A 72,089-nucleotide genomic window follows, 5' to 3' on the forward strand; every position below is an offset into this window, starting at 1 on the left:
TCAAAACAATATTGTTTGATGGATTTTTTAAGGTGTTCCTTTTTTCTACATTTTAAGGTTGCAACCTTACATATACTTTTTCCATTTAAATTAGTCCATTATTCAAAATTTCAAATTTCCATTAAAGATACATTATTATGGGTTTTGAATTTTGTTAAGTCACACCTATTTTGAATGTTGAATGTTAAATAATTCAACATTGAGGTCTAACTTGATAAATTTCCCTATGAAGAAAACATCTTATATTACAAATTCGTTTCTATTTGATATAAGAATAAAACCTTGTTACTAGGTTTGTATTAGAAAGTTCAAGAAAAAATAATTTGGATTTTGATACCTCTAGTGATCCACCCCGTAAAAAACCTGATTTAATATCTAAGAGCCACTCATGATTACAAACTTCTTGTGCGATAGGTACGTTCCATTGTATAGTTCTCACATAAAAGGAAATAAATAAATCAAAATTGCATCATGCCTTGGTTTTTACATGATTTTAATACTAAAATTTTGAACTACTACTCACAAGCAGCTTGCTCACGAAGCATATGAGTTGTGCAAACTTAAGCTTAGAGCATGTTTGGCTGCCGCATGTGTGTTGGTTTATGTTTATGCTTTCATGAAGTGAACAAGCGTCACTTTTACAAGGTAAAATGAGGTATCCAATTATTATAGCAAGGGCAAGCTTCTATGCTTCTCCTACTTTATAAAGCTTATATACGTCTCCCTATCCAACTGTCTAGTCTATCTTGAATGGAGGTTTGGGATGACCCTAATCACAATGTCATATATCTGCATTATTTTATTTCTAATATTTTTTTATAAAATATTTTGACACCAAAGTTTGGGTGTCCACTACTCTCTTAAACTTGCACTTGTAAAAAATATAAAAATAATATTTTCAATAAAAATAATATTTTCAATAATTTTGGTCACTATTTTTTGCCAAAAATATTTTTCTAATATTTTTTTTAGTTGAGCCATATTGAGATGATGGCACCTACAAAATTTTATATTCATAAAACTTGTAGAAAAAAATTAAAAATAAAATACTCGGAGGTGTCAGATCTAGATCAAACAGCCAGTGGCTCACTTAATCTAAATTGGACAACTGGATGGGATAAGTATATATCTTCTATACAGTAGGAGAAGTATAGAAACATTTTTCTATAACTGAAACCCATTTGTCTAAGAAAAGTATCTTATCCTTGTATTGTGGACAGGTGGAAGGGTGCACAAGTATCTTTTCAATAGTTGAGATTTCATGAGGCCATATGTAGTGGCCAATAATGGATTTCATTTTAAATTTTTTATTTTATTTCAATAAAATATTTATCTTAAATTTAAGGCGTTGTTTTATTTTATAAATATAATTCAATAAAAATTATTAAAAGATATGTTAAATAAAATTGATCAAAATATTTTAAAATTTATTTTGATCAATATTTTTTTTAAAATTATTTCTTATTATTTTATTTAATAGTCATTATAAAATGGAGGCTAACCCCCAAATTTCGTATAAATATTATTTTTAAATAACAATAAAAAACGAATTTTTTTTTTTTCAGACCTTAAATGAGGATGGTTCAATCGATGCAAACCAACCCTTCTTGCGCCCACAAATACTAAAATGACCTTTCGGGGGCATCGAAACAAGCTCTAATGTTTAAATTGAGCATCTCAATCCGAGTCCTAAAGTTCTGAATATTTGAGAAGGGAAATACATCATAAAAAATCGTTTAAAAACTAGTTTTCCGGCGCTGCATGCTATAGCTCGCCCCCTGAGTAATTTGCATTTTGGGCGAACTGTTCCCTCTTTCTCTCCTCTCCATTTGGTATATTTCCGATCAGTGTTCGACCAATGAGCGGACTCCCCCTAGTAACTCGGTCGTGTTAGGTATCCAACTCGGGGATGTTAAAAACAATTAAGAAATGGGGAAGTATAGAATGAAACCACTTACCTCTGGTCACATTAATCTTGACTATTGGATGTGAAATTGGGTCGCCGTAATTATTTCATTGACCAAGCTCAAATTTCAAAAGAATTTATTTCGAACTTTTTGACACAACAATCCCTTAAAAAACTTATAAAAAATTCAAAAAAAAAATAAAAATGAAGAGTGTCCCAACATTTGAGATATTTTACTTTGGACTTTGTGCTAACCAAAGATACATCCTCAACCGTTTGATTTGACATTCAACAATTGACAATGATTGTGACCTTCTTGTATATATACTATCATCATCATCAAAGCTTTTTTCCAATTAATTGAGGTCGGCTACACGAATCCTAGTCTTTCGCTCTTCCTAATATGCTGCTCTATTAAGGCCTATTCCCTAAGTAAAGCCATAAGTCCTTATATTTTTTCTCATTACTTCCAATCATGTCTTTTTTAGCCTACCCTTTGCTCTTTTTAAGCCTGCCATTTGTGTGATATATATATATATATATATATATATATATATATGAAAAAGAAAGGATTAGCCCACTAGCTCATATGAACAAATGAGCCCAACGGCCCAGTTTGAATTTAGGCCGATCTAACGATCACGGATGTCGGGTAATACTTGAATTTTATTTTATTTTTCTACAGATCCAAATCACTTGAAATTTTAAGTGTGTGTTCTTCTCATCAAGGCACACCTAATAAAAATATTAAAAACATTATTCGTGAAAAAAATGACCAAAATACCCCCAAAACATTTTAGAGGTATTTTGGTCAGTTTATTTCATGTATTTTTTTTTTTTTCAAAGATTCATCTATTTTTTATGAACACGCGCCTAATATTTCAAGTAATTTGGATTTTTAGAAAAAAAAAATTCAAACACTACTGGATATCCATGATCGTCAGATCGGCCTAGATTCAATCTAGGGATCATATGTTCATATGACCTTTTAGGCTAACCCCAGCTTTTTCTTTTATATATATAAATAAATATATATATATATATATATATATATATATATATATATATAAAATAAATATATATATATATATAAATATATAAATATATAAATATATAAATATATAAATATATATATATATATATATATATATATATATATATATATATATATATATAAAGAGAGAGAGAGAGAGAGGTTGTGCATTGAGTGACGATGGGCTGCAGTGGGTTGGGGGAGCAGTCTAATCCAGTGTTATCAAATTCACTTCACTGCAGCCAAAGCCTTCGGATTTTAGGCTTAGACCGAAGCAAAGCGAAGGCTGGTGCTACTGCTTCAGGCCATTTCACTCATATTAGGGTATGCTTTGGACAGATTTGGCTGAAGCTTTGGTATCTTTGGCCCAAGCAAAGAAATATCTATATAAAAGTAATTTTTATTTTTTTAGACTTTTTATTTTAAAATTTTCATTATTTTTATATATTAGTGCTGTCGTTTTGGTTAGATTTGGGCCACTTTCAAGTATGCTTCAAGCAGATTCGGTTGAACCTTCTGCCTCTGCGACCCAAGCAAAGAAATACTATAAAAAAGTACTTTCTATTTTTTTATTTTTTTCTAAATTTGTATTATTTTTATATATTGCTATATATAAAATATATAATTTATTTATATTAAATTAAAAAAATTTGAAGTCTTCCCTCGAATCAGCCGACAGACTGAATTACTTCATTTATCTCACCAAACTGAAGAAGACCCCAAATTGAATCTAACAACAAGTCTAATCTTGATGTCAATAATATGAGAGAGAGAGAGAGAGAGAGAGAGAGAGAGAGAGAGAGAGAGAGAGATTGGTCTATATTGTTGTAGGTGATGAGGTCATGTAAAGTTTTATGGTCATGTAAAAGTTGAACTGTATATTTTCCACATCACTAGAAGAATTTGGATGGGCTTTTGAGCTAGCCTTATATAAATACATTCTCCTTACAAAAATTATCTTATAGATAGATTTTAGATTTCAAAATATAGGGGTTGGTAATCTTGACTACCATAATCATGAATTTAAAATAAAATTTGAATTCTAAAAGTAGATTATTGTGAAATTATTTAAAGAGCATTCATTTTAATTCTTGGGAAAATTATGAATAGCCCCCAAAGTGAACTTTGTAGATATTATCACCCTAATACTTTTAGTATCACACTCTAAGCCTAGTCACTATTTTTTTTTTTGCTTTTACCCCCTTAGTTAAAAAGTAAATCATTTAAAGAATAAACTATCATTCCCTTTTCTCTTTTCTGTTAGCTGGTTTTCTAGCTCATGATTGTTGTTTTAGAAGTTTCCTCGTTGTAAATATATGTATAAATCATATCTGGTAAAGTTTCCTTGTTGTTAAACTATGTATTAACTATATCTGGTAATACTTTGTTATACAATCCCCAAATATCAAGGGATTATGATATTGTATTCATCTATATATCACCCTCTTGAGATAATGAAATACACAAGATTTTCCCAGCTTAAATGGTATTAGAGCCATGGTTTTTCTGAGCTCTTCCTTTTCTTTTAGACATTCCAATCAGCTGCCATTTGCATCTTGGTTGTTTTTGTTTGTTGCTGATTTTGCATCCTTGCTTCACTTGTGCATTGCCATCTGATCTGAGACTCATTGAAGAGAGAGAGAGAGAGTTGCTTCCCCCTTGACTCACAGTCCCACGTTGCTGCTTTTTTCGCTTCATTTACTAGGCTACCGTCTCAGTTGCAGTAGACCTTCATTGACGGATATCCTCAAGCCTCTTATTTGCAGCATAGTTGTTACGTACCTAACATGTAGCTCATCTTCTTCAATGATAAGCATGGTAAATAAAGAAGGCATGGGTATGTATATCTCGTGCGGAGTCGTGTAGGAGTAGTTAATAAAGTCGTGTATATCGGGTTGACCGAGTCTTTACGTAGATTTACATGAGTAGTTAATAAAAGTTGATATTTTGGCTATTTTCTTGGGTTTATCGGGTAGATTACATGAGTAGTTAGTAGAAGATGATCTTTTGGCTATTTTATTGTAATCAACGTGGCTTGAGTATTTAATGAGAAGTAATCTTTCGGAAGGGGAAGCTTTTGAACCCCAACGAACACTTGTGTGTTAACAAGATCATGTTTCCTCCATTAAACCAACCAACCAACACTTGTATGTTAACGAAGCCAGGTTTCTTCCTCCATTAAACCAAATCTACTCACTACTCATTATTTGTTCTTGTTTTTTGCTGCATTAGCAAGATAGGTACGTCGAAGAACAAGAAGAACTCTCCTCAGTACATGTCATTGTGGTATCAGAGCAAAGACATGGATAAGCTAGTGGAAAAGTTGGAAGATGTTGTGAGCTCTCTCAATGTTGGACAACAATAGATAATGGACAAACTTAATGAGCGTTTCGAAAAGCTTAGTTCACGTCCAAATAATATTGAACCTGAAGTAGGGGAGAACTCAAGGGCTCCACTCCAGAACCTTGGAGTACGACCTAGGAACTCTAATGGAAACCATCAAAATGGATCGCAGTAGTCCTTCGCTCCAAAGCGTATCAAACTCGATTTTCAAACTTTACTGGTGAAGAAGACATGATGAGTTGGACTTGCAAGGTGGAGCAATTTTTCCAGTTCCATCAAACACCAGAGGAAGAATGTGTGGCTCTTGCATCCTTCCATTTGGAGGGCGACACTCAGCCGTGGTACCAACAATTCAATTGAGAAGGAGGCAAAATGACCTGGCAGACGTTTTGTGATGGGTTGCACGTTAGGTATGGTCCCACCCAATTCCAATATTTCTTTGAAGAGTTAGCTAAGTTGCAACAAATTGGAACTGTTCGAGACTACTAAACTCAATTTGAGAGGCTGCTCACTAAGGTGGGGTATCTTCCTGCTAACCGCCAAGTCAGTTGTTTCATTAGTGGATTAAGGGACAACATCATGGCAGATGTGTTAGCATGGCGCCCTATGACCTTATCAGCAGCTATTGGACTTGCCCGTTTGTATGAGGCCCGCAATTTCTCACAGCAACGAGTTGTTCCAATATCCAATGCGAAGGAGTCCATCACAACCAGCAATGAGGCAACCAACAGCAGTCCTACGCTTCCAATTCGATAGATGACACCTGCTGAATTGCAAGAGAGACGTGCAAAAGGGTTGTGTTATAATTGTCACGAGAAATTTGTGTCGGGGCATCGATGTAAGAAGTTGTTCTTAATTGAGGCTTGTTATGGAGAAGAAGATAGTATCGTTGCAACAGATCAGCAATTTCCAAATTTTCGTCTTGAGAACAAGATAGAATTTTATGGAGGGAGGAAATGTTACGTACCTAACATGTAGCTCATCTTCTTTCATGGTAAATAAGGCAGGCATGGATATGTATATCTTATGCAGAGTCATGTAGGAGTAGTTAATAAAGTCGTGTATATCGGGTTGATCGAGTCTTTGGATAGATTTACATGAGTAGTTAATATAAGCTGATATTTTGGCTATTTTCTTGGGTTTATCGAGTAGATTACATGAGTAATTAGTAAAAGCTGATATTTTGGCTATTTTCTTGTAATCAACATGGCTTGAGTATTAAATGACAAGTAATCTTTCGGGAGGGGAAGCTTTTGAACCCCAACTAACACTTGTGTGTTAACCACACCAGGTTTCCTCCATTAAACCAACCAACACTTGTGTGTTAACGAAACCAGGTTTCCTCCATTAAACCTATTATACTCACTACTCATTAGCTGTTCTTGTTTTTTGCTGCATTAGCAAGATAAGTACGTTGAAGAATAAAAAGAACTCTTCTCAGTACGTGCCACTACCGTTGGTATATTTTCATCAATCTTGATTGTCATATGCTGTTGTATTTCTCTCCACTCATGGTGGTCTTCTAAATTTCATGCCATTTCCATTGGCAAAACTTCTCGGTTGAATGTAGATCTTCTTGTAGCAGTCCATCATTGACACATTTCCGTCAAAATTTGATCGCTAGAGTCTTATATTGATGCAACTTCATTTCTTGCTGTTGCATTTACGACCTACTTGTGTTTTTCGATCTACTCAGCCCGTGGAACTTCATAAGCCAGGACCACAGAAGAGAACAACTCCACCACTTCAAATATCTTAGTGGATAACATCAGCAGTAATATGGTATTTCCTATTGATTCCAATAGTGCATTTTATTTGCACCATTATGATAATCCAGGAAACGTTTTAGTTTCTCTTGTCTTAACTGGTGAAAACTATCCAACATGGAGCAGATCTATCCTCACGGCCTTGTGTGCTAAGAACAAGCTATGTTTCATGGATGGAACCATGATCATTCCTATCTCTTCCTTTCCCAACTACCCACTCTGGAAGAGATGTACTGATATGATTAGGTCATGGTTGCAAAATGTTGTCTCTAAAGATATTTTTGAGAGTGTGATGTATGAGACTACTGTCAAAAGAATATGAGATGATCTGAAAGATCAATTTGTTCAAAGCAACGCTCCTCAGATCTTTGAGCTTCGTAAGGACACCTTGCCCTTCATTATGAAGAATTCACCACTATTTCCGCATACTATACCAAACTCAAGTCACTTTGGGACGAACTTACATCATATCTCACCATTCCACCTTGTTCGTGTGGATCGTCTAAAGCTTTACATGATTACCAACAACAAGAGAGATTGACCTAATTTCTGATGGTCTTTCATGAATCATATAACCATATTAGAGGGCAGATCCTTCTTATGGATCCTCTTCCTAATGTAAGTCGTGCTTATTCTATGCTTCTTCAATAGGAGAAGCAACGACAAGTTGTTGTTATACAGTCTAGTAGGAGCAACTCTACTGTGTACACAACTGCCAATGCTGCTACAACAAATGATTGCACAACCAGGCACTTTAATCACAACATGAGCAAACAAAAAGGGCCACGTTGATCCAGGCCAAAATGCAATCATTGCAACTGGGTGGGCCACACTATAGAAATGTACTTCTTACTTCATGCTTACCCACCAGGACATCAGCTCTACCAACATGGTAAAGCACCTCCCAAAGCCACTGCAAGCGAGACACCACCTTCCACTACCAACCAAATTGCTGCCATGTCCAGTTATACTACTCAATCTTTCACTTCATATCAATATCAACGATTGATGTCCATGCTAAATGAAGGTAGTGCACAACTTTCTGTTCATTTCGCAGGTAACTCCTTTTCAAATCCATTTTCCATCTCTTATAGCAACTGCATAGTTGACACATGAGCTTCATATCACATAATATTTGATCCCTCACTTTTTCACACAAGGAAACCAACTTCTACTGTTGCACCTGTCAAATGGTTCCTATGCCACAATTACTCATATGGGTTTTGTCTATCTAACTCTTATTCAACTTCACAAAGTTCTCTATGTCCATTCTGTTTGTTTTAATTATTATCCATCAGTAAACTCACTGCCTCCTATGCTTGCTCATTAATATTCTCTTGTGATTCTTGCACTTTTTAAGACCAGTCTCCAAAGACGACGATTGGAGTAGCTAAGCAACATGGTGGTCTCTATTACTTCCGCGCTCCTAATTATTCCTCCACGACCCTATCTTCAAATTCACCAGTTTTTTACCTTTGGCAATGTGCCTCGGCAATATTTTTTCTGCTCATTTAAAGTATTTAGCAAAGAATATTGATGGTATTTCTAGTCTTAATTTCTGTCATTGTGACATTTGTCCTTTAACTAAACAAACTTGTTTGCCTTTTACTTCTAGTTCTATTTCATCTTATACATTGTAATATTTTGGGCGGCTACTCCACACCTTCTCACTGTGGAGCTCATTATTTTTCTTACAATTGTTGATGACTATTCACAATGTACCTGGACATTCCTCATGCGCACAAAATCAAAAACACAATCTTTATTTAAAAAAAAAAATTGCCCTTATAAATACCCAATTCAAGTGTAAAATTAAACAAATTCAAACTGATAATGACTCTGAATTTTTCTCCACCATCATGTGCCAATTTTTTCAAGAAAATGGAGTACTTCAAAAACACAGTTGTGTCATCACTCCGCATAAAACAGTGTTGTCACATTCTTGAAGTGGCACGAGCCTTGCATTTTCATGGACATACATCTACCCCTCAGGTTTTTGGGAGAATGCATTCTTACTGCCACATATTTAATAAACTGCATTCCCACATCCTTATTATCAAATAAATCACCTTATGAGGTTCTTTTCCATAAACATCCAACCTACACTCATTTACCGGTTTTTGGATGTCTACACTACACTACCACTCTAGCTTCTAATCGAGATAAATTTGATGACTGCTCCCGAAAATGTGTGTTTGTTGGTTATCCCCATGGCCAAAAAGGATATCATGTTTTTTATTTGTAAAATAAATTTTTTATACTAGTCGTGATGTTGTCTTTCATGATAACATCTTTCCTTTTTCTTTTAAACTGCATTCGACCACACATTCAATGGTCATTCTACATGTATTCATGCTTGATCTTCCACAAACCTCAAATTACCCCTCTCTTTCAACTAACCCAAACACCACTACTCCATCTTCCCTACCTCATCCGTCTAGAACTTTAGCTTCCCCACAAACTGTTCAACAACCACTATAAACCACTTCCTCTGATCCCTTGGATCCAATTGATGAGGTTTCCACTCCACCTCATGTCGATCAAGAGCAATAAAGGCAACAAACCCCTTCTCTATTTCCTCCCTCAAATGTTTGCAAATCACAAGGATCTCACCGCCCACCATCTCATCTTATGGATTTCCATTGTTCTCATGCCATGCTGCGAACTCCTCCAGCGTCAACTTCTATTACTGGATCCATAAAAGGTACTAGATATCAACTTTCTCATTTTTCTCTCTTATGAGTATTTATTTCCATCACACCAGAGTTTTGTTTACGTTGTCTCTTCTATTTTGGAACCCACTTCTTTTTCCCAGGCTGTGCCCCGAAATGTCAGGCAGCAATGCAAAATGAATTCTGAGCACTTGAGCAAAATAGAACCTGGACAATCACCACCTTGCCTTCTGACAAAAAGGCCATTGGTTGCAAATGGGTCTACAAAGTTATATATCGATCAGATAGCACTCTTGAGTGCTATAAAGCACGCCTTGTCGCTAAGGGCTACACTTAGCGAGAAGGCTTAGACTATCATGAGACATTCGCCCCCGTTGCGAAGATTGTTACTGTATGGTGCTTGCTTACCATTGCTTCTATAAAAAATTGGCCCCTACATCAACTTGATGTTCAGAATGAATTTCTACTTAGGGACTCCCTAGGATTCTGTCGACAGGGGGAGAAACGGGTGTGTCATTTACACAAGTCTCTCTACAGCCTTAAACAAGCTTCTCAATAGTAGTTTGCAAAATTCTCCTCAGCTCTCCTCTATACTGGATTTATCATCTATTCCCTATTCACACGTCGAAAACAACATGAATTCACTATCAAACTTGTGTATGTGGATGACATCATTGTCACTCGCAACAACCTTGCTGCCATCGCCTCTCTCAAGCAGTTTCTCGATCGTCGTTTCTACTTGAAAGACCTCGGGCTCGTTAAATATTGTCTTGGAATTGAGGTGCCCCACCAAAAAGGCCATCTCCATTACCCGACACAAATACACCTTAGAAATTATTGAGGAATTCAGGCTTCTTGGGGCACGTCCTATCCATCTACCCATGGAACAACAATACAAACTCAATACCACTACTGGTAACCTTCTCTCTGATCCTACTATGTATCATATACTTATTAGTCGACTCATATACTTGACCATCACCGGGTCTAACATTGTTTATTCTATCTACATCATTAGTCAGTATATGAGCTAACCTTGTAAACATCATATTGCAGAGGCCCTGTGCCTAGTTCGATATTTGAAGCTCTCTCCAGGTTAAGGTTTACTCATGCGTTCTGACAGTGCCTTTCAACTAAAATTTTTGTGTGACTTTAACTGGGCAAGTTATCGTGATACACGTTGATCCACTACTGGTTGTTTTGCCATATTAGGAAACTCTTAGTTATCTTGGAAGACGAAGAAACAACACACAGTCTCTCACTCTTCTACTGAGGTAGAATACCATGCTATGACCTCTGCAAGTTGTGAAATTACATGGCTTCGTTTTCTCCTTCATGACTTGGGTGTCTACCATCTAAAACCAGCCATCTTGTTTTGTGACAACCAAGAGGCCCTTTACATTGTCACAAACCCAGTGTTCCATGAGCACACAAAATACATTGATTTAGATTGTCATTTCATCATAGACAAGATCAATTCTGGCATTGTACGAACATCATATATTCCAACCAACCATCAAGTCATTGATATTTTCACCAAAGCCTTGAGCAAAGAACAATTTCTCTCTCTTATTGGCAAGTGGTGTTCTTGACATTCACGCTCTAACTTGAGGAGGAGTGTTAGCTGGTTTTCCAACTTGTGATTGTTATTTTATTCATTGTAAAGATACGTATAAATCATATCTGGTAAAGTTTCTTTGCTGTAAAGATATGCATTAACCATATCTAGTAATGGTTGTTGTACAATCCCTTAATATCAAGGGATTATGATATTGTATTCATGTATATATCACCCTCTTGGGATAATGAAATATACAAGATTTTTCCAACGTAACAAGAGGGTGATATATACATGAATACCATATCATAATCCCTTGACATTTATAGATTGTACAATAAGTATTACCTTATATGGTTCATGCATATCTTTACAACAAGGAAGCTTTACCAGATATGATTTATACATATCTTTACAATGAGAAAACTTCTAAAATAACAATCACGCGCTGAAAAATCAGCTAACGCTTTCTCTTTTTACCCACCCTCTCTCTCTCTCTTTCTTTCTCTACCCGCCCTCTCTCCCTCTAGACATGGCTTCAGAAGCATTTAACTAGTCGTGCCAGATGGAATTTTATTTTTTGCCGTCTCACACAAAAATGTCCCACACAACAAGGGAGACTTGGATTCAGAAGCATTTAATTATTCATTAAAGCGGTCGATACAACTCTGTCAGTGTTTGGCGCCCTTGCCAATGGCACCGATGACATTCTGACTGACTTCAGATCTTCCTTCAGACACGTGTAATGTTTTGGTGACTCTGGTTTGGTTCTTATGGACCAATCACAACTTGAAGCTATTCCAACTGCTACCGACAACATTTGGAATGACGTTATATACCAGCTGGTTCACTGCCTTGGATGTACCTTCGTCTTATCATCGACCAATAGAAATTAGACAACCATAGGTCGTACTGACTTTTCACATGTCAGTAAGGACCTACTATATCAACGTGTACGGCCTGACGTGCCATAAAGTCATCTCAGTCAGGTTGTTTCCTGCTTGGTGGAGGTCGTCCGGCCTGACGCGAGTTGGACCGGAGCTGGCGGCATTAGCCCTACCACCAAACTTCTGCTCATTTGGAAGCTCGTGGGAGCTCGGAGCTGGGCGCTGCTTAGAATGGCACTGGTGCCATTGGGAATGGCATCAGGCTTTTGATCTTCTGGGTTGCCCGCTCAATGACTGGGGTGCCTTCGGTGCTTCGCCTTCAGACTTTTGGCAGGGCTTTGGTGGCCGTTGGGGCAACATCAAAGCCTTCCCTTCTGAAGTTCTTCGAAGTCAAGTCGCTCCAAGTCTGTCTTGCCTTGTCTCGCCTCTTGATGCCTTTGGTCCCACTAAGGCAATGAAGGTTTGGTGGAGGTTAGGTTTACAGAAAAGGGGTTCCGTTGGGGTGAATGGCTTAAAATATCCGGGTGGTCTTCTTGGGAGTTTTCAACCTATCCATAATTTCTCTAGTCGAGATCGGGGTGTCTACACAAAGGACATGCCATAAGATTTCCTCTAACGAACCATCGGCAGTGCCAACTTTTAAAATGAATAAACTAAAAACTCGCCAAGAATTTCTAAAAGTGGTTTACGAGAAAAGGGGGAGGTATTTAAAAAGGTTTTTTAAATAGACAAAAATGGAAATAAAGAAGAGAAATGAGGGGCGTACCTTAAGCTGGGCCCACACACTAGAGTTAGTGCTGATTTAGGATCAGGATTGGATATACCGATTTCCTCCAAGCTTTCAGGATTTGTTGGGCGAGTTGATCGAGGTCAATGGAGTTTTAAGGATTCGTAAGTGTAGGAATTTCGGTTTAGGTGCCCTAGGTGCGAGTTTGGACATACTAGATCGAAGGGGGCTTAGGGCTAGTATTGGGTATGGGGGTTTGGATAAGACACAAGGATCAGATCTATAGTGTGGCGGACTTTGGCTTGATTCCAAAATTCAGTGCTAAATAAAAGGGGTTGATCCCTATTTATAATCAAATGGGCCCTTTAATCATTGTTCAAGGTCTGAAATTAAATCTGGACCTTCTAATACCAATGCCACTAGTGTCCTCACCGACATTGCTATCAGCATCTTTAAACGTTACCGTCATTAAATCATTTAAAAATGGATATGGCAATGCTGACATTGATCCGACATGACAATTGGTTGCGTAGTACACAACCCCTTTATTTACAGTCGATGTGACCTTGGGCAGTGGCGTGTCCGATGGGCAACGACACTACTAGCAACATTGAATGTTTCCATTGGCGCTTCACATTCAAAATTGGTTTGAATGTAGCTAGTTGTGTAGTCGACATTGTTACCCCCATTATACAAGCAATGATGGTCGCTTTCTGTTGCAATTCGGGTATCCCGAGGTCTGACGATGGATGCTAAGTGTGGCCAATAAGTAACGGATGTCACTGGTGCCCTTGTTCAATGTTGGTATACCCATCGCCTGGGTGATGATGGTTACTTTTCACCGTAGTTTGAGCATTCCAATTTTAGGCAATTGGCAGCAATTTGGGCTAATGAGGAGTTGATGTCGATGAGGTGGCATTGATATTGCTACCCCCAGCATCAAGTGTAATCATGACCCTATGGAGCTGCATTACGAGGGTGTCAATTTTGTGACTTGAGTCACCATCCATTGGGTATTACTTGTGTTGTCGTTGATGATAGGACCTCTCGCATCATGCCGATACTATGGCAAGGCCACCCCTGGCATCTCTGCGCGTGGGGGTGTTGATCTTAGGCTGGTCATTTATTAATTTTGAGCGGTTTGTTCCATATCTCTTATGTTTCTTAAGGCCATTTTTTACTTGCTAAGGTTCGTTCAGTTCTAGGTTTATGGTCAGGCTTTTATGATGGATTGTACTGGGTGGTTTCGTTCTTAAGGTACTAATTTTGGGACTCTTGGTGGTTTGGAGACTTGTAGAAGATGTTCAAGGGTCCTTCGGTTTTATAAAGTTCCCTCAGTCTACACCTCCGATTTGTTTTTTTTTTCGTCTCAAATATATGATTTTCACTCTAGATCTAAGCTTTTTCTCACATATCTGCTTCTAGATTTGATTTTTCTTCCTTCTCTCATCCCCTTGCGCTTTTTGTTTTTTTTTCTTTTCTCTCGTTCTCTTCTCTTTTTTTCCTTTTCATATTTTGGTTTTGTTTTTTCTCTTTCTTCCTTCTTTCCCGCTCCCCCTTCCCCCTCTCTCTCTCTTTCTTCTAGCTTTCCTTCATAGATCAGTCTTCTCTTAGGCCTGCCTTTTCATAGGGAGAGAGACATGCTTCCTCTTCTTAACCTTTTGTCATCTTACTCCTTCTAGAGGGAATAGAAATGTGTGGGGGGGGGGAGGAGGGAATCTCTCTCTCTTTTTCCCTCTCCTTCTCCTTTTGTTTCTTTTGTCTCTTCTCTGTGTCTTTTTCGGCTTTCTTTTTTCCGCCTCCCACCTTTCATCCATGACCTTCTCCTTTACTTTCAACCTTTCTCTCTCTTTCCTGACTCTCAACTCTCCAAAAAAGGTTAACATCTAAGATGGAGTTTATTCTCTTATGGGGGTTAGGTACCCTATTGAGGGGCCACAAGGTTTTTCTTGTGGGTCTCAAAGTTCCATGTATTTTTCCACAATGGGTCAACGCCCAAGATGGAGAGTGGCCTCTTAGTGGACCTATGCGAGCTCTGACATGGATGTCGAAGTTTTTATTTCGAAGCTTTGATATATATGTGTATGGTCTAATACAGTAACTTGGAGAGTTTGACTAAGTTGCCTCCTCCATCGCTGCTTCTTGGTTTTCCTCTATGTTTTTTTCTTTTCCTCTTTTCAATATTGTTTCTTTGTCCTTTTCTCTCTCATACATTCCTCCAACCTTTCTTTTACACCCGGACGCTGGTTGGCCGTTGGTCCCCACTTGGATGCCGCCATGCTTTTACTGACTTTCTCTTGGGCCACATGACTAGTGTAGGCTGGTGGGTTGTCCCAGCCTCAGCTAGAGAGGTTTTTGTTTATAGGATGGAGATTAATGGAGGTTTTTGTGAGGTTTGGGTCGAGTGGGAGAGGCCATAGAGCTCGATGTCTGAAGAAGTTGCCCCGAGTGCGATGTTTGGGGCCTAGGGTAGATGGTGATGTAGGGATGATTGGGGGTGAGGGATGTTCGTGTATTATTAATTTAAGAGGGTCATATTTGGAAGCAGAGAATTGTATTTCTTTATTTATTCGTTTTATAATTTTGAAGCTTTGCTCCTTTATATTTAATGAAAATATTGTTAACTTTGTCAAAAATGGGTGCCACAACATGAGGCCCATTCCTACCATGCTTAGGGGACCCCTTCCTGATGATCTAACCATGCTCACAACCCCCTCTCCCCTTAAAATTAAAAAAGAAAAAAAAATGTCACCCTCTAGAAAAGAGAAAAAAACACCTTGCTATTAATTCACTTCTAAATAATGTTAAGACGTGCTATTATGCACCATTGTTGTACGATACATGATACAACCCCGGGCATCCACCAATTATTTATTATAATGGACACTAGAGATTAATGGTATTTTGGGTGAAATTTTGTTCAGAGGAAAAAAAAGGTATCTCTACCGACGATCAGACATTAGATATCTTGGTCATGTTCCATTTAAACCACATCGATGGCATATGATATGCTTTCTACAGATAGTTGGAGAAAATCTAAGAGAAAATCTTATTAAGATGGTCAAACCATCACAAAATATAATAACAGTAATCGAATCATTAGTTTTACTAATAAAGTTTGTACTTAATATTTTTTAAAAAAATATATTCAAATAGCCCTTATTCTTAGTATAAAACCCTAAACAAGCAAAGATATCCTGGTAATTTAGGCCATCTAAATTATTTGATCATGCTTGTTCTGAATTCCAAACTAGAAATGTGCCATTTTGAATAAATTGACGATAAGTGAGAAATAAAAAAAAAAAAATTATTTCACACTAAAAGGTTTCCAAATTTAACTCCAGGACTTTTCAAATCAGTGGTTTAAAAAACAGATCGGTGCCCCAGATGGGGCACCCCAAAAACCCATCGGGATCAATGAATCGGCAATTCGGATCGAGAATCAGCCGAATCGGTCGGATTCAACCTTAAAAAAAAATCCAAAAAAATATATTAAAATTCATTATAAATATTATTTTCTAGGAATCCAATAAGAAATGGAGGTACTCCATTAAGTGCTTTCATTTTTTTGCATCCATATGCGAATTTTAAGATGTTCTTTCCTTGCATGTACTACTGTTAACCATTAAATTTACGAGAAGCATAGAATTATCATGAATGAAGTATATTATCATACATGGACTACAATAAAACATACAATTCATAAAATACGATCTAACAATAAAATAAAAGACGACGTCGTTCTTCATCTTGGTCACGCTGGTGCCATTGATTGAATTTATGTGACAATTCATTGACTCGGTCTAGGAACGAATCATCCAAATTAATAGGCACCTGACTATACCCAAATCCTTAAGTGTTAGTATTTTGTTGCATTCTTAATCCAAAATCCCCGAAGCTTGTCCATCCTTCATGCTCACCTACACTGTCGTGCTCGTCCCTACCCTCTTATTGTTGAGAATAATTTGGTTGCGATAGGGTGGCCTCGAAATCATCATCTCTCTCATTTTCCCTTATACCCCCTTCTCACTCTCCCTCATTAGGTGCAATGCCACTGACATCTCTGACGAATTGTGGATATGTTGGTAGGTTGTCCCCTCTTTCATACTGCTCATTACTTTCATCTTGATCTTTCTCACTGATAGCCTCAAAGAACGCTCTCTTCTGCAACACTGGCTCATCTTCCTCTATTACACATTCTTCTGTTGTGTTTGTGATAAATATTGTGTCAGAGGTTTAAGTTGTAATAAACGTAGACTAGCTTATGAAGCATCTCCGAAGCAAATCAATTCCTCCTAGCAGTGTGTAACCATTAGAAAGTACTCTAGTTTCTCTCATACCCAGTAGCAGAACATGTTTGGGAGAGCACCTTGATTGCTATCCTCCTTAGGTGAGGTGCATCACTATCATATATCTCCCACCATTCAACTAGATTAAAATGCAAAAAACATTGTAAGGGCAAGAATAATTCATAATATTAAAGATATGAAAGAACAAAGTATTAGTTAGTGGTTAACCTGGATCCATCTTAGTTCGAGAATTCCTGACAAGTCTAGTTCCGAAAGATCCTACAACATCCTTATACATAGAAAGCTAAAACAAAATATTTCGTTTTAGTGCATTAGTTATTCCTCACAAATATAACAACTCAATGAAGTTCTTACCCAAATATTAAATATTGCCTCTTGTATTGCCACTATCTGGTTTCGATTGCTTCTTTCCAGCCTGACAATAATGTATCTGACCCCTTCCACAATCTTGTAGGGATGTTCAGGTGTCAAATAGAAAATTTTTGGTTGAAGTAGTAACCTAAAAAATACGTAAATAGAGAAATGTTATTAAATTTTTATTAAAAAAATATTTTAGAATTAAACATTATAAGGATAGAAATATATATGTACCTGCATAATAAATTGGATGGCTAAATTTGGTGTTCCATCTTCTATCTATATTCTCTATTACTTCACTAGCAAAACTACACTTCTCCCCAATAGTTGATTTGGTCCTCTCGATACCTTCGTAAAGGATGCCTATGGTAGCTTTCTTGTCAGCATCCACCATTCTTAATACCGTGACTAAATGAACAGTGGCCTCTACAACCTTGGAACACCGAGACCAGAACCTCCTATCTGTGAATATGCCCTCCACTTTTAGCCCATTATTGGACTTTGAGAGGCGGTCGTTATGCCACTTGTCACTAGTAAACAATCTCTTCAATGCATCTTGGGATTCTCGAATGGAGTCTAAAGCCAAGTAATCTATCGCAAAGCGGGTTATGGCAGGCCTGATTATCTTTTTTTTCTCATATTATACTATTAACAAAAATTAGATTTTAGAGTGGTTATATGTAAATCTTGACATGAACCTCGCTGCCTCTAGAGTCTCCTTCGCAATTTTGATCGCGTCGATCTCCTCTAACATAAGATCAATGATGTGTGCAGCACAAGGGGTCCATACTAGATGTTTCATCTTATCCATCAACTTACCTGTAGAAACAAGCAGTCGCATTATCCGTAATAAACTGGATCACATGCTTATTTCCCATCTCCTCTACTATCGTCATATAGTCTTACCGAGAAGTTTGTATCTTTCTTTTTCCCTGAGACATCTTTGTTAGATAAGAAGGTTGTACCTTTTGAGCAATAGGTCAAGAAGTTAAGATATTCCTTCTTGCTAACTTTATTCAACCAACCATCACTTATGAGAGTAATATTCTTGGTCAACCCAGTTTATATTTTTCAATCCACTTCCTAACTTCCTCCAACCTCTTCATTCAAGATCGGCCTACTGAGCTCATATGCACTCAGGGCTTTACCCTGAATTCGGCTCTCTGGATTGCGTTGACCATAGGCGAGAAATATGGGCTATTGGCTGCATCAAAGGGGATCCCTTTATCGCATAACTATTTGCCAATATAAATGCCTAACATGTTCCTTGTACCTTTCACCATGCCTTTGAGGCTCATCTGTTGTGACTTTGGCTTTGAGAGAAATCGGTCTATGCGACCATAACCTGCAATACTGGTGCTCCTAAATAAGTCAAGATTAATTTCCTCGACATCCGATGCCGGTGGATACATATTGCCACCAACCCCCCACACATATTCGAGCTGGGCCTGCCATACATGCTTGAGCTAGGCCCGCCATGCATGCTCGAGCTGGGCCCGCCATGCATGCTCGAGTTGGGCCTACCATCCATGCTTGGGCTGGGCCCACCATGCATGCCCATGCCATAACCACCAGGCATTTCGAACCTGCTTTTTCCTCTGGTACATTTCGTGCAAGCTCATTCTTATGGCCATCTCCAAGTCATGATTATATTGCTCTTCTGGATCCATCCCGCTCAATGGCATATATAGGCCAGCTATCTCATCATTCATCGTCTGCTTTACGACTTTTTACCCTTGCTAGCCTTGAGAATGACCGCCATCTGTTTTTTTACATTTCTAGGACACTATTACACGCCACAACATCTCCCTTAACCCCTACCAAGTATTACTTAAATCTAAATACCCTAATATTAATCACTCTTTGACAGTAATTACAAATAAATTTTTTTTTTTTTGTTGGGATCAAGTTTGACCCCATGTTGCCATGCATGGTCTTCCTTGGAATTTGTCATGGTTCAACTCTTTTAAGATGTAAATGGTTAAAAATGAACCTGACAATTCAACATGAAAAAAAATCACCATGTGTAGTGATAATGTGTAGGGGTAGTTCATGAAGTTATCATTATTATTCATGCAAAATACTTCTGCGAACAAAAATATTTTAGTTCCTACTTGGCAAAAATATTTTATTTATGCAACATTATAGATAAAAATAGTCTATATCAGCCAAACCTAGAATCAAGAAAAAAAAATATTTACAATGATATAGTATCAATAAAAAAAAGTATTTACAATGATATAGTCATTCATAATGCCACTACATGCAGACTCGCCACATATCTTACTTTTGACAATAAAATTAAAAAATACAAGTTTTTATTGCATGATAATTATACATTCATGAAATACTTAATTATGTATCAATCAAAATTGAATTATATATCTAGATTCAATAACATACATTTTAGTGTATTAATAAAATTGACGATAAAATTAAAAAATACATATGCACACCTAAAAATTCTAAGCTATTTGATTTATACAACATAAAAATAGTATGTATCAGCCAAACCTATAATCAAGAAAAAAAAAATTACAATGATATAGTATTAATAAAAAAATTTATTTACAATGATTAGTCATTCATAATGCTACTACATGTGACTTGCCACATATATTATATTTGACAATAAAATTAAAAAATACAAGTTTTTATTTAATGATAATTATACATTCATAATATACTTAATTATGTATTAATTAAAATTGAATTATATATCTAGATTCAAGAACATACATTTTAGTGCATTCACAAATTGACAATATAATTAAAAAATACATATGCATACCTAAAAATTTGAAGCTATTTGATTTATGCAACATAAAAATAGTATGTATCAGCCAAACCTAGAATTAAGAAAAAAGAAATTACAATGATATAGTATCAATAAAAAAAAGTATTTACAATGATATAGTCATTCATAATGCCACTACATGTTGACGATAAAATTTAAAAATACAAGTTTTTTATTTGTATCAATCAAAATTTTAAAAATTCAAGTTTTAAATTTTTGCCTCATTCAAAATGCATGATAATTATACATTCATGACATATTTAATTATGTACAAATCAAAATGATTTTAGTGCATCAATAAAATTGACAATAAAATTAAAAACTACATGCAATCCTAAAAATTTGAGCAAGCTTCGATTTCTTGCAAATTCGAGCAACTAATGTTGTTTAATCTCACAAAAATCCTACAGTAGCTTATGAAGATAAGGATTATGAGCAAAACACCTCTATTTTCAACAAAAAATTCGGCCCATATCGATTCAGATCTGAAGATTGGCGGATTATATTTTCTCATCAACTGTTCTTCACAAAATCCCTCTGATTTCTTGCAAAATTGATCAAATCAAGCAAAAAAAGCTACAATAGCATATGAAGATCAAGATTTTCAACAAACACCCTCTATTTTCAAGGAACAATTCGACCCATATAAATTGGGATCTCAAGATTGGAAGATTTACTTCTTCCGTCAACTGTTCTTCACGAAACCTCTGATTTCTTAAAAAAATCAACCTTCAATATTTGCTCAATTACAAAAAAAATCTCTATAATCATTTGTAGAAATTAATTTCCTTGAAAACCCCTCTGATTCGAACAAAAAAAAGTGAATATTTGTGACGAAATTGAAAGAATGGCTAATTTTCTTTTTTCGTCAATTGTTCTTCATGAAACCTCTGATTTCTTCAAAAATCGACCTCCAATATTTTCTGAATCACAAAATAAATCCTATAATCTTATGTAGAAATGAATTTCCTTGAAAATCCCTCTGATTCGAACAAAAAACAGTGAATATTTGTGACGAAATTGAAAGAACGGCGGATTTAGGGTTTTTCGAGAAAAACGTATCAAATTTTGTGTTTCAATCTTCTTAATTCATTGTTTTATAATGGAAAAACAAGTAATTTCTCATAATAATGCACTATAAAAGCTGAAATTGATCAATAGTTAAGAAAAAAACTGCAAATCTACATCAATCTCGTGACAAAATTTTGGCATTCATTGTTCATCTGTTTTTTTCACCGACTCGGCGCGTCACTGTTGCAAACCCGACAATTCACTATGGCAAACCGGTGATTCTTGTGTTTTTCGTGGAAATGGCGCGTCCCAGGCGATTCCCATTTCGACTCGGGCATTTTCACGTCAACTCGCCGTTTTTTAAACCACTGTTTCAAACAAAGGCTTGAATCCAACAAATTATAATATGGATCTATTAGAGGGATCCAAAAGAATCCCTTTGAAATAAATTTTAAAATATTTGGTGCGGAACTTAAGGTAAAATAGAAAAGCGGATTGGGTTTCAAAACATGGTCGAAAAGAATGAAATTTTGATATGAGATTTCATATATTTTGGGTCAATGGAAATTTTTCTGTAGAATTATGCATATCAATAAAATAGGAAACAAAGTTGACAGTTTTTTATTTATTTTCTTCAGCAGTTGACATCAACCAATGCTATATCTCAAGTTCGATTCCTACCATAGAATTACAAAAAAAAGAAATTAATAGATTTTTATGAAGAAACAAGAGAAAAATTCGCCTTTTCTGCATTTGACTAGGTTCAACCATAGTTAGCAAGACGGCATTTAAAACGCGACTATTTCAAAAATATGGAGTTTGTTTCAAAAATATTAGAACTGTGACTTTTTTAAAAGATCGGCAAAAATATACGTGTTTTTCACATAAATGTTTAAAATGCGCCTTATTGATCTTTATGAAAAGATTGGTCCAAAAAAAACTTTGCCTTTTTTACTTGTATTTTTTTTTCTTCTAAAAGAAGAAGACTTTTTTTCTGTTCTATGTAATTGTTATTTTCATGCTTTTTAAAAAGTACATTATTTCCAAAAAAAAAAAAAAAAAACTTCCCTAAAATATAAATTTTTATACCCAAGTATATTGTTAGGGTTTATTACCTTAGGGTTTATGCGCAAATCCATTTAATCAAATTAGAATAAAATACCATTGAATAAAAAATCCCCAAATTTTTGGCTCGACAAAATTCTACCAAAAAATCCATCCAAATTAAGGCTCAAATACCCAGGTTATCATAATTTGTACAACATCTTAAATCCCTAAATTTAAAAAAATAAAAAACCAAATTAGGGCTTAATCCCCAAACCTAATTCATAACTGGAAATCTTGGATTAGGGTTTATGTCCACTGTGTTTTTCATCTTCTCTGAAATTTTATGTCCATCTTATTTCTCTGTCCTTATGCATGCTCTTTCTCTCACTCTGCGTTTCTTTATGGAAGATTTTGTGATTTCTTCGCTCTCACTTTGCTTAATGCTTGTCTTCTTGTTCTATGTTTCTTCTTGGTCTACTGCGTTTGTTGCTCATCTAACTAAAAAAGGTGTTCATCTTCCTATTGCTTAACTATGGTTTTAAAAAGACGGTCATCATACGGAGAGAGAAATGAATATACCCAACTCAATTTTACTTATATCACATTGCCCTTCCTTCTTTTTTTTTTTTTTTTTTTACGCTATGTACTAAGTATGTGTGATGTTCATTAAAGCATTTAATCAAAAAATTCATATTTTATATTTATTAACAACTTATTTTTTATTTTTTTTATTTCAACTTAATTTTATTTTAATTTGTACTAAATTTTATTTTAAACATGTCTGTTTTTTTCACTCCTGTTTTTTAGCCTAGTCCGATATATTTGCAATATTTTTACATAAAGTATTTTTCCCCATCCGTATTTTTTACCCTATTTTTTCATCCGATTTTTTAAAATAAAAACGATTTATTTTCAATTTTATGGTGAGCCGATATATTAATCTTCCCCAACTTGCTAACTATGGGTTCAAGTCTAATTTCCAAGTCTGACCAGCAATTTTTTAAATCATAACTACATAACCAATATTTTCAGTAAGGAAAATTTTTTCATGCGGGCTGGACTACATTTCTACATATGCGGTCCAGAAAGTGTAAACGCCCATCTTAAAGATGGATGCAAGTAGCTGTTTCATCTAAAAACAATGGAAACTAACGGTCCAAATGTTTTCTTACTAGAATTGTTATTTCTAGTTTTTAAAATTTATTTATTTTTTTATATTCGTGATCTCCATATTAGAGATTACTTGCCCCTAAAATTTAAGTCCTAAAATCCATCTCAAAAATAAATTTATTAAAAGGCCCTCTATTTCTATATATGCGGGTTTGGACGCATAAAAACCGGGTCCTTTTAGTGGTTGAAGGGTTTGTTCATAAGAAGACAGTGGATATCTATTTGGATTTTTCAAAATATGCCAAAATTCATCTTCATAGTGAACAAGACCCATTCAACGCCCATGTTCGACACCTCGAGAGCTAACCTGAACTAGCTGGAGTATTGTGGTCAAGCTTGGGGATATTAAAAATTTATAAAAAAGTAAAAAATAAAAAATTTATTTGTTTTATATTTTTTATTATTTTAACAAAGATTGAAAAGTATTTTGGGCATAAATACTTATGTTCATATCTTTTTTTTTTTTGTCACAAATTGGTTTTTCAAAATCTTTTTTTTTTTTTTTTTAACATTATTTTCGATGTGTTTTGTGTAATTTTACTTCAAAAATATATTTTTCATATTTTTAGTATTTTTTTATTTTTTTAGCTTGGCTGGACCTTGTTTGACTCAGACCAAATAACTAGGAATTTGGCCCAAATTGTTCGACAACTCGGACTCAACGTGGCCGAGTTCTGTCCCCGAGTCGTGGTTTCCAACACTGTTCACTACAAACTTCTCATTTCAGTTGGTGCATCATGCAAGAATGGAATCCAATACTTCAACCAACCGACTCAAAAGTTCCAAAGTCATCTCTCTCTCTCATGGAAATTATGCTTGAAAGCTACAAACATGGAATTTTTATTTTGTCATCATTCAATGTTTGTTATCATTTGCTTTCTTTTTTTCTTTTGCCTCTACTCTTGGTATCCATCACTTTTTTGACCCCTTTTTGTGATGTCACTTGTTATCATGGCTCCAAAATGTGGTTGGGATCGTCATGATAGCACTATTTATACCTTAGTTAAGGTTGAGGTTTCTATTTTCAATTAATGTATGAAAAATCATTAACGATTTTAAAAAAATGGGTATAGATTCGTCATCCTCACTGAATTACTTCAAAAAGTATTAACGATTTTTAAAAAATGAATATGAACGCGTCATTCCCACTAAATTACCCCAAAAAATAAATGTCATCATACCCATAACATAGAAACTCAGAGAGAGAGACAAACGGCACAGACAAGAGTAGAGAGAGAAGAAAAGAGAGAGAGAGGAGTAAAGAGAAGAGAACAGAGAGAGAGAGGCAAGTGGCAAGGGCAAGAGTCTCTATGCAGTCATCCTTCAAAGCAAAGATGGGGATGACTTCTTTTTCTACGTGTTCTTTTAAGCCACTTCACCCATTTACAAAAATGGAAAACGTATTAAAGATGTATTGCAATGTATTTTATATTATATGTATTGCATGCCATATTATGTTATGGATAGACGGCTGTGATTCTTTGCTAGATGGATTTCTGGTCGTCCATTTTAAATGAATACTATGTTGAAATCAGCATAAAATTCATTGAAGATTTGAACTGTTTTTGTGGCTTTAATCGACTTAAAGCCCATGCCCCACAAACCTGGGGCCTACTCAAGTTAAAAATCATAGCCTTGGCTTGTGTATAAATATCAAAAATACCCTCAGTCATTATGGTTGAGTGAAATTTTACTTGGTCTTTTTTTTTTTTTTTCCAAAATTTGATATTTACTTTTATCTTGATTTTGATTGAGAAAAGAGATTCGTGTTTTGACCTAAATTATTGTTGGTGGTTGAAGAATAAAACAAGAGGGCAAAGACAAAGTTTTGGTCCAAACCAATATTAACAGGCAGATTACTTTGTTCACACTTCATGGTATTGAGCAAGGTTCTAGAGCTCGGCCCGGGCTCCTGACTCGGTCCTACCCGAGTTAACTTGAGCGAGACAGGGTCCTTAAAAAAAATTAAAACGAATTGTTCAAAACTTCAATGAAATTGGTAAAATTCATATTAAACCTAAACCAACATAGAAAGTCCAAATAAGCCTGAAAATTATATAAAAATATGAATTTAGAAAAAGATAGTTTAGGGTTGGATAATTTTTTTAAAAAAATATAGAAGAAAATATAAAATAGGACATATGGAAAATAATCTAATTTGCATATAAAATATTTATGCCATGATTTCATAATTTAATTACAGTTTTATGATTTTATTTTTAAGTACTCCAAGTTTTAGCCAAGTACTAAGCTCAGCAATGTACCAAACCCGAATAACTTGGCGAGTTTGAGTCGACTAGACCGAGTCTCAACAAACCATTACAGAAAATATAGATTCTTGTGATTATAAAATTCACCATTTTTGGGGGAAACTTTCAACCAAAATTAAGAAAATTTTGTATACTTTCACAGGGATTGATTGATGTTTTTATGATTGTATTGCTCCATCCTAAGTGCAAGTTGCACCAATAGACTACCCAAAGAAAGGTTTAAAAAAGCATAGCAGTAAATCGGATTGACCACCCTAAAATTGGGTCGAATAAGTGGATCAGCCACCCCAATAACTGGGTCGGATTAATGGATTGCAATCCAGATCAAAGAAAGGACAGCTTTCAGCCTAAAAAAAAATTCAAAAAATGACTAAACATCCCATAAAAATAGTTGCTTTTTAGTTTTAAAAAATAATTAGGTGCGGTGCATTATGTATTTGTATTATTTTACAAAAAATATCGTGAATATTGAGACTTCGTTTCCCCTATTTGGATGTTTGTTCACATCACATCATTGAAAAAAAAAAACTCACAATCATCACAAATATAAATACATGTTCCAAAATGAAACGTACAACAATTGAAATACAACCTAATACTACAAACATAACCATTCTTCATGTATGTTCAAAACCAGATATGATTCATGGCAATATGCCCCTCAATATGCCCCTAGTGAGAAACATCAATTAAATTATTTAATGATAATACAAAGATTGATAAGAAATGTTCGAACCAGTAAAGAGACTACATAATGGCTTAAATTCATACCCTGGCCCACTTTTCGTGTGTGTTTTTAAGCACGAATACAATAAAAAAAAGAGCAAATCACATACAGATACTATTGGGGGTGGTCAATTACCAAACATGCACTCATTTGCTCGAAATTATGAGTACCAAATGTGTATTTCTTTCAAGCCCCCCAGGTTAGTGGACATTGCCCTCACTTAATAAAGTTCTAGAGAAGCTTGTCGACTAAAGCTCTCTTAAGCCATACTTTATCTTGTGCTTAAAAAATTCCCATACTAACAAACATCATCATTCAAACTTTATTTCAATTAATTAGGGTTGGCTATATAAATCATGTTCCTCCATTCTTCATAGATTTAAGATTTATGATAAGATGTGAAAAATTTTTATACTAACACATCCCACATCTCCTATACCCGGGCTTGGGAGAAAATTCCAAAGTTAGTTTGAAACACCGTTTAGAATTCTAACAATAGCTTTGCATCCTTGTCCCGTGGTAAGAATCAATATATAATACAAATGCAGAGGCAAATACCAAGCCATGACTACATAGCCAAGAGAGACATCAACCACTAAACTCTTAAATAGATAGTGTACGGTGTTCAGCTCACTACACCCAACCTAGACCTGGCCCAGCTTAGGACCCCGAGTCAACCCACTTATAGGGTGGGCTGCATGACCAAACAGTTAGACCAGGCCAGGCAACTGCCAAACTAGCAAGCATTGAGGGATAAATTAAAACTCGCCCAAGAATACTAGCTAGGTTAAGCGTGCACAATGTACTTCCTCAAAAGGAATACATTGAGGAAGCCTTAGGGAACATAGAAGATCTACTACCCAGCTTTGCCATTCCGAACTTTGCAACAAGTTTGCCATGAAAGGGGATCTTGATTTTCATATTAAGGCTTACCTCCTATCAGTGCTCATGCTGAAGGACAAGCCAAGCCAAGCCAGCTTAAGGCCATATTTTCCCACAGTCTCTCAAGAGACCCTCTTGATTGGCACTCGAGTCATACCGTAAAACTCCCCATCCTTGAAACCCAATGAGATGATTCAGAAATTCGTCTCATGTTTCGTGGATCAAAAGCATGGCCGGTCACGCTAAGGCAGTTGTCAACCATGAGGCAAACCCCAGGCGAACCCTTCTCAGATTACATCGCCTGGTTCAGTACCTTGTAGAGGCTTAGTCTTATCAACTACCTACTGTTGTGATTCTATTTACAGTAAATTTCAAGAGATCCTTTCCAGATTTTTTCATGTTATTAAGGCAGCAAGCTTTGTAGGAATCCTCTTTGGTCTTCATTTTTAATGCCAAAATATTGAAAAAAGAAATCAGATTTTCATGTTATGAACCATGACCTAGATTATGAACCACTTAAAAATTTGGATCCAAATCCATCATGGACTTTAGAGAGGGGACGTACATCTACAATATGAGGTAGAGGGCTCATAGAAACCCCATTTATGAGTTAAATAGACCTCTTAGGCTCCTAAGACAATGATTTCAAACCATTACGGGTGTCTGCTTCTTTATTTCAAAAATTTTAGGTCTAAATGTGGAGTCAATTAACACTAAAGATAGTGTTGAGAATTAACAACAAATGGAAGCCACGTCAAAAATAGGAGTTTCTCACTTTTAAGAAACAAAAAAGGATACTTTAGATATCTCATGATAAAAGGAGGGGTATTATAGGCAAAACCTCTTTCTCTCACTCTAAAACTACGTGTTCTGAAAGCAAATCCTTTCTCTCTAAAATCACTCAGTTCCAACTCTATCTAGCGTCACCTCTCTCTCTCTCTCCACTAGGGTAGCAATGGATCCGATTATACGGATCCTAAGGGCATATCCAACACTAGGTTTTAAGTGTGAATTCAAATTTTGGATTTGAATATTATCTGTATCTGTGCTTGGGTCCAGCCAAACCCAACCTATACCTATAGGCATAAAGTATATGATGGCAATCATATATCTTTAGAGACTAGGTATTTAAATTAAAAAAAAAAAAAAACAAAAAAACAAATAAAACTCGGTCATATAAAGTGGCAATGGATCTTGACTAGACCCTGGACCCAACAAGTAAACCCGAGACCCAATGCATCCAAGTACGAATCCAGATTTTGAACCCAAATGCTCTTCAGATATCAGTCCCATTTGGACCCGACCAGTTGCCACCCCTCATACTAGTTGCCACCCCTCACAAGATCCGACTAGAGCCTGAACCCAACAGGAGGACTCGAGACCTAACACGTCCAAGGACGAATCCAGATTTTGGACCCGAATCCTTTTCAGATCTCGATCCTAGTCGGACCCGACCTGATCCCACCCGTCACATGCTTCGTGATAAAAAAAGTTGGCATTACAGGCCAGCCTCTCTCTCACTCTAAAACTACGGGTTCCATCTTTGAAATCAAATCCACTTTCTCTCTCTAAAACTAATATCTCTCTCTAACGTCACCTCTCTGCCTCTCTCTCCACGATGAACTGGTCCTCCTCTCTGTTTCCTTCTCTCTCCCCGCAACGTCACCTCTCTCTCTCTCTCTCCATCCCTCTAAAAGATTCCATCTTGATAGATGAAAGCTTACAGAGACATTTCCATTGATAATGGTTTCCACTTGTGCCGGCGAGCCGGCTTTTTGGGGCATTTCGTTTCTTTAGCTCTTGCTTCAGAGCAAGGGAACGTTCCTCTCTTTGCGGTCAATTCCTTACAAAATGGGCTTTACTCAATCGAACCCACTTCTTATAATCCTCTGCAAATCCATTTTTGCAGTGGAAAAATCTTTGGCTTCTTTGGGTTTTCAGAGTAAGCTTCAAAAACCCAGAAATGGGGGATTCAGAGGAATTATTTCGGGAAGATGGTTTCCACGTTTCTTCAGACCCCATTGTGCTAGAGCTCAACCGGTTGGAGAACCATTTGAAAGGTGTTTAATAGCTTCTTACCTCTGTATTATGTTGTTTTGCATTTAAATGCATTGGGTCTTCTCCCCCTCTCCGTCTCTCTTCATTTTCATTGTGAGATGTTTTCATTCCTCTTGTGGGTTTTACAAGAATCATGGTTTTAGCTGAAACTATGATTGGTACTACCATAGTTTTTAGCAGTGAATTCGTAGTGGAACCTGCTTTCGAACGAAAGTAGGAGTAAAACTTATTACTTTCTCTATCTTCTTTTTTCATTTTGAACTGTTTTACTCTTCTTTTGGGCGTTACCAGAATGATGCTTGAAGCTGGAATTATGATACAGTTTGAACTTATTCAGTTGCTTAGCAGTGAATGCAGTTTGGAGCTACCATGTTTTTGAGCAGTGAATTCATTTATAGGGGAACCTGCTTTTAGAGCAAAACAGGAGTTTTTTTTTTTTCAATGGTCTTTCACTCTTCTCTTTTTCATTTTGAAGTATTTATTTCGTCTCCTGGGCTTTTACCAAAATGAAATTTGTAGTCGTATTTCTATGAAATATCTCAAAGTTAATTTTCTCCACTGATTCACCCCCAAAAAAAAAAAAAACAGTTTGTAGTGGTATTTGTGATGTAATTTGGAGTTTTCATGTTGTTTATCAGTTTATAGTGGATACTGCTTTCAGTACTAAAAAGGAACTCTCTCTCTCTCTCTCTCCATTTTGAAATACTTGGTACTTCTTCTCGTTAAAACGCAGTTATGTTCGTAGCCATGATTATAGTCTAAATTACAGTTATCATGTTGTTTAACTGTAGTTTGGAGTTAATTATGTTGTTTTGCAGTGATTTCATAGTGAAACCTGCTTGTATTGCAATTATCTCTCCTCTCTCTCCCGGTCCCCTTGCTCTTTTTCCAATTTGAATTATTTTTTCCACTGGGTTATTACCAAAATGATATTTTATCCATAACCATGATGTGATTTGGATTTACTATCTTGTTTAGGAGGAATTTCATATTGGATCTTCACTTAGCGCAAAATGAGTGTTTGTTTTATAGAATTGGTATAGTAGTCTGATAAAATATAACTTATGGTACACCTTAAGGTTGGAGATAGGATGACCGATGCTTTTTTTTTTATCTGTTAATCTGAATGAGTTTTTGATGCTCAAGTTTGGTGCTATGAAAAATTGCTACTCAAATTCCATGTTGGTCCTTCGTTGACCATTCTCTCGTCCCATTTGTATGCACTACCACTTCTTTCAGAGCTGCCAAAATGAGTTGTAAAGATTACGATCTAAATTGTTGTACAATTTGTTCATATCAGTAATACAAAGGGGCCCGACCCATCAATTCTGGGTTAACTTAGCCAAAATATACGACTGATGAGCTCATCAGTGTTGATCCAAACAGCTAGAACTGATGACTCAGGCTTGAAGGCATCGTATTGGGGTTTTGAACGTCTACCGATGGTTGGTTCATATGTGGTTAAATGATACTTATGGCAATGATGCATCTTCAGTCAAGCACCAACCAACCAATTGATTATGTTTGCCATGAACAATTTGATTGTGCAATTGAAATGCTGGTTTTCTTTTTTGGGTCTCATGTATTATTTGAAAAGAGTCCTGAGTAAACATAAGTAAGATTTCAAAAAAATCCAAAGAAATGCTTATGGAGTTTTATTAAGAAGATATTGAAATGATATGTACAGGCAATTCCTAAATCCTAGTTTCTGAATCACCACCAGTGACCTAGCTCCTGGGCTTTCAGTAGTTGTTCTGAGAAATTTAGTTTTTGCAGCTAAATATTCATAAACATGCAAGTTAGTATAAATATACATTTTTCGTTTAAAAGAAGAAAAAAAGCACTCCTTAGAGTTGATTTTGCTGAATCTATATGTGTAAATTCTGTTCAAATTGAAATCAAAGAAAAAAAATAAAGAGTCAATATTTCATGATCATAAAAAACTAAATCAACCCATTAGTTGTAAACTCCTTGGGTTCCATGTTGCACGAAAATATATATTCATAATGCCTTTGCATCTGTAAGGTGTACTTGGTTCCTTGTTGGCACAAACATCAAGGTGTATATTAGTACCTACAGTTTGTATTTATTAATGGGTGACATTTTACTTGAATCATACACTCCACAAAAGAATTCAGATTGAGTAGATTCATTCTCCACACCTACTTGTTTCCTCTTGTTTATCAGGGCATCCTCTGCTTAAATGGCAAAATTGAAATGTCTTAACCCTCTTGGTTAATCCTGATAACTTGTAGATAACGATCGAGAATTGGGAATAGCTCATGCTGAAATCAAGGCCTTGAAAGTGACAGAACGTCTGAAAGAGAAAGCAGTGGAAGAGGTAATCACATATTAATAATTTCCTGTTCTTTCTTAACAAGAAGCAATGTCTCCTTAACAAGTTACAAAACTAATTTTGCTTATTTACTTTGGTTCAGCTCAATGATGATCTGAAAAAACTTGATGAGAAACTTAGATTTACTGAAAATCTTCTTGAAGACAAGGTCAGTTACTACATGAAAATATAGATAATCATGTTTTCTTTAATAAATATTTATTTCTATTTATATCTTATATTTGCAGAATCTTGAAATAAAGAAGTTGGTTAGTGAGAGGAGAGATGCATTGGCAGCACAATTTGCAGCTGAAGCAACTCTTCGTAGAGTACATGCAAATCAGAAGGATGAGGATTACATTCCACTTGACGCTGTCCTTGCTCCTATGGAGTCTGAGATCAGAATGTGCCGGAATGAGGTACACAGCTATGTGTATGTGTGTATGTGTGTGTGTGTGTGTGTGTGTGTGTGTGTGTGTGTGTTTGTGTGTGTGTGTGTGTGTGTGTGTGTGTGTTTGTGTGTGTGTGTGTGTGTGTGTGTGTGTGTGTGTTTGTGTGTGTGTGTGTGTGTGTGTGTGTGTGTGTGTGAGAGAGAGAGAGAGAGAGAGAGAGAGAGAGAGAGAGAGATACTCAGTCCACACCTTTCGTATGCGATCCAAAATAGTTAACATCATTATTTTAGCAGATTTCAGTACTCCAAGAAGATAAGAAGGCTTTAGAGCGCCTTACCAAATCAAAGGAGTTGGCATTACTAGAGACTGAGAGGATGCTGAAAATTGCAATAGAGAGAGCATTGTTGGTGGAAGATCTTCAAAACCAGAATTTGGAGTTGAAGAGACAGATTGATATTTGCCAGGCATGGATTTGCTTTGGTTTGCTTCTTTGTTTTAGGTTAAATCATTGAAACTTGTGGGATACATTAAATAAAAGCATGCTACAATCTAATGGATTATGGAGAACCATAGTCCATAAGGTCATCTCCATCCAATGAATAGATAAGTGGTGATTGTTAGAGTGGGACCCACCAGAACTGGACATGTCCCCAATGGCGGGGTCCCACCTCCCTCTCACTGCAACAATGTCCATGATTTCAGTGGGTGGTGATTATCTGATGGTCCATAGTTTCTCACAAACCATTAAATTATAGTATATGTCCAGGTATGTTAAATTAATTTTACGTGCTTTGTCTGAAAATTTGGAGGTCTGAAGTAAGGATAAAACCGATGATCATACATTCCATGTAAAGCCAAATATAAAAGACAAGAAAATGAAAGAAAATTAACAAGCTTAGGAAAGGCAGTTCAAATAACAGTTAGAAGAAAAATGAAAACAATAATTTATTTGCTCATTGACAAAGATTTCAAGTCTTTAGCAGGAAGAGAATAGAATTCTAGATAAAGCCAACCGTCAGAAGGTTGCAGAAGTTGAAAAGCTTAGCCAAACCATACATGAATTGGAGGAATCTATTCTTGCAGGTGGTGCAGCTGCGAATGCTGTACGCGATTACCAGCGCCAGATTCTTGAAATGAATGTTAGTTCTTAGCCCATTATCATTTTAATTCATATTTTAGATGTGGCTTACATATTGGGAATTTCTCCATTTGGTTAATTACCAAAAAGGAAGAAAAATTCCCCTTGGTTGGTTATCTAGAAAATTCTCCATTTGGTTTATTTATTAAAAAAGAAAAAAATAAACTATAGTTCTTTTATGAAACCTATGGATAGTCAACTCAGTATTTATGTGAAACCTATGCTGGATATTCATAGTCTATTCTATTGAATTGCTTAGCTTCTAGTCTTCTTCTATACTATTAAACTATAGTTGTTTAATGTTTGTTTCTGAGCTTTGTACTTTGAATGCTTTTCAAAAAATTTCAGGAAGAGAGGAGGACACTTGAGAGGGAACTCGCGAGGGTTAAGATTTTAGCAAATCGAGTTGCTACTGTGGTAGCGAATGAGTGGAAGGATGATAATGACAAGGTCATGCCTGTGAAGCAATGGCTGGAAGAGCGGAAGGTTTTGCAGGTAAATTCATAGTAAAATCATTAAGATGCTCCTCAATTCTTATATTGCAAGACGGTACCTTTGGTGAGTTAGGGTTACCTACATATTTATATATAGATGTTTTTATATGGTTAGTGCCTACCCTTTTCATCCGAATGAAAAGAGTAAACAAATTCCCGTAATATGGTTTTTGAAGGTGCATTTTATTATATTGCTATACAATTGTTGCATAAAATCTCTCCCCATATGTGTGTGTGTGTGTGGAGAGAGAGAGAGAGAGAGAGAGAGAGAGAGAGAGAGAGAGGGTATATGTATATAATTGGTTCTTCATATCAAGAAAATTCCCTTTCAATTTGTGCTTGTTTAAGTTACTGACCTTTAGAAGAGTGACCAATTCTGATGTTTTGTTTATAACTTTGAAGGGGGAGATACAAAGGCTACGAGACAAGCTTAATGTTTCAGAACGAACTGCTAAGGCTGAATCTCAGCTAAAAGTATGGACTACCTTGTATCCTTATTTAATCTTCAAGCTATTTTTCTTTAATTTACTCTGATTTTTCTCTCCTCAGGACAAATTTAAATTGAGGTTAAAGACCTTGGAAGAAGGCTTAAAGCAAGTCACAACTTCATCTCCTAATACTGAGGGCTCACATTTGAAACAAACTGTAAAACCTGAGCCTGTATTAGGATACTTGTCGAGTAATATGGGACCAAGAAAGAGATCACAATCTCAACCAAGGGCTTCATTTAATGCAGAGCAAAGTACTGTTCAGCAAAGACCAAATGTCACATCTGAAAATTCCAACTCAAACAGAACCTTGGAACATGTGAATAGCTTGAAATATAAATATATTTCTGGGAAAAATCTGGTGAAAAAGAATTTGTGGGCACCAAGGAACAAATTGGTAGATGATGTTGGCAAGGAGAACTCAGAAAGAAAGGAGGATGTAGGTTTAGAAGAGTTTGCTTCAGTTGGGCCTGAAGTTTCGAAGGATTTCTCTGCTGAGGCTCATAGTATGCAAAGTACCCCAGAGAAGGATGATTTGAATGTTGATTGTGAAGATATTGTTTCTGGATTTCTTTATGATAAGTTGCAAAAGGAGGTGCTTAATTTAAGGAAATCTTCTCAGGAGAAAGACGGGCTTTTAACTGCTAAAGATGAAGAAATCAAGGTACTTTCTTCTCTTTTTGTAAGTTACAGCTCTTATCACAAGAACAATATAGAAGTTTTGCATTTCAAAATGAAAATTGTTTATCATTTGAAAGTCTACTACTTAGAAAAGAGGAAAAGACTTTAACACTAATTTTGCATTGCAGTTGCTTGATTCAAACCATGTATATCTTTGTACAATATTGATACAAAGTCAACTTCATAAAAGCAATTGATCATGATATTAAAAATAAGCTGAAATTTGTGATTCAGAAATTTGGAAGGGCTCAAATTTTACATATTTTAGGAGAGACTTCATTATTTTCATGAATTTGTCGATTTTGGTGAAGTTTTGATTCTTTCATGAATTTGTGGAATCCTCCAATAATGCTTATTTTCCTGTTTTTAGACAAAAAGGGTTCAGTTTCTCATTTTTACATGCCATTAAAACTTCAGTCTACATTTTAAAAATGGACCAGCAACATTAACGGGATAACCGCTGACACAATGAATTTCATGATGACATTCGTATATATCCATTTTGGTGTCAGTGAGGTATAGTGGCCAAATTGGGCTTAAATATACATACATACGACAAAACATTATCCGATATTACTATTTGGAGGCTGAACGTGAGGCAGATGTGGATGTCCTAAAAAATAGTGAGGGATATTGGGACTTCTTTCCTCCTTTAAAGGCTCCATCGAATTGGCTAATATGTAATTATCCCTTAAATTATTACATCTGTAGTATGAAATTACATTAGAAATTAGAACAAAAACTTGGTTTGAAAAAAAACTCAATTTTTTTTTTTTTTTACTTTAATTGACTTCTTATTAATGACCTCGCCTTGTATTCCTTGGAAAGATGCTTGTTAAGAAGATTGACACTCTAACAAAGGCTATGGAAACTGAATTGAAGAAGATGCGAAGAGAATCTGCTTCCAAAGAGAGGGAATTAACCCCGAGGAGGGTTCAAAAGGACCCATTACACAAAAGCAGTACCATGATTATCTCTAAAAGGTTCGTAAGTTGTTTTCCCTTTCTCTCTTTTTTTTTTGCTAGCATTTTCCTGGGTATTGACTTTCCAAGTTTCTTTTAGCGGGGCTTCATGCAGAATCTCCAAAGGTATCTTTGAATATTTCTTCCTTTTTGACATAAAATGGAACAAGGCTTCCACCTGTGGGTGTTGGAAGCTCTCATATCTGTTAATTAGCAAAATTGTAATAAAAGGATGAACACTTAAGCTTGTCTTTTTGGTTTTTTTTTTCAGGGCTGTAAAAAGTGTCGAAGTTTCTTGTAATTCAAGAGGTTAAAGTGGTGTTTAGATCTGTTACCATCATCCATATACCATGTTTTTTGGGTGTTTGTATAGAATGAAATGTAGTTTTTGAGTACAAATGGTTAAATAAAGACACGGTGTAATGTATAGTTTTTGTTGGGATGTAGTGTGAACGACATAATGAAATTTCTTTTGTCTAGTATTATTATCTTCTACCGTGTATCTTCTTCTTATCATTCTAATTCTTCTTTTTTCCAAGTTTTCCTTTATGGGAAAACTGAGAAAACAGGAATCCCCACGGCACTGATAACTTGGTTATTTGGCTTGATAAGACATTCGATGAAATCGAGAACCTTCTTTTATGTAATTATGAAACATATTTCTTTAGACTTCTTATATTTGAAAGGAATATAATTGTTTAGTCAATCAAAGGCATTTCTGTTTTTTCTTCTTAGTAATTTTCAGTGTTTTAAAATTTTTTTTGGCCGGATTGGAACCGGTGGTGTACCGGTCCATTAACACCCTCCAGTTTTGCCTTGGTTCCCACCTGTTTGTCGCGATTCTTTTTTATTTTTTCAATTAAAAAAAACCTGAAAAACCAGCCAACTGGTTTGGGCGGTTCTGAGCCATTTCTGAACTTTATTTGATGAATGTTATGATTGGGGTGAGCAGAGGGTATCTTTCCCATAATACAAGTACACAATTCATATAAAGATGCAGAACCTGCTAAGAAAAGAGGTAAACCAAACCTGCAATAGCTCTTCGTTGCTTCACTGATTTGAAAAACAAAAATAGACATCCGCAAATAACTGTATATGCAGCAATGCCAAACCTCTCTATGACTCATGAAAAGCTGGGAATATTTTGAAAATATTCCATGGAAAATTGGCCTGAGTTGTTCCACCATAGAGTGAGATTCCTTGAAGATCACCATCTCACTTACCCTGAAAGCTATATAAGATGGTGGGTAAGAAAGAGAATAATAGCTGTCCTTTTCTGATGAGCAGCTCTGAAATGTATGTCTGCGTGAGAGAGAGATTCTTCAAAGATATGCTTCTCACTCATCCTATTGAGCTCTCTAGAATGGTTGGTAGGGATGGCTGCCACTTGCGGGGCCTGTCCCGAACCAAACAGTCCTCAACCCCTCAACTACGACTTCTTCGGCCATTACCCACTTCACACCGATCCCTAAAATGAGCTCCTTTAACTGCCTTTTCGTCACCATTACTTTGAATCGAGCTCCACCAGAGTCCTCCTTCCCCATTTCTTGGATAGATGGGGGCTCACATATGTATGGCTCAAAGTCTTCTCCACCACCATTGAAGATTACCATTCTGATTTTATTTCCCTCTTCTTCTTCTTTTGCTACTGGTACTTGCGGAGAAAGAAAGAGTTCCATACAATTACCCATGGTGGTGGTGGTTGGTGGCTGGTGGCGGCTTCCTTTATGAAGAATACCACGTCTATGTGCATGGATGATATTTATAGACATTGGAATTGTAATTCAAAATGCCACAACAATGTGTTTAATATAAGCAATGTAATTTATGATAATTTATCAAACAAAAACAAATGTTAGTCTTGGTTCAATGTGTCAAATGAAGAGTATATATAAATAATGTACTGTAACATAAGAACCTGTTATTTCTTTTTGTTGGGTATGGTTCAATGTCACGAAGAAACTGAAGATTTAATATAATTAATCTTCATCACACAATAATAATAATAATAATAATAATAATAATAATAATAATAATAATAATAATAATAATAATAATAATAATAATAATAATAATAATAATAATAATAATAATAATAATAATAATAATAATAGTAATAATAATAGTAATAAGAATAATAATAAGAATAATAGTAATAATAATAATAATAGTAATAATAATAGTAATAATAGTAATAATAATAATATTAATATTAATATCAATAATAATAATAATAATAATAATAATAATAATAATAATAATAATAATAATAATAATAATAATAGTAATAATAATAATAAGAATAATAATAATAATAATAATAATAATAATAATAATAATAATAATAGTAGTAGTAGTAATGTTTCTACTTGCTATCACGTCTATAGGGGAACGTGTTTGCTACCTTTGGTGTTTTAATTTTAATCGCTTCCATTAAGTCTACTTTTAAGAATTGGTCGGTCCCACGTGTTATGCTTTCACATACAAGGTTTATGGATCGACGGTTTGGGTCCATTCTGAGAGATCCTACGTATGAAAAGGAACTTAAAAACAGAGAACGCATTTATTCAGGAAAAATTCATGAGTCATCGGGCTCGCTGACACAAAAACATCCATCCTAACGTTATGTAGAGTGTATTGTCCATGAATAATATATTGACGATGAATAAAAAAAACTAAAAATTATATTTTTAATTTTTAAAATTTATTCTTCTTTATTGACATGAATATATATATATATTATATGAAAAAAGTTCCTGTACGTCCATGTGCGTACCAATATAGTAAACGTTCAATAGCCCATATCAAATCTAGCCGATCTGACGGTCACGGTTGTTCGAGAGTGTTTGAATTTTAATTTTTTTTTCAAATAAGAATGATCTGAAATTTAGAGCATATGTACATCTTAGTGAGGCGTACCTAATAAAAATATAAAAAAATAATTCAAAAAACCAATTGACCAAAATACCCCTGAAACTTTTCAGGGGTATTTTGGTCAATTTATTTCATGTAAAATATATTTTTGATATTTTTCGTAGATTTGCCTATTTTTTATGAATATACGTTCCAAATTTCAGATCATTTCGATTTGTAAAAACAAAATGAAAAATAAAATACTGTCGGACATTTATGATCGTCAAATCGGCCCAGATTCGATATGGGACGTTCGGAGTTTACTGTAGCGGTACACGAATCGGCATACCGTAGCATCTTCCTATACATATATAGGCATATTCTAAATTTCACAACCCTTCAAATTACAAAGGTTCAAGATAGAGAGAGTTGTGAAGGGTGGATTTATTAATTTTGCAATCTATTTTTTTAAAAAAGTTACTTTTGTAGGACAAATTTGTAAAAGGTGTGGTTTTTATAAAGTTGCAACCTTAAACAATCCAATTAAGGGGTACCTTAAAATTTTATCATAACATGTAATTTTGTTGTAAGAAATTCTTAGTATTACATTAAAATCTATTTTCATACCTAATTAGAAAATATTAAAATCCAAAAATGGTTAAAATCAAGTAGATCTATAAATATATGAAAATCTTGAAAATGTACGGCCTAGATAATGTGTTGCAATATGCACTATTTCCGATACTCGAAAACTTTTTTTTTTCATATTTATATATCTCGATGTTGAGATGATCGATTAGTGGATTTTTTCAACATTAACGCAACATTTCCGATAGATTTTTGAGGTGCATCTGTGATTCTACATTTTAAGGTGGCAACCTTATTAAAAATTTTCCCATTGGTAAATATTACTCTAAGACAAAGGGTATTTTTGTCATCTCTATAAGGGGTAAAATTGAAATTTTAACTAAAAGACAATGGCACTCTACAAATAAAATTGCAGTACAGTAATTTCCAAAATGTCATTGTACTTTTGTGAAAAATTCAAATTTGTCATTGCTTAATTGTAAAGTTACCTATTTAAATAATTTTTTAATGAAAAAATAGTGATTGTTTTGATAAATACACCTATCACAACCCCTTATAACTTGAACCTTTGTATTTTGAGGGGTTGTTAACTCTAGACAAACCCATATATATATATATATATATATATATATATATATATATATATATAAATGGAAAAATTTATATAGAGCCGAGGGTCTAAACAATCAAATTTGAGCCTACCTCAAAAATTTCATAAAAAAATGTTGTTTTGATGCTCAAATATCTTCAAATTTATCATCTCGACATCAAGATGCATTGATATGAGGAAAAATTGGATTTCAAGTTTTGGAAATATTGTATTTGTTATGCATTTTTGGATCGTCAATTTTCAAGATTTTTAAGTTTTCATAGATCTTTCATCTACATTATTTTTGGAGCTTTAAATTTTATAAATAAATGTGAAAGCATATTTTAAGGCTTTCACAAAGGTTTTCAGTAGTGAAACCAAATTTCTCGATACTATTTGAAGGTAGGCTCTAATTTGATTGTTTAGAGCTTAGACTCTATACATCAGCACCCATATATATATGAAAAGTTTTAATAAGATTACAACCCTATTGCAACATATGTGGTTGCAACCTTCTTTACCATCCAATAAAATGGACGGTGGATATTTAAAAAAGAAATGACAGATGGGAAATTGGAAAACGGAAAGCCCAATTGCTATTTTCAATTTCCTTCCAAATTCTTTCCTGGACGTCTCTCTCTCCATCATCAGAACCTCTTACCAAATTCTCTCTCTATCCTCTTGGATGACTCTCTCTCTCCATCAACCTTTAGAGAGAGGTTCAGAGAGGTTCATCACTAGGGATGGAAAGAACCGTTTAGAGAGAGAGAGGTACAAAGAGAAGATGGAAGGAGAGCATTAGGGTTAGGATTAGAAAAGGCCCTAGGACTTTAGAGAGAGAAGGTTGAAAAAGGGTATACAGAGAGAAGATTGAGGGAAATTGAAGGAGCATATCGAAGAAAAGTAGAGACAGAGAGAGGTGCAAAGAGAGAAGATTGAAGGAGACCATTAGGGCTTGTGATAGAAAAGGTCCTCTAAGCATTTGCTGCCATTCAAAATTAGCCAAAGTCAATGAGGAATTGCAAAGTTCAAGAAAAGTTCAATGACTATTTCTGCTGGCATTTGTTGCCATTTGACATCCTCTGCAACCATTGAAATTCCAGCACCTCAATCAAGCTGTCTCTCTATTGTGGGTTTTAGAGTTCGAAATCTAGAATAATCTCTTTGGTTTTTTTTTTTTTCCCTAATGAAGAATTTTTTTCCCTAATTAGCTATTTTGGTGCATATGAGCTACTTCTTCTTCTTCTTCTGTTCTTGGTGATTTCTTTGGGTGTTTATTTTGCCATATGATGATTCTTTTGCTCAAATCAACGTTTTGGTGCATCTGAGCTATTCTCTCTTTGTTCTGGTGCATCTGAGCTATTATCACTTCTTCTTCTTTTTTTTTTGCCTTAAATTTTTCTTCCACCTCATTTTGTTCCATGTAAAGCTATTATTAATGCATCCATTGCGTGCTTGAATTTAGTAGATGTTTATTCTAGCAAAGTTCACAGTTTTGAAGAACCTTGGGTTCAATCACTGAATTTATTTTTACCTTTTTCTTTTACTTTTTGTTTTGGGGAAAATATTTTTTGGATAAGTGGTGATCAAATTAGTGTGAACTACGAGAAAATCATTTTCAATTCAAGATCGACAATTTGGTTGATTTAGTTTTGTTATTTACTTTGGAATTGGGCTACAAATTATCTAATCTCTTAATCCACCTATTAAATTAATTTGAATCAGGCCTGGCAAATAAAAGAAATCAAACCAATATGTTTGGAAAAACCACTCAATTGAATAATTTTCTTCAAAATTACAAATACCAAAACTATTGTGCATGATAAATGGATTTTGAAATGGTGGTGATCGGAGATGCTACAAAATTTCTATAAATTTGCAGCATGTTAGATAAAGCTAAATTTTTTCTCAACCCATTAATTTAAGTTTATATTTTGTTTTCGATTTTGAACTCATTTATCCCAGATAAATGAGTGTTATGTACTTGTCAATGTACATTACATGCATGGATTAATAGGAATTTTATATGGATGATGTTATGAAATGTTGGTGATTAGAGATATTGCAATTTTTCAGTAAATTTGTAGTTACATGCTTGTTGCACTACTCTTTATGAGAATATTAAATATTTTTTGTATATGAATGAAGAAGAAAGGCTAGCCAATTATTTGTATAGTAAGAATTTTTGATGTGTATAAATGAGTATGTAAAGAGAGAATGTGTATATTGGTAGCAACCTTATGGTATTTATGTGTTCATGGTTTTGTTGCTATCGTTGTATGTGATAAAGGTATCCATCTTATAAATATTAGGAGTGTTAAAAGAGTAGTACTTAACGCCTGACAATTGTATGATAAGTAGAAGTCTTTAATTCTAGCTCTAGAATTTTTTGAATAATTCTGACTTAAAACGAGTCGATAAATGTCTAATTAGAATTTCCTTTCATGTTTATGAGTCTATAAAATAGGATTGATCTAAAGTTAGACATAAAGAACATAATTGACATGGAGGTGGAGAGTATTTCAGGTATTCATATTTTTGAGGAGTATAACGACAATGAAACAAATGATATTATTCATGTGGATGGTGACAATAGCAATGACTCTTATGTAAGTCAGGAAGAGACTTGCACAGGAGAGCCAATAACTTTGGAATGTAATAATGAGGTTCCACAAGAAGGTATGCGGTTTGAATCTCCTGAAGCCGCATTTGATTTGTATAATAAATATGCAAAAAGAATTGGTCTTAATGTTCAATGTTCTTCAACTCGTTGATCAAGAAAAGATGGATCGGTCATTGCTCGCGAATATGTATGTTCAAACAAGGTCTGCGGCACAAGAAGTATGAGGGAATCAATCTCGACCCTATACAAGGATATAGTGTCAAGCAAAGCTAGAATGAAGAAAGATGAATATGGTATATGGTTCATTTTGAAACACGAGAAAGATCTCTCTCATGCTTTTACTTCACCATCCAAAGTCCATCTCCTTAGGTCATATCGTACAATTCCGAAGGCCATGAGAGAGATGATCTACATGTATAACTTATGTGGGTTAACTGCCCCAAAGATAACAAAAGTGTTGTCTATACAAGTTGGATGTCCAAGGAGTCTCCCTTTTGTGGAAGTACAATGCAAGAATGCAATATATAACAATCGAAAAAAAAAATCAAAATTGGTAAGTGGGGATGCGGAGGGTTTGATGGAATTATTTGTTACCAAGAGTGCCACAAACCCATTATTTGCATACAAGATACAAGTTGATGAAGACGAGGGCTTAACCAATGTGATATGGGTCGATGCAAAATCAAGGATCGCTTACGAGTTCTTTGGGGATGTAATTATATTTGATACAACATGCAAAACCAATGCTTATGGGATGCTATGTGCCCCAATTTTAGGAGTAAACCACCACATAAAAACTATATTCTTAGGATGTGCTTTGCTCCATAGAGAGGATGAGTCTTTTACATGTCTGTTCACAAAATGGCTCGAGGTGATGAATGGATGCCGACCCAAGACAATTATCACAGACCAAGATAGGGCAATGGCCCTTGCAATAAAAAATGTAATCTTGAAATCTCGACGTCACTTGTGAAGATGGCATATTACACAAAAAATTGAGCACCACCATCATGGAATTTGAAGATGAGTGGCGAAGAATGATAGAAAGATATGAATTGATGAACAATGATTGGATGCAGTCCCTATATGAAATCCGACACCGGTGGATAGATGTATATTTGCAAGATTGCTTCTCTGCTGGCAATAGGACTAGTGGAAGAAGCGAAGCCATGAATAAGGACCTTAAGGCATATGTAACTTCTCATACTAAGTTGACTATATTTATTAGCCGAAGAGTTAATTGATAAAATTTTTGATGAGGAAAACAATGCAAGCTTCAAATCTCATAATGAAACACCAGTTATGAAGATTGCGACCCGCACGGAGAGGCAAATGACTCAAATTTACACCCCAACTATATTTAAAAACTTATTTAAGCTAGAGTTGATGACGGCCACTGATCTTACTTGTGAAGTGCAAGAGGATGACTTGATGATATGCACTTTCACTTTGAAAGAATATGGGGCATGCCACCCTGCCCACACAGTTTTATTTAGTAATAATGAGGAGAAAGTAACATGTAGCTGCCATCTATATGAGAGCATGGGTATCCCTTGTAGTCATATATAGGGTATTTGTTTTAAAAAATATCCTTGAGTTACCCCAATACTATATAATGAAGCCATGGACAAAGGATGTGACAAAGGGGGTTGCTCGTGCTGGTTTTGGAATTCAAGTAAGGGTCAATCGGGAGGATGCCTATTCCATGCGCTACAATGATCTATTTCAACGGTGCAACATGCTATTAGCTAATGGGGCCGTGAGTCCTAGTGTATATGAATACGCAAAGATGGTTATATATGAGGCACGCGACAAGGTTGCTGCTAGAGTGGACAAGGATAAAGCTTTCACCAAACAAGTCTCTCCTACCCCTAGTAGCCCTACGTCCTTAGAAACACCTGCCCCTTATGTGGATCTCATCCTCTCCGTAGCTTCCAACCCACATGTGACTATAAAGACTCCAACTTGTGAAAAGTTGAAGGGATGACCACCTACCCATTTGAGAATCAAACCTCGGTACGAAGAGAGAACAAGTAAGAGAAAGTGTGGTGGTTGTGGAGTCATAGGTCATGACAGGCGTAATTGTGCAAGGTACGATCAATCATATTTCATAGTTGTGAGTTTAGGTTTTCAAAGCTAATTAAAGTATTATTTATTGTTTCTTTAATACTTTGATGACTCAAGTTTAATGATTATGAACGATTTTGTGTTAGTTAGTTACTTAGCTCTAACTTGTGAAATATTGTTTAAAAAATGATCTTAATAATAGAATCTATTACATGAAATTGCTTTCTCAGATGCTCCAAATATTATTGAGTTGTTTTCCTTTTATGTTTTGGTATAGAAGCATCACTGCCGAGGGCCTAAGGAACTCCCCAAGGAGTACGGGTAACACTCAAAGCGTCGTGGCTGAGGAGTAACAATGATTGGCCTTTAATTTGATATCTAATTGATTTTTTGATATGTAATTACATTTGTTTTGGATATCTACTTACATATTTTTTTTGGTAGTTCTGATGTTGTTTACCTTGTAAGATATGACGTTTGTGTAAGAACCTTGTATAAGAAGCAAGTGTGTATTTAAGTGTATGATAATTTTCTATGTATATAAGAATGTATTACTGTAGAAAACAAAGGTATTAAATTTGAGCCCTTATGATATGCATGGAAAAGTGTGGAAGATGACGTTTTGTGGAAAACATAACCTTTCTTCAACATAGGCTATTGATAATGTTCATGGTAATTTGTTATTGTTTATGCTAAGAAGATGTGAAGTATTGGACCTACTGCTGCATAATTTGATATATTGGACCTACTGCTACATAAATTGACAATGCAACCTTTAACTTCCCTAATGCATTTCTTAATAAGGAAAGCTCGAATATTTTGTCCGAGCTTTTTTTTAATCAGAGGCAAGTTTGTCCAACCGTTAGCCTTTTACTTTTTATATATATAAATGAGCATATTAGTGGAATGTACTGGTTTAATATGTCTACTCAATTTTAATCTATCTTGTCTTGTTCATTTTTTTTTTACAAATGAGCATATTTCAGGTCCCAACTTATGCAACAAATTTGTTGGGATGTGGGATGTGTAGTTATCGATCCTCCCACACACACACTATCTCATCACGATTGATACCAAATGCTCCCTCTCTCTCATCACGATAGATAGCAATTGTGCTCTCTCTCTATGTCTCTCTCTCTCTCTCCTAAGTTATGTAACCAAAAGACAGGAATGAGTGAAAGAAGTGAAAAATTCAACATATAAAAATAATAAAGTTCACAAAACAATGATGCACTCTTATTCAACCCCCAGGGGATTATAAACCAGAATTTTACCCTATAGACAACCAAATGAAAACAACATGAACTACAGAGCCCTGAATGATTAAACATATACTTAAGAATATAAATGAATATCCTAACGTGACATTGATCGGTTAACTTTTACCACAAACTACTTAAGGAGACACCTCATGCTAGATTTGTGCATGTCACTTGCATATTGGGATCTTGCCCAAATCATAGTCAAGTAAGGCAAAGACATGCTTGCTTTGGTTAGAGTAGCCATTGATGCTAATGGTTGGTTGTGATTGGCTAAGTTAGAAGGTAGCAACATGCCTTTCACCACCGTATGAACAATTTTGAAAAATCCTCAAAGCTCATGCCACCATACATATTTAGGCTATTAGTTAGGCTCAACAGGTAAAGTTGATGAGGGACTTGAGACCAATGACTTTAGGTTCGAATTCTTATCCTCTGGAGTGAATCTCCACAAAGCCCTGATAAACACAACACATAGGATCAAAATAAAATGACTTAGTTTTTTCTTATTTTGTAAAATTAAAAGTGTCTCTAGTTCGTATTGTCAGCAATATTTTGCACAACCATGTGAATAAATGAATTACCAATATGTTGTAAAAATTGTTGATAAATATATAACAACTTGAAATTAAGAACAAAAATTTTCTTATGTAATAATTATTTGAATGACTTCTAAAAGGAAAGAAACATATTATTGGAATTAAAATAAGTGGGTATCCAAATAACCAGGTACATGCACACCAAGAAACATATAGTTGTTTAAAGCTTGGGAATACAAAGAAGAAATATAAAACATTGGAATTACTTCACAATACCAACCACAACAACTTTACGAATGCATATAACTTGATTGTGAATAGTTGCATTATTTATATGAAAAGATCAAAATTCAGCAAACCCATCTAAATTAATGAATTATTCGTTGATTAGGTTAACCATTTGAAATTTATAACAAAGGTTTTCTTGAATAAGAAATACTTGAATTGCTATTAAAATAAAATAAGTAGAATTACTTGAACAAGAATTTGGGAATAAATGAGCATTTAAATGACCATTTACATGCCCATTGGGAACCACATTTGAATTCCTTGACATCAAGCCTCGCCCAAATTCCCATTTCTATAGTGTTCAAATATATTACTAAATCTAGCAAGAAAAGAAAGATAAACCAAATAGTTTTTACCCCATCATGAATACTCATAGCTAGCAATACAATCTCTTTTAAAGTCACTAATAAACCAACCCTTCCCAAGAGGTTATACAGTAACTGAGTTAATCGTTCCCCATAACATTTGGATCAAGTTTACTTCAACATTTATCATGTAACAATAACGGGCCATTCTTCACTACAATAAGAAAAGAATAAGAAGGAAAACCAAAATAAAAAGGTCATATTTCACCATTCTTGTATAAAGATATATTGCTCTAAAGGGTCCTTGTCTTAATATGGAGGATTTATAGGCATACATCCCTTTGCTCAACCAAGTCAAAGAAGTGAAAAAAGTCATACACATCAATGGAGGCCATAATAGAGCACAGAAATTATCTTAATATGAAAGTGAGACATATGCAAATATCCATTTGCTCATCCAAGACCTAAAAGGAAATTGAAAGAGAAATACACCCAAATGGAGTCACTAAAAGAAAACCCAGGTTATCTATATCAATCCGACGATGCCAATTGAATTATTTCTTTTAACTAGGATAAAAATAAAAAGCAAAAAAAACCAAGAAAGATCACACATATTGGTCCATTTGGGTCCCTCAGAAAATGAAACCTTTATCTATCAAAAGAAAAAAAGAAAACAAGGAAACCCTAGAATGGTGATGGTGATAGTTATAAACATACCTTGCATTGACATGGAAGAATAACTGAAAACCATCCCTTAAGAACTAGCCTGAAAATCATTCATGACTAACTAAGAAGAATGAAGGAATTTACAATGGACTGAGCAGGCATCCAGCCAAGGTCAAAGTTGCTTAACTAGGGTAGCAGGAGTAAGAAAAACACCACCCCATTAGATAAACCCACTCCAATCATAGAGAAAATTCTGGTCTTGAGATAAACTCACTCTAGAGAAAACACCTGTTCTGTATTTTAGAGAGAGAGAGATATATAGTATTATGTAACAAAATGGTTCATTTTCCTTATTTTGATAAAGGATTAGGCTTTCTTTCTCCCAGAGAAGAGAAAAGGCCAAAGAGATTCGGAGAGAAAAGTTTGAGAAAGTGAGAGAGTGTTAGGGAAAATGGGAGAATCCAATAGAGATGGAGAAGTTGATATAGAGAGAGAGAGAGAGAGTGAGAGAGAGAGAGAGAGAAGAGAAAACTATGGGTAGATGCAGAAGTTAAAGAGAGAAGAGAGAAAAGTAGGGTTGGGCTTCCTTTTTAAAAAGCCATAATAGTTTTTGTAAGGTCAAGTTAACCAACAACGGGAAGCCCAGGTAACTTTTCATTGAGCGTTGTGCATAATCCTCGCCGTCCAACGAATGGAGGGTGGAAATGACTGCAACCCAACTTCAACAGTTTCGGTTGCAACTGTATAGAAAACATACCATATATATATATATATATATATATATATATATATATATATATATATAGTAAAAGGCTATCGTGCACGACGTCGCGCATGCTAAGGGATGCACGAACCAATGGGATTTTAGGAAGCTTTTAATGGTGGTTTTTCCAACGACTTTAGGGATTTCCCAATATTTTTCTCTTTAGTAATCCAACAAAAAAATGAAAAAAGCTTTCCACAATTCTTGTGCCTCACTTCCTTTCGTGGAGTTTACTTGTGATAAATCTAATTCACAGTGCATACAGATGACAAAAAGTATTGATTAAAAACTTTTCAGTCATATCTTATGAGGAATGGGTAGTCAGAGATAATGAAATAGCCAGAAAAACAAATAGAAGAGATTACATGAAAAACCCAATGAATTTGCAGAAAAGCATTCATTCAATAACAGTGAGAGAGAGAATGTTGGGGCTCGTCCACAATATTGAGAGAGAGATCTTCCCGCATGCTAAATGTTGGGGATACTGTAGAGAGAGAGAGAGAGCGAAGGAAGAAAACCAGAAGCCAAATATTGGGGCTTTTGTTGAGAGAGAAGGCCCGCTAAATATTGGGGTTTCTAGAGAGAAAGAGGGGCTGTTGAATATTGGGGTTTCAGTAGAGAGGGGCTGCTGGATATTGAGGTTTTTGTAAAGAGAAAGATGGGTGAAAGAAGACGATGGCTTTTGTAGAGAGAGAGAGGCGGATGACGGGTTTCTGTAGAGAGAGAGAGATAGAGAAGCGAAGGGAGAAGAGGGCTTTTGTAAAGATAAAGAGAGAGGGGTGAAGGATGGGGTTTCTAGAGAGGAGAGGGGGACGAAAGGAGAAGAGGAGAAGGGGGACGAAGGATGGCTTCTATAGAGAGAGAGGGGCGAAGGATGACTTATGTTTAGAGAGAGGCATGAAGTACGAAGAGGGAAATAACTTTAGAGAGAGAGACCGTTGTACTACTCTAGAGAGAGCATACAAACGTAATAGGCTGTCAGACCATTGTAATGGCTCTTTTGAATTTCTTTTGAAAGATACGCCAATGGGATCACCACCGTTAAAAGCTTCCTACAATCCCATTGGTTTGCGCATCCCTTAGCATACGCGATGTCACGCACGATAGCCTTTTCAATATATATATATATATATATATATATATATATATATATATATATATATATATAGTACTCCATTAAGAATTTTCATTTCTTTGCATGAATATGCGAATATTGATATGTTCTTTCTCTGCATGAACTACTATTTACCATTTAATTTACATCACACAAAAGGATAAACATAGAATTATCATGGATTAAGTATATCATCATACATGAACTACAATAAAGCATACAATTCATAACATACGAAATAAAAATAAAATGATAGATGACGTCGTTCTTCATCTTGGTCACGCTGGTGCCATTGATTGAATTCGCGTGACAATTCATTGACTCGATCTAAAAATGAATCATCCAAATTAGTGGGCACCTGACGATACCCAAATCCCTAAGTGTTAGTGTTTTGTTGTGTTCCTAATCCAAAATCACCTACACTATCGTGCTCATCCCTACCCTCTTGTTGTTGGGACTCGATATGTGAATAATTTGACTGGGATTGGGTGGCCTCGGAATCATCATCTCTCTTATTTTCCCTTAGACCCCTTTCCCACTCTCCCTCATTAGGTGCAATATCACCGACATCTCCGACGAATTGTGGATATGTTGGCGGGCTGCTTCCTCTTTCATGCTGCTCATCACCTTCTTCAAAATCTTCCTCACCGATAGCCTCAAAAAACGCTCTCTTGTGCAACACTAACTCCTCTTCTTCTACTACCCATTGTTCTGCTGTGTCTGTGACAAATATTGTGTCCAAGTCTATCGGCCCATAGTCTTCAAGCTTCTTTCTTATTTGTCGCTCTCGAAAGATTAAGTTGTAATGAACGTAGACTAGTTTATGAAGCTTCTCCGAAGCGAGTCGATTCCTTCTAGTAGTGTGCAACCATTGGAACGTACTCCAGTTTCGCTTACAGCCAGTAGCAGAACATGTTTGGGAGAGCACCTTGATTGCTATCTTTTTTGGGTGAGGTGCATCACTACCATATATCTCCCATCAATCAAATGGATTAAAATGCAAAAAGCATTGTAAGGGCAAGAACAATTCATAAGATTAAATATATGAATGAACAAAGAATACCTCTTGTATTACTGCTGCCTAGTTTCGATGGCTTCTCTCCAACCTGGCAATAATGTATCTGACCACTTCCATAATCTTGTGGGGATGTTCAGGTGTCAAATAGAAAAATTTTGAGTTAAAGTAGTAACCTGAAAAATATATAGATAGAGAAATGTCATTTAAAGTTTCATAAAAAAATAATTTACAATGAAACATTCTAATGATATAAATATATATTTACCTGCATAATGAATTGGACGTCCGAATTTTGTGTTCCACCTTCTTTCTATAATCTCGATCACTTTACTAGCAAAACTACATTTCTCCCCAATAGCTGATTTGGCCCTCTTGATACCTTTATAAATGATGCACATGGTAGCTTTCTTGTCAGCATCCACCATTCTTAATACTGTGACAAAAGGGGCAGTGGCCTCTACTATACTGGAACATCGAGACCAGAACCTCTTATTTGAGACTATGTCGTCCACTTTTAGCCCGATACTGGAGTTCGAGAGGCGATCATTTAACCACTCTTCACTGGTAAATAATCTCTTTATTGTGCCTTCAGATTCTCGAATGGAGTTCACAACCAAGTAATCTGTCGCAAAGCGGGTTATGGCGGGCCTGATTATCTATTTTTTCTTAGATTGTTCTCTAAACAGAAATAAAATTTTAGAATAGTTATATATAAATCTTGACACCAACCTCCCTTCCTGTAGAGTCTCCTTCACAACTTTGATCTCACCAATCTCCTCTAACATAAGATCGATGCTGTGTGCAGCACACGGGGTCCATACTAGATGCTTCCTCTTATCCATCAACTTGTTGCCCGCAGAAACACATGCACGCGCATTCTCCGTAATAAATTGGACTACATGCTTATCTGCCACCTCCTCCACTATCTGATCATATAATCGTATGTAGAAGTTTGCATCCTTCTTCGTTCTTGGTACGTCTTTACTAGACAAAAAAGTTGTACCTTTTGAAGAATAAGCCAAGAAGTTTACAAACTCCTTTTTGCTAACTTTATTCAACCAACCATCACTCATGAGAGTAATGCCTGTTCTTGGCCAACTCTGTTTATATTCTTCAGTCCACTTTCTAACTTCCTCCACCTCTTCATCCAATATTGGCCCACTTAGCTCATATGCCGTCGGGGGTTTTACCGCGGGCCTGACTCTCTGGATTGCGTTGACTATAGGTAGAAAATATGGGCTATTGGCTGCATCAAAGGGGATCTCTTTATCGTAGAACCATTTTCCTATATATCTGCCCAACATATTTCTCGTACCTTTCATCATTCATTTGAGGGTCATTTGTTTTGACTTAAGCTTTGAGAGAAATGGTTCTATACGAGCATGACCTGCAATACTGACACTCTTAGATAAGCTAGAAACAATTTCTTCAATGTCTGATTTTTCTTGATACATATTGCCATCAACCCCTCCATACATATTTGAACTGGGCTCGTCATACATGCTCGAGTTGGGCCCGCCATGCATGTCTGAGCTAGGCTTACCATGCATGCCCATGTCATAAGCACCATGCATGCCCATGTTTCCTCTGGTATATTTCATGTAAACTCATTCTTGTGACCAACTCCAAGTAATTATTATATTGCTCTTCTGGATCATTCCCGCTTGATGGCGTATATAAACTAGTTATCTCCTCATTCATCCTCTGCTTTGAAATTTTTTTACCTTTGGTAGCCTTGAGAAATGCCGTCATCTATTTTCTTACATTATTAGGGACACTATTGCACGCAGAAACATCTCCCTTAACCCCTGCCAAGTGTTGCTTGAACCTATGTACCCCACTACTTATCACTCTTTGGCAGTAATTACAAATAATTTTGTCTTTTTGTTGGGATCAAGTTTGACCCTATGTTGCCATGCATGGTTATCAGCAGATCTTGCCATGGTTCACCTTTAAAATGTAAAATGTTAAAAATTAACCTGACGGTTCAATATGAAAAATAATCACCATGTGTAGTGATAATATGTAGGGGTAGTTCATGAAGTTGTATTTGTTGTTAATGCAAAATACTTCTATTGACAAAAATATTTTAATTCCTACTGGGAAAAATAATTTATATATACAACATTATAGATAAAAATAGCCTATATCAGCCACTACATATAGAACAATAAATTTACATTGATATAGTATCAATAAAACATATATTTACAATGGTATAGTAATTCACAATGCCAATACATATGGACTTGTCACAAATCTTCATTTCGACAAATATGAATTAGTTCCTACTGAAAAAAAAAATATTTATACAACATTATAGATAAAAAAAGGTCTGTATAAGTCATACTTAGAATCAAGAAAAAAATTACATTAATGTAGTCATCTATAATGTCACTACACGTATATTTGACACAAAAAACATTTACAATGATATAGTCATTCACAATGCTACAAATAAAATTTACAATGATATAGTCGACACAATCCCAACTCGATTGAAATGATTACAAATAGTCGTACATCTCAATTACAAATATGCAAGATAATATAATTAAAAATGCAAGCTCCAAACATGGCTACAACTCAATTATCAAGAGCATACATTTTTTGCGTTAAAAATTTAATAATAAAATTGAAAATTGCAAAATAATATCATACATGCCACGATTTTTTTACAATGATATTCACTTTAATTCCTCATGATAATAAAGTTTAACAACATGTATTTTTTGCATTAAAAATTTTAAAAATTAAAAATACATTTTTAATGCAAAACTGCATTAAAAATATAATACAGTTTAACAACATGTATTTGTTAATGTATTTTTTTGCAGTAACAACAAATTAAAAAATACAGTTTTGCATTAAAAATATAATAACATGTCATGATTTTTTTACAATGATATTCACTTTAATTCCTCATGATAATACAGTTTAACAACGTGTATTTTTTGTATTAAAAATTTAAAAAATTAAAAATATAATACAGTTTAACAACATGTATTTGTTAATATATTTTTTACATTAACAACAAATTAAAAAATACAGTTTTACATTAAAAATATAATAACATGCCATGAATTTTTTACGATGATATTTACTTTAATTCCTCATGATAATACAGTTTAACAACATGTACTTTTTGCATTAAAAATTTTAAAAATTAAAATACTTTTCTAATGCAAAATTGCATTAAAAATATAATACAGTTTAACAGCATGTATTTGTTAATGTATTTTTTTGCATTAACAACAAATTAAAAAATACAGTTTTGCATTAAAAATATAATAACATGCCACGATTTTTTTACAATGATAATCACTTTAATTCCTCATGATAATACAGTTTAACAACATATATTTTTTGCATTACAAATTTTAAAAATTAAAAATACTTTTTTAATGCAAAATTGCATTAAAAATATAAAACAGTTTAACAACATGTATTTGTTAATGCATTTTTTTGCATTAACAACAAATTAAAAAATACAGTTTTGCATTAAAAATATAATAACATGTATTTTTTTGCATAAATAATATATCAACATGCAATTTTTTGAACTAGAAATTTAACAATAAAAATTAAAAATATTGCTTAATTGTTCATGATAATAAATAACAATTTTTTGGAAAATCACAATTTCTCAAAAAAATTGATCATGAATAATAATAATAAAAAAAACCCAGTTCTTCATAGACCAACCTAACATCAGTCATTCCAACTAAAAAATCCGCCTCAAATAGCATAAATTACATCAAATTGAATACATGTTTTGATAAACAACACTATAATGAATCAAAGCCCTATAATGTTAACAAATTATTATCAAATTTTTAAATAAAATCGATTGAATTGAGGAGAAAAAAAAAAAATTGCAGTTCTTCACAGATATCAGTCATTCAATCTAAAAAATGAAGCTCAAATTGAATAAATCAGATAATATTGAATATATGTGATGATAAACAACACTATAACGAATCAAAACCCTATAAATTCAACACATTATTTGCAAAATATTTACTGAAATTGAGAGAATGGCGGAAAAAAAAAAAAAAAAAACTCAGTTCATTTTTTTTTTAACAACATTCGTCTTTTTTTCTCAAAAATCCAACTCAAATTGAATACATGTGATGATAAACAACACTACAACGAATCAAAACCTTAGAAATTTAATACATGATTTGTAAAATATTGACTGAATTTGATCGCATGGTGGAAAAAAAAAAGAAAACACAGTTCTTACCTGTTCTTCGTGCACCCGTGCCTTCAAACTCAAAATTGATATGTATTCTTCCAAGATAATCACAAATTATGAACAAAAAATTCTGACCAACACTCTTACGATCACTTACCCTGAAATTTTACAAAAAATGATGCGTTCTTTCGCTTGAAATCAGTGAAATGGAGGAAACCCTAAAACTCACTCTTCGATCCAAATTTGTTCATAAAAAACAGTGCTTTTTAATTCGTTTTATTGACTGAAATGGATGAGAAATTTGAATTAAAGCCTGCAAGATTCATTCATAAGGCTGAAAAAGTTGAAAATCGATAACAAAATGAAAAAGAAAATTGAAATCCCGTGAAGAACAAAGGGCAGCCCGTGTTCTTGCGAGTGACTCGGTCTGACTCGCGATTCACTATTGGGAATCGCCCGGTTCTCTCTGGAAACAGGCAATTCCCGGTTTATTCTTGGAACCGGCTCGGTATCAGGCGATTCCCGAGTCGAACAAGGCAAGTCCGGCTCGACTTGGCGATTTTTTAAACCCTGGTTATATATCATCTAAAATGAACTTTAGTAGGAGGCCGCATGGATACATATGAGTCAGCTGACTCATAGAAAACCCATCCTTTATTTAGAGTATCGATAGTGACATCCTGCAAACTCTTGAAAGTGCAAAATTTTAAAAATCAAAGGGAAAGAATATTATATGATCGTTTTTACCCCAAACGACATGAAAAATATTTATATAAGGTTGCCAAAAGGTAGAATTAAGGTGCATTGTCTCCTTTTTTATACACTCTTGTGGGTGAAGCTTTTAGGTTGATGTTGAATAATGTGATTAGAAGGCAATGGTTTATTGGTTTCAAAGTTTCAAATGAATCTCCAGTCATCTCGCATTTGCAATATGCAGATAATACTATTATTTTTTGTGGTGCTCAAGCTAATCAAATGCTTTATATTAGGAGATTTCTGAGATGTTGTTTAGTGACACTTGGTATTAAAGTGAAATTTGGGAAGACTTCAATGATTGGGGTAAGCTGTGATGGAGCAATTGTTGATCAGATGGCTAGACTTATGGGTTACAAAGTAGAGCATTCCCCTATCGCTTATTTGGGAATGCCTATTTTGGATTCTAGGTTACCTAAGGAGGTTTGGGATCCGATACATAAGGGAGCAAATGTTAAGTTGGACTTATGGAATGTTAAAAATCTTGCTTTGAGTGGAGACTAACTTTAGTTAAATCCTACCTTTCCAACTTACCCATATGCCAAATGTCCCTTTTGGTTATGTCTCTTTCTGTTAGCAAAAAAATTGAGCAGATGATGAGGAACTTCTTGTGGGGCTCGAATAGAGACAAGAAGAAGTATCCCTTAGTAAGTTGGGAAAGGGTATACACACCAAAAGGGAAAGGTGGTTTAGGAATTTGTAGAATCGAACTTATGAACCAAGGTGTAATTTCTAAGTGGTGGTGGAGATGTTTAGACTAGGAGGATCAATTGTGGAAGCAGGTTCTCATTGCGAAATATGGGATAGATCATTTAAACAAGTTTATTGCAAGAGGAAACTTGGTGGTATGAGGCAGTCTCATGTGTGGAAGTCAACAAATTCCATGAGAACTTTTATGCTCAGCCATATTTGGTGGAATGTGGGAAGAGGCGACAATGTGTTGTTTTGGCATCAAAGATGGGCAACAGAGGAGGCTCTTAAGTTCGAATTTCCAGAATTGTTTCACAGATCTTCAAATGAGATGGCTAAAGTGAACGACATTGGATTGACAAATGGTCGTGATGTTATATGGAATATTAATTGTTCCTATAATCGTATCCCCAATGTGGTTTTTAACCAATTATCTGAGTTGTTGCAACATTTGTCTAACATTCATCGTTTTTTGGAGGCTAACGATGAAGCTGTATGGAATGGAAATTTTTCAGTAAGATCAGCTTATTTCATACTTTTCCATGATCGGATTAGATGGACCCAGCTGGACCTTAGAGATATTTGAAATGCTCCACTTAAAGGTAAAGCTTTCATTTGAGTTATGAAATGCTTTGATTGTGGACAACCTAAGGAAGAGGGGAAATGTGATTGTAAATGGATGCTTACTTTGTAAAGGTAATGAAAAAAGTTGTTTTTATCTCTTCTTTTTATGTCCTTTCTCTTACCACATTTGGTAGTGGGCTATGTACCATATTGGGGTAAATATGGTCATGCCGAGATCATTGATACAATGGATACAACAGCTTAAACTGATTGGTCTTCCAAAAACTGGTGGAATGATTTGGGATATTTTTAAAGGTGCAATCATTTAGGAGTAGTGGCTAAAAAGAAATAGAAGAACATTTGATGACATATCTTAAGGACTCAGGAGCTACAATATAGGATTTTGAATTATATTTGGAGTTGGCTTAGAGTTACCAAGGAAGGCTTTGGGATTTCTAAAGTTGATGTGTTTTCAAATATGCGTAATCTCATCGCCAATCGTTTTTTGAAAGTTAGACCAAAATTAAGATGGGTACCACCAGTAGTTGGAGTTCTGAAGATTAATTTTGATGGTTCTTCCCTTGGAAACCTGGGGGTAGCAAGTTTTGGTGGAATATGCAAAGATCATAGTGGGAATATTCTTTTTGGTTATGCTGGATTGTGTGGTGCGGCTACTACAAATCATGTAGAGGTAAGAGCCCTTTTACAAGCACTCTTGATTTGGAGAGAGAAGGGGTTTGGAAATGCAGTGATATTGGAAGGCGATTCTTTGAATGTCATAAATTGGTGCAATTGCATTGCTAAACCCCCATGGCATATAAGATCTTTGTGGCTTCAAGTGATGGATGCAGTTTCTTCGCTGATTATTTATTTTCAGCATGTCCTCAGGGAGGCAAATGAGGTTGTGGATGAGTTAGCGAAGAAAGGGGGAAATCTCGACCAGATTGTTATTTCAGATTTTTTTTTTTTTTGACCAATGTCTCTTTTCCTCTTTAGTATCAATAATAGCTAAGTAATCTTGTCAAAAAAAGGCGCATTTCAAAATCCCTCGAAAAAGGAAGTTTTGATGCTCAAAAACATCTAATTGATCATCTTGATATCCAGATATATGGATATAGAGAAAAGAAAGATTTGCAGTCCCATACAGGGTATATCGTACAACACAGTATGTGGACTATCCATTTTCAAGATTTTCATGCATTTGAATATATGTTTGATTTGAACCATTTGGAGTTTAACATTTTATAGTTAAAGATGAAAATAGATTATCGTGCCATACTAGGAATTTTTAACACCAAAATTGCATCTCGTGACAAAGTTTGGAGTTGCATGTTACTTTGATTATAAAATATTACAACCTTATGCAAACTACACCCAAACAACGTACTATGATCCATATGCCCATAAAAAATATTCACGAGGCACATCCTTATAACAGTGATGTAGCCACATAAAATATGTAGTCATGAGGCATATCCCTATCCCATCAATAAGTTAGATAGTTGTGTAGAGATCGGACCTATAAAGAATGATGATAATAATCTAGAGAATGATAGATCTAGGAAATAATAATGATTTAGAAAAATAGTATCATGATAAAGATTAACATAATATATTGGAATCTCTTCGTATGGTAATCTCTTTCTTATCTGTACAGATTTATTGTAATCATATCTTTGATTGAGTCAATTAAAGATGAGTACATAACAATTATAAATAGAAACCACATCCTTCTCTATAGGTGTGAAGAATTTTACACGAATATTGTTCTCATAATCTCTTCATGGTATCAGAGCCATTCCTCAAGGCTCCCTCAAGTCTCTATCTTCAAGTAAGTTACTTTTTACCTCTACCAAAAAATAAAATAAAAATTCCAAGCCCAATTTCTCTCGTCTCTTCCCCTCTCTACAAAAAAAATATTTCTGTCCCAACAAATTTTTTTTTTCACTTCTCATATCGCTTATCAACTTTCTCTTATCAAAACAAAATTTTCTCTCTACAAAAAAATCCAGGCCTAATATCTCTCGTCTCTCTCTCTACAAATTTTTTTTTTTTCAATTCTCATCTCTATCATCAACTTTCTCTTATCAAATCAAAATTTTCTCATGTCCATCACAGCTCTCCCTAATTTTGCATATAATTTTGCATCACAATTTAGCCGTCAAAATTTTGCATAAATTTTTTTTAGCAAAAGTCACAAAAAATTCAGCCCTCAACACACTAAATTTTGCATCAAATTTTTGGCACCTTATCCCTCAGCTCTCATCCAAAAGTTTGCATCAAAAAAAATTTTCAGTCCTCAACAACAAAATTCCAGTAAAAAAAAAAAATTTGTTCTCATTCTATAACTATTATCATGTCTTCATCTATCCAATTTCCTAATCTTCTTCCTCACCTTATGACAATAAAGGTCTCCAATGATAATTTTCTACTATAGAATGGCCAAATCATTCATATTGTTACTGGCCAAGGAATTATAGGACATCTTGATAGCTCTACACCAGAGCCTTCTAAGTTTCTCCTCTTTGATAAAAATACTCCTAATCCAAAATATGAACAATGGTATGCTTGTGATCAAATCATCATAGTATGGATCAACTCTACATTATCCCTTGATATTCTGGCACAAGTTATTGACATTGCCACCGCAAAAGATCTATGGTCTACCCTTCATGATTCCTAAGTGCAACATCTAAGATGCGATTGATGCACCTTCGCACTGCGCTTCAAAATTGTACATGTCGGCTTGGTGAGGAATACAAAATGTTTGTTACTTCAGTTATGGCTCGACCATCTTTGCCGTCATATACTTCCGTCCTCTCCTACTTGAATATGAGTTGTTGTTCAATTTTTCACCTATGGAAAACAGTGAATCACTACATTTGTACCTACACATGATGTTCTCTATGCACCATCTCAAATGCCCAAATGGAGAGGAAAAGGACAAGGTCATGGAAGAGGAAGAGGACAAGATCGTGGTAATCCCACTGGTGACCAAGGTGGTATGTCACCCTATCTTGGCCGTGGCAATCTTAGTGGTGCTCAATGTGGTCTACCACACTATGCAGGTCGAGGAAGATGACTTTTACTAACATCACCAACACATCTTACGAATAGGACTAGTTCTGAATCCTATCAAATTTAAGGTCCTATAGATCATCTCGCTCCTTAGTGCTATTATCGCTACTTTCGGCATAACTCTCAAGACAACCCTAATATTTTGACTTATTCTCTTGAGTCTATGTCTCTCACCACACCCTTTGAGGAAGGTTCGATTGTAGACACTGGTGCTACAAATCATGTAGCTGATCATTCAGGTATGTTTGTTGATGTCATTACTTACACTGGTTCATGTTGTATCATTATGGGTGATGGTTCCTCAATTCTCATCTCACATATTGGTATTGCCTCTATTACTTCTTCCATAAGTTCCTTAAAAGTGCTTAATGTTTTTCTTGCTCCTAAATTTCAGAAAAATACCTCTCTGTATCTCAATTTATTGAGCAATTTAATAATTCTTTCCCATTTACACTTGCTGCAGTTTTGGTGAAGAATCTTCGATCCAGGAAGCTCATTGCTAAAGGAAAACATCGAGGAAATCTCTATTTTTTAAAAAATGATGAAGTTCATGCTTTGTTGTTGATGTTCTAGCTTCTACAAATAGTCTTAGAGTCTCTACAGAATTATGGCATCATCGGTTAGCTCACACCAACTACATTATAGTAGACCACTTGAATAAACTCCAGACATTGCCCTCTTTATGTAATAAAGTGCCTAGCAATATTGTTTGAAAGGCTGTTAGTTTCGAAAACATCACCAATTACCTTTTTTTAGTGCAAATAAATGTATGTTTTGCTTTCTTAAAGTGATTTATGGGGACCATCTAATGTTACCTCTCTCTCTGGATCTCGTTACTATATTAGTTTTGTTCATGATTTTACCCGCTTTACATGGATATATTTTCTAAAATTCAAATCTCAAGCTCTTCAAGTTTTTTAGTTCTTCAAAGAATTGACCTAAAAACATTATCAACTGCGAATTAAATTCTTTTGTAGTGATAATGGTGATGAATTTACTTCTCATGCTTTTAATCTTTCTGTCAAACTCATGGTATCAAATAACAATTCTCTTGTCCACATACACCTACTCAGAATGGTGTGGTAGAACGAAAACACAAACACATCAGTGAATTAGGGTTGTCTTTAATATTTCATAGTGGGATACCGATGCATTTTTGGAGTGAAGCACTTCATACAATTGTATTTGTTATTATTCGTTTACCAACCTTTGCCAATCTGAACAACAAGTCCCCATATCAAATGCTCGCAGGAAAAGTTCTCAATTATTCAATTTTGCATGCTTTTGGCTGCATGTGTTATGTTCATATTAATAAATCCTTATGGCAGAAACTCTTTGCAAATGAAGAAGAATGTGTATTTGTTAGATACAATGATGAGCATAAAGGATATCAATGCCACTATCCTGCTAGCGGAAAGATACATGTTTTTCGTCATATAACCTTTGATGATGGACGATTCTACAAGGAAATGAAGAAATATATCAAATGACTCACAACTTTTACCTTCTTTTATTATATCGCCTACCGGAAATACGTTATCAGTTAGATCTCAATCATTGCTATAGAGTATTTCAGAGTCCTTGATAGATGTAGTTATTAGCGAAGTACCAAGTAGTAGTGGCAATGTTAATCCCTTCATGGAAAGTATTTCATGTGCACCAACCCACAATAATCAATCTCGTCGGTCCTCTAGGGATGTTCAACCACAAAGGTTCTTTCTGATAGAAGATTGGGCATCCTATGGTGAACATTCCCCTGAACATTATTCATTTCTCATTGCACTCACTAAACATACATAACAAAGTACGTACAAACAAGCCACAAAAAACCCCAAATGGCTTGTGGCCATAAATGAGGAATTGCTTGCTCTTCATCAAAATCACACTTGGGATCTTGTACCTAAACCAAAAAATAAGAATGTTGTTGGACGTAAGTGGATTTATAAGATCAAGCACAAGGCTAATGACATTATTGAAAGATACAAAGCGAGATTGGTGGCCAAAGTTTATAATAAAAAACATGGGTTGGACTATGAACAACCCCTTTTAGTCTGGTTGTGAAGATGGGAACTGTCATACTAGCATTAGTAATGGTTAATCTTTGTAGTTGGAGATTACATCAGTTAGATGTCAAAAATACATTTTTGCATGGTGATCTCCAAGAAGAAGTCTATATAGAGCAACCACCATGGTATCGAGAATCCAAAGGGTCTGATCTTGTATGTAAATTAAATAATACGATATATGGTCTCAAAGAAAGCCCCACGAGCTTGGTTTGAAAGTATCTACAAAGCCCTTCTTACATGGGCCTATTCTCGAAGTGTTGCAGACAACTCCTTATTTCTCAAAAAAAAAGGACAAAAGATGGTGATAGTGCTTCTCTATGATAATATATAATATGGAATGATGATGATAAAATAAAACAGCTAAAGATAATGCTTAGAGCACAATTTGCTATGAAGGATCTTAGAATTCTAAAGTATGAGCGCACGAGAGAAGATATAAAATTGACACAAGACAAATATGCATTAGATTTATTAAAAAAATTTGGAATGAGTAACTGTAAGCCATCACCAATGTCAATGGTCACAGCAAATAAATTATCTGCTAGAGATGGTGATCATGTTCAAGATCCAGAAAAGTATAGAAGTCTTGTTAGTGGTTTACAGTACCTTACATTCACTTGACTAGATAATACCTATGTTGTCAATCAAGTATGTCAATTTATGCATGATCCTCATGAGATGCACCTCATAGCAACTAAAAGGATTATCCGATATGTAAAGGGTACCCTGGGTGATGGTCTTTTTTTTCCCATTGGTGGAAGACATGTTAACCTTTGCGCCTATTCTGATGCAGATCGGGTTGGAGATCCTGATACAAGAAAGCCAGTATCTGGATTTTGTATTTTCTTTACAGAATCTCTATTCTCTTGGAGTAGTAAACAGTAAAAGATTGTTTCACGTACAAGAAGGCCAGTATCTGGATTTTGTATTTTCTTTGCAGAATCTCTATTGTCTTGGTGAAGTAAACGTTAAAAGACTGTTTCACGCTCAATTCAGAAGCATAATATTGTGCAATGTCTTCTACAGTTGCTGAAATCACTTGGTACCACCACATTCTATCATAATTGGGTGTAAGAATTCAACATGCAATTCTATGTTGTGATAACCAAAGTACAATTAAGCTTGCCTTTACTCAAGTTCTTCATGCGCAGACCAAGCACATTGAACTGGATTATCATTTTATTTGAGAAGATGTTGAAAGTGGAGAGATTACTCTCGATTATGTTTCAATTGCATAACAACTTTCTGATATTTTTACAAAAGGTCTTCATACTTCACAACAATGTTCGATAACAAACAAGTTGTTCATGTTTCACATTGACAATAGTTTGAGGGAGAGTATTAAGAATGATGATAATGATTTAGAGAATGATAGATCTACGGAATGATAATGATCTAGAAAAATCCGATCATGATAAGGATAACATGATATATTGTGATCTATTTGTATGGTAATCTCTTTTTTTTCTGTACAAATTTGTTGTAATCACATTTTTAATCGAGTTAATAAAAGATGAGCACATAATTATTATAAATAGAACCTACATCGCTCTCTATGGGTGTAGAGAATTTTACACGAATATTGTTCTCTAAATCTTTTCAAGACCCACCAATCAAGTTCAGTTTGGTGATAGCCAAATCACGATACCAATATTTTCCTCAAAAGATCAATGGAGTTATGTTAAAAAGATGTTTCTTGGAGGGCCAGCAAGACCCTCCAAGAAGGAGATGGATCTCGAAGAGAGATTGAGACATGGCCTCCTAGGATGCATAATTCCCATGGAGTTTTGTGTTGGTTAAACTTCTACTTCTAGAGAGAGAAAATCTCTTGATTGCTATCATGGTTTTGTTTCACATAGCGGCGTAGCAGTGGGAAAGATGAGGTTGATTCATATAATTGTTTGGTTAGGAGAGTGGGTTTAGAAAGGAATATTGTTGAGTTTTTTTGTCAATGTTTAAATAGAGGTATCTCTTGTAACCTAAAATTGCAATCTTTATGGCAATAGTGAATTTCTATTTACCGAAACCGTAGACACAACCTTTATGGGGTGAACTACGTAAATCATGCATTGTTGTGGTGTTATTTTGGTTTTTGTTTCGTTTCTTGCAATTGATTTATGGTTGTATTAATCTATTTTGCATTTAGCGAACTATGTATGCAATCTTGATCCTGGTCTGGCCCGTAAACTCAAGGCTCGACGCGGACCATTGGCAACCTTAATTAGAACACTAAGATCAATTTAAAATAGAAAAATAAAATGGGTCGTAGGAATAGTCCAACTCAAAGCCCCTACAAAAATAAATCCAAAGCATCCATTTATTGGAAATTTGAGCTAAAAATGTTCTCTCTTTATTTCAATCAAGGTGATATCGAGTGAAAGATGATATTATGTCAGTCGTTACAGAACTACCCCACTAGGGTAATTCTTCTCCAACAATTGGAATGCATGGAGCTAGCATGTCCAAATCAAAGGTATGTTTGTTTGTATGATCAACTAGGAATCCCAAATACCAGGATTTCATTGTTCCAGGTCTATCACATGCTTCGGGCTGGGTCACAAGAAAGGCATACGTTATCGGGTAGGTCCTGTCTTTTTAATGGGCCGGCCTGAAAACTTGTCAACAGGCCAGCTTGCCCAGGTAAGCCCGAAAATGTTTTGGCCCGGACCAAATAAAAGCTTGGCCCCACCTATTTAGATTTTTTAAAAAAAATAAAAATAAAATCTTGAATCTTCAAACGTTTCTTGTTTTTAATAAGCCAAAAAAAACAAAAAGCAATTTTTTTTGAAAATTTAAAACCCATTCTCTCTCTCTTTTTCTCTCTTAAAACTCATTCTCTCTCTAGAACCTAATCTCTCTTTCTCCCTAAAAACACAATCTCTTTGTCTCTCTCTTAAAACTCATTCTCTCACTCTCTAAAAATCAAATATCTCTTTCTCTTTCTAAAAACCCATTCTCTCTCTAAAAACCCTCTCTCTCTAAAAACTCAATATCTCTTTGTCTCTATAAAAATCCATTCTCTCTTTAGAAACTCAATCTCTCTCTAAAAACCCAATCTATCTTTCTCTCTCTAAAAACCATTCTCTCTCTAGAAACCTAATCTCTATTTCTCTCTCTAGAACCTAATATCTCTTTCTCTCTCTAAAAATATAATCTCTTTTTCTCTCTCTAGAAACCTAATCTATGTTTCTCTCTAAAAATTCAATCTCTCTCTCTAAAAAGTCACTCTCTCTCTAAAAAACCAATCTCTCTCTAAAAACTCATTCCCTCTCTCAAGAAACTCAATTTCTTTCTCTCTCTAATAACTCATTCTCTCTAAAAACCTTTTCTCTTTCCCTTTAAAAAATCAATCTCTTTCTCTTTCTAGAACCCCATCCTCTCTAGAAGCCCAATCTCTCTTTCTATCTCTAAAAATCCATTCTCTTTCTAAAAATCCAATCTCTTTCTCTCTCTAAGAATACAATCTCTTTCTCTCTCTAAAAAACTATTCTTTCTTTCTCTCTCTAAAAACTCATTATCTCTCTAGAGACCCAATTTCTCTTTGTAAAAACCCATTCTCTTTCTAAAAACTCAATCTCTCTCTAAAAATACATTCTCTCTTTAAAAACCAAATCTCTCTTTCTCTCCCTATGAATCCATTCTCTCTCTCTAGAAACCCAATCTCTCAGTCTCTCTGGAAACCCAATCTCTCTTTCACCCATTCTCTCTAAACACTCAAAACTCTATTTCTCTCTCTAAAAACTCATTCTCTCTCTAGAAGCCTAATCTCTCTATCTCTCTCAGAACCCATTGTCTCTAGAAACCCAAACTTTCTCTCTAAAAATCCATTCTCTATTTTTAGAAACTCAATCTCTCTCTCTCTCACTGCCTAAAAGCCCATTCTCTCTCTCTCTCTAAAAACTCAAAAAAAATCTCCCTTTCTCCCTCAAAACCCGTTCTTTCTCTTTAAAAATACAATATCTTTTTTCCTCTCTTGAAACCCCACTTTCTCTCTCTAGAACCCCAATATCTTTTTTCTCTCTCTAAAAGCCCATACTCTCTTTAAGAACTATATCTCTCTCCCACTCCAAAAATCCATTCTCTCTCTCTAGAAATTCAATCTCTCTTTCTTTTTTCAAAAACCCATTCTCTCTTTCTCTCTCTGGAAACACATTCTCTCTAAAAATCCAATCTCTCCTTTTCTCTCTAAAACCTATTCTCTCTCTTTAGAAATGCAATCTCCTTTCTCTCTCTAGAAACTCAATATTTTTTTCTCTCTAAAAATCCATTCTCTCTCTAGAAATATTAAATTTTTTAACAAATATTTTCACATATGTTTTATTTATTTATTTCGTTATTTATTTATGACAAACAAGAAAAGTTTGAAAAGTGAAATAAATATGAAAAAAGCTTCTTACGGGGCCGCGTGGGCCTGCCTTGGTGGCAGCACTACTTCTAATGTGATTTCAAAATTTTTCTCTCCTGCATCGAAGTTTAGGAATGGGGCTTAGGCTTATTGCTCGATTGTTCAAGATTGCGACTATGCGTGCAAAATCCAATTCCTACAATCACATTAATTTGATTGTAATTTTGGCTCGAGGCCCAACATAAGGATCGACAGTATCAAAGTCTCTTTACTTTGTTAAATGCAGTATTTTAAATGATGTGGATCTAGAATTGCTAATATCAACGAGACTGGGAATCAATCCAGGGAAGCTATCGGTCCCGACCAGTTTCCCCCCTTAAACCCCTTTTAATATTTTGTTTTTTTAAGTTTATCTAATAGTTTCTTATGTCCCTCTAGATTCCCAGCATGTAAACCACAATTTAATTTTTTATTCTTAATATTTTTCTGGATTGCCGATTCAGACCCACCTAACTTGGTAATCCAATGACCCGACAATATTCAGTACTGGTCACACCGAGGGACAAGCCCTGAAGCGAAGGATGGGAACGAGCAGAATCAATGTGTTCCAATTTCTGGCCTTGCACCGATCATCCAATGGACCATGGACTAAATGGCCACTGCCTAAAAGGACAATGTCCAGGGGACCGTTGTACGAACGTGTCGAGGTATTAATTTACACAAAATATGAAAATAATGAGAACTTACTTCATGCCTAAGTATTTGTTGACTTTTATATCCATTTCGTAGTCAAAATGAAACTCATTATAATAAAATGGATTCTCTAACTTAAAGTTTTTTATTTTTGTATTTTATAATCTCAATTACCACTTGCACTTGTAAATATATGGGATATTACCTGCTTGTTTCTTTTTTTTTCCTTTTCTGGGAAATTAATTTATTCAATATTGGCCCGTCAAGAAGCAACATAATCATAGGATGAGTGTAACTGAAATGAGGATGATGACATGCAAAAGTGGCAAGAGAATAAATAATTGGATTTGGAATGAATACATATGAGGGAACTTAGTGGTGGCTTAAATAGACGATAGGATTAGCTAAAATAGACTTAAGTGGGTTGGCCATGTGCCGTATAGACCTAATACAACACCATTTAGGAGGGACAATTTGGTTCAAGCGGAACTCTCTAAAAGGGCAAGGGGAATATTCTAAAAGGATATAGATGAAAATAGTGAGAAGAAATATGATAACTTATGATATGAATGAGTGTATGATCCTTGATAGAGCAGAATGACCTATACCAAGATAGAGGAAAAATCATTGTAGACATTCTACCCTCTAAAATTTCTGGAAGAAACAACAATAAACTCTCTAAAAAATAACCCAATAAAAGAAAGACTAATTCCCATTCAAAAAATTTGATTTCAATTGCTTAAATCGAAAATGAAAGTAGCTTACTCTTTTTTCAAGGAAAGGAGGTGGGGTCATGGTGGTAGCACCTCCACACCCAAATCAACCATGTTGTAATTTTCAGTCCCATAGATACTACCCTACTAACACCTTGAAAAAACTAACTCTTAAACTATTTGAAAAAAAGGTTAGGGGCACGTCTTTCCCACTGGATTACCCAAAAAAAAAATCATCAAGGAAGAAGATGTTTATGAAATATACTCATCTTTCAATTGAAGTTATTTAAAAAACATAAAAAAGATATAAAATTAGCAACAAAAGAGTTTAAAATTTTGACTTCATAACTTAAAATGGGTATTTTGGAAATGGGCCAATGGCTTACCCGTCTATTGCGGAAAGTACTAGGAAATGATGTTAGAGGAGAATTTAGAGAAGGAAGAAGTTTATATAGAACTCTAAACAATCAAATTAGAGCCTACCTCAAAAAGTTCACTAAAAGTGGTTGTTTGATACCCAAATATCCTCAAATTGATTATATAGACTGCAAGATGCATGAATAAGAGAAAAAAATGGATTTTCAAGTTGTGGAAATAGTGCATCTTGTAACGTATTTTAGACCATCAATTTTCAAGATTTCATAAATATACTCGATCTACACTATTTTTTACTCTTTAAATTTTATAATTAAAAGTAAAAATCTATTTCAAAGCCAACAAAAAGATTTTCAATATTGAAACCACATTTTCCGATACTATTTGAAGATGGGCTCTATTTTGATTGTTTAGAGCCTCAGCTCTATACAAAGGAGTACTTGGGAAACGGAAAAGTAACCTAATGTTTAGAGCCTCAGCTCTAAACAAAGGAATACTTGGGACGCGAAAAAGTAACCTAAAAGGAATACTTAGGGAAGCGAAAAAGGATATAGTTGCTCCAGAGCTGAGGTACATGAAATTTTAGAAGGAAATTGGTAACGCGCCTCAGTCTGGGAGGAATGTTTTGAAGTCACCAAATTTTTAAGTTGAGTGGTAGCAGCAGCCATGGCTTCTGTAACCTCAGCAGGGGCCATCGCCGCTGCTTCCATGGCAATGGTAGCAGCATTGATTTCAGGCCTTTTAGTGTATAAAAAGTGTTTTTCTCTCTCTCTGAGAAAACCCCAAGAAATCTTTTGCAGAGATATGACGGTTGATGGGTTGATTGGGGCCATTGGAAACACCCCTCTCATCTTAATCAAGAGCCTCTCTGAAGCCACTGGTTGTAAGGTGAGACCCCAAAATCTGAAGTTTTTCATTTCTTCTCTCTTGGACGATCAGCTAAAAAAATGCTCCTTTTTATCTTCAAAGAGAGAGAGAAATTCACTTTTTCACACTTAACTCTTGGACGATCAGCTAAAAAAATGCTCCTTTTTATCTTCGAAGAGAGAGAGAAATTCACATTTTCACACTCAAAAGTCTATAATTGGTAGGGATTGGGGTTGGGCTTGAGCGGTTAGCAGCTGACACTTTGCAGTACTACATCTCAGGTTCAATTTCTAGCTGCCCCAAAAAAAAAAGGCAAAAAAAGGAGTCTATGATGGGAAAGTTTGAAACTTTATGTGTGTTTACCTCCTTTATGCTGATATAATTAAACTGAGGTTGTTTTGTCAAGTGGTACTTCTTTATTTTTCCCGTGTTTCCTTTTGTATGTTATTTCCCTTGTTCTTGGCGAAATTGTGGGTAGGGAAAGGATTACTAACCAAAATTTTTAATAAAAATGTATGAGTTTTCCTCTAAAGGCAACGTTGATAATCCATTCTACTGTGATTTCAGATTCTCGCAAAAGCAGAGTTTTTGAACCCCGGAGGTAGTGTGAAGGATAGGGTGGCAGTGAAGATCATCGAGGAGGTGAGCATCCATCTCTTCTAAATTTGTTTACTGTACATGCTTCATTCCATAATTTATACTAGCAGCTATCCATTGTTCTTTAAAGAAAAGCTTCAGTTTGTTTATTATTCTTACAGTTCTTCTTTGGATCCTTATATTATTTTCAAAAGCCTGAGGAGCTGGCTACATAATGGGGTTTTATAAGAAATCTAGTGAATGAAAAGAACTGATGATCAAGACAGTGTGAATGATGATTTAATGGGTAAAAAGAAAACAATCTTTGATATAGTGAATGAAGTAGAGCCCTTTCGTATTTGACTGTAGCAACTTTAAGGGCCGTAACCTAATTAAAGCAGGAGTGAGAAGTTGGTAAATATACAAACTGTCCATTAGGAGTTTCAATGGGAGCTTGAATGCCACTTAGTTGCTACACATGTAAATGTTCAGACTTCAAACTTATATATGATTAATGGAAAAATTCTAACAAAATATAAATATTTATGGTGATGGGGTTGCAGTTGGAGCATCTTCTACAACATATGCGTCCTTAGCCAAATGTTATTGTTGGCTATTATTGGGATCTGTAGAAGTTGATGAAATAGGATCTTAGCATGCAAGTTGTGTGGGAAGTGATGCAAATTGAAGTGACAATTTCATCAAACATTGAGGAATTATTCATGAAGTATAGGTAGCAAGATGGATGACCAATAGCTTGAAACAGTTATATATGCTAGGAAACACATTGGATGTTGGTAATATACATTTGATAATAAGGGTAGAGTCGTACAGAACAAAGTTCATAATTCATAATTTTTTTGGATGTTAATTTTGATGATGCTACCATAGCGAAGAGGCTGCTTGTAGGGCTCTCACTGGGTTGGGTGAGCAATGGTGAATTATTCTCTTCCAAGACGTTGTATTGAATAGTTACATATTATTGATTTCAATTTCCCACTCAAATAACAATGATTAGCAGCTTTAAGTGCAACGTTATTGATGTGTAATGTTAGTGATGTGTTGACTTGTATTTTCATACGTAAAGTTATTCGTGGGCAGATGAGCTGTGAGATTTCAAAGAGAAAATAGGAATCGGTCTTTGGCTTGGGCGTGAGTTGTTAGCAGTTGACATTAGTAAAGCTACATCTCAATTCTCAACTTCAATTACTATCACTGAACTACCCAAAAAAAAAAAAAAAAATCTAAGGGAAAAAGAGTACACAGTGTGTGGCTCTGATGGCAGATATGAATATGATCAGTGCTATTGTTGGACTAGGTTGGCCAATTTCATTAGTTTGAGCTAAAGCGGTCTATTTCTGGTTTAAGTGACATTAGATCTAGGAATACCAGAAGATCACTAGAATTGGATTTATTGAATTAGTTGCTATCAAGTTGAAGTGGTCCACAGTTACCCAATAGAAGCATTCATTTGCATGGAAGTACACATATACAAGATTTCGGTAACTCGGCACCCAGTTGATTTGACTTGGCTCAGTCTTATCGTGACTCTTGAACACCATAGAACATAGAAATAGGATTCAATGAGCTCTATCCTACATCTATTAATGGACATGATGACTTTTCTTTATTTTTCTATAGAAATGATAAAATAAATCACAGAGTAATGCTTGGCATTCAATTTGCAAAAGGTGTGGTACCCAATTGCCACATGTAATCCTTCATATACAACTACATGCTAATGCTTACTGCCTTCTTAATTTTCGTTAAAATGATGAAAAGTACCTTGCGAATAGCTATTTGTAGTTGAGATGAACGTAGCTTAACCCTTTTTGAAGTGGGTGAATAGTATACGCACGCCGCGTGCACACATGCACATATAACCCATGCAACTGTCTCTGTGTCTCTCTGTCTCTCTCTCTTTCTCTCTCTCTCTCTCTCTCTATATATATATATATATATATATATATCATGGTTACTTTTTTGATCACTTGGACTGCTGTTAGACCAGATTATATTGGACTGGTCTTCGTTGGATGCTACCATTGTTCAAAAATTCGGCTGCCTAGCAGCTGGAAGGACAACACGCCTAGGTGGGCTTCCTAGGCTTTGATGCAGGCAAGTCAAGGGTGGAAATAGGCCCTCAGTCAGGGGTATTTTGGGAATCCCAGAAAGGGGGGGGGGGGGGGGGGGGGGGGGGGGATGATTTGGTGAACATTCTAGTTCCCCAAAACCCCTTTAATGTACTCTAGAGAGAGAAAACTCTCCAAAATACTTAGGTTTTGAGATTTTTCTCAAGATCGAAATATTTTTCAACATTTTCGATATCTTGCGAAATCAAAAGACATACTTCCGGATACCTTTTGGAGGTTGGAGTGGTCGTAAAAGAGCACTTTTGGCAACCAAAGATCATTGGTTCGGGCCAATATTGGTTTGTAAAGGTTAGTGCATTGCAATATTTGAATTAGGGTTCGGTAAATTTTTTTTT

At 35.1% G+C, this 72,089-nt stretch overlaps 2 protein-coding genes and 2 long non-coding RNA genes across 15 annotated transcripts in view; 3 read left to right on the plus strand and 1 right to left on the minus strand.

The window, feature by feature from the left end:
• Window positions 1–28,982: 28,982 nt before the first annotated feature.
• Window positions 28,983–36,504, plus strand: MAP70-5 (microtubule-associated proteins 70-5). Of its 3 annotated transcripts, none has more exons than XM_020674869.2 (11): window positions 28,983–29,523; window positions 31,777–31,862; window positions 31,960–32,025; window positions 32,105–32,275; window positions 32,542–32,712; window positions 33,229–33,387; window positions 33,735–33,881; window positions 34,283–34,354; window positions 34,430–35,032; window positions 35,878–36,032; window positions 36,283–36,504. In XM_020674869.2, the coding sequence occupies exons 1-11, from the start codon at window positions 29,427–29,429 to the stop codon at window positions 36,323–36,325; spliced, it is 1,770 nt and encodes a 589-aa protein (XP_020530528.1). In that variant the 5' UTR covers window positions 28,983–29,426; the 3' UTR covers window positions 36,326–36,504. The 3 variants fall into 3 exon arrangements, with proteins under 3 accessions (XP_020530528.1, XP_006856278.1, XP_088705905.1); XM_006856216.4 differs by having other exon boundaries at window positions 33,232–33,387; XM_088849779.1 differs by having other exon boundaries at window positions 28,994–29,523; window positions 33,332–33,387.
• On the minus strand, window positions 31,447–37,302 carry LOC148780055 (uncharacterized). Its single transcript, XR_016042832.1, has 2 exons — window positions 37,041–37,302; window positions 31,447–31,838 (listed from the first exon to the last, which is right to left on the minus strand). It is a non-coding gene; the product is annotated as an uncharacterized LOC148780055 (long non-coding RNA).
• Window positions 37,303–40,629: 3,327 nt separating this feature from the next.
• Window positions 40,630–45,299, plus strand: LOC148780056 (uncharacterized). The gene is made up of 2 exons (XR_016041934.1): window positions 40,630–41,170; window positions 45,009–45,299. It is a non-coding gene; the product is annotated as an uncharacterized LOC148780056 (long non-coding RNA).
• A 23,443-nt stretch (window positions 45,300–68,742) lies between these two features.
• Window positions 68,743–72,089, plus strand: part of LOC18446109 (Pyridoxal-5'-phosphate-dependent enzyme family protein) — a 20,424-nt gene continuing 17,077 nt past the window's right edge. For all 10 annotated transcript variants that reach the window (XR_016042833.1, XR_016042834.1, XM_088849780.1 and 7 more), the window contains exons 1-2: window positions 68,743–69,046; window positions 69,593–69,667. Coding sequence is in view for 5 of the 10 variants with exons in the window: in XM_011629485.3 (XP_011627787.1) it covers window positions 68,825–69,046; window positions 69,593–69,667 (297 nt within the window). In the remaining 5 variants the exon portion in view is untranslated. The remainder of the gene's footprint in view (window positions 69,047–69,592; window positions 69,668–72,089) is intronic.

This window comes from Amborella trichopoda, chromosome 10 (genome assembly GCF_054954075.1).
Source record: "Amborella trichopoda isolate Santa Cruz 75 chromosome 10, AtrichopodaSantaCruz75HAP2 v2.0, whole genome shotgun sequence".
NCBI classification, from domain to species: Eukaryota; Viridiplantae; Streptophyta; class Magnoliopsida; order Amborellales; family Amborellaceae; genus Amborella; species Amborella trichopoda.

What these genes read in the sequence shown, in the direction of transcription:
- MAP70-5 (XM_020674869.2), top strand. Translation starts at nt 29,427, where the DNA reads ATGGGGGATTCAGAGGAATTATTTCGGGAAGATGGTTTCCACGTTTCT. An exon ending in AAGAGAAAGCAGTGGAAGAG is followed by an intron (nt 31,863 to 31,959) that starts GTAATCACATAT and finishes ACTTTGGTTCAG; the next exon opens with CTCAATGATGATCTGAAAAA. An exon ending in CTAAAGATGAAGAAATCAAG is followed by an intron (nt 35,033 to 35,877) that starts GTACTTTCTTCT and finishes TTCCTTGGAAAG; the next exon opens with ATGCTTGTTAAGAAGATTGA.